The sequence below is a fragment of the Sorex araneus genome, chromosome 2 (genome assembly GCF_027595985.1).
Source record: "Sorex araneus isolate mSorAra2 chromosome 2, mSorAra2.pri, whole genome shotgun sequence".
Taxonomy (NCBI): Eukaryota; Metazoa; Chordata; class Mammalia; order Eulipotyphla; family Soricidae; genus Sorex; species Sorex araneus.
Window position 1 is genome coordinate 371,239,823 of NC_073303.1, and position 72,089 is coordinate 371,311,911.

Below are 72,089 nucleotides of genomic sequence, written 5' to 3' on the forward strand. Positions count from 1 at the left end.
CAAACCCTGGCAAGAACTGGAACAAAAGATAAAGGCAAGCAGCTCTCACGCTCACATCTGCTTTCTCACTCCCTTCAATTTTTTTTCAGTTCACTCCTACCTGGTGGTAGAAGCCAATTTCAAACCAAGCCGGTGAATCTCCAGGGAGTCATAACTTTAATTGGAATAAAGGTCAGGCTATTTATAAGAATGCAAATGTGAAGTTATCTCCTCATTGTGTTTTATAGGCTCGTTTGAAAATGGCGGTGGCAAGAGGACATGGTTTAAATCAAAAGTTTTGTTAGGTAGATTAGAGATAGAAGAAGCTGAAATCTGGAGTCTCGCGATGGTCGGCTCTCTCTTCCCCTGCCTGGTCAGAGAGCCCCATTCGGACCACACTGAATGGGCCCTGGTCCTGGTCAATCTCCCCACTTCCCCAGGAGGTAGAAACTTGATGGGTTTGGTCAAGGGAACTTGTCAAAGGTGATCAGTTTACTGCAGGGTGAAGTTTGTGATTTGACACTTGTAGAGACTAGACAGATTATTTTGCCCACCATGTGGGGTGAGAGCCTTTAGGAGGGTCCCAAAGGAAATAACGGAAGGAGAGGGTCAGCCTTTGGGGGAAAGGATGATCTAGGATCTGCAGGAAGCAGATCAAACAGGTCACTTAGTCTAGCAGTGTAAGGGAACGATCCTACCACGGATTCTGTGGCCCAGAAAGAAGACGCAGGCACACAACAGGAACAAACTAGTTGAGATCTGCTTATACTTGGCCACATCCCAGCTCTTGACCCATAGAAATTGTGTGATAATCAGTGCATGTGAAACTGACAGGTTTGTAGTCATTTCTTCAATAGCAACATAAAATGAAAATGAATGTATTTATGAATTCTATTATAGCATCCAACTGTCAAATAATGTATGCAGAGTAACATGTACACAGTAAGCTCAATGAATTGTTTTTAAAAGACAATGGCTTATTTATTTATTTTTGTTTGTTGTTTTTTGAGGTACACCTGGCAGAATTAAGGAAACCACACAGTGCAGGCATCCAATCTTTTAGTCCAGCATACAGAGCTCACACAATTCCTTTCAGCCATCTCTCTGGCATGAACTCAATGGATTTTAATGGTCAGCATCAAAATTCTTACATGCTTATTTTATTCTTTTGAAAAATTAGGAATTTAAGTCATGAAAATATAGGACTCTAATATTCTCTCTCTTCCTGTTTCTCTCTCCCTTTCCCTCTCTTTCCCTCTCTCTCCCTTTCTCTGTCTCTCTCTCTGTCTCTGTCTCTACCTCACCCATTCTCTCTTTGCTTTTTGGATCATACTCGCCAATGTTCAGAGCTTACTCTTGCCTCCGTGCCCAGGGATCACTTCTATTGGTGTTGGGAGTCCATATGCAGTGCCAAGGTTTTGAACCTGGAAAAGCAAGAGCCTTATCCTCTGTCTCTCTGATGCCATAATGTGAAAATATTTGTTTTTGTATTTAAGGTGCTTAGTCACTATTAAACTTCAATAAATAAATTGAACTTCATAATTTCTAAAGCAAAATTAAAAGAATTGTTTTGTCACTGTCAGCATGTATGATTCCCTTCACTTTAGAAAAGTGCCTTTAACCTAATCAGATCGTTTGGTTTGTTGGTTTGTTTCTTGGCGTCACATGCAGTGGGGGTGCTCCAGGCACACGCCTGGCTCTGCATTCAAGAGTCACTCTTGGAGAGTCTGGGACTATCGGTGATGCTGAGGATGAAACCAGGGCCAGCCACATGCAAGTTGATACCTCTTCAACCCGTTGTGCTATTGCTCCAACCTACTTTATCACGTAATTTAAAAATAACCATCTTAGGAAAAATATAATTGAAGTAAGATAGAATTTCTATATCTGAACTTGAAGTTAGACCCATTTGGCAAAGGCAAGGACAATACCTTCAAGACACAGGTTTAGTTTTAATTCTATCATTGCTTCTAATTTAATATTGAAAGTCCCTTCACTTCATATAGGACCTTAATTTTCTTAGCTTTGAGGCATTCCTCCTGATTAATGTTGATGTTAATGAAGATATTTTCTATAGAATAGCACCCCATGAAACGTTTCTTATTACTTAGCATTTTTATCTTATTGCTCTATTTTGCGACATAACGTTGACCAAAGAAGTAAATTAAGTCTCTAACTGTGTTTTCATTTTCTACAGTATCGGTTATGTAGTTAACTTTTTGTTCTGTGATAGTCATTTTGAAAAGAAGTTATTTTAAGTCTTTTTATTTTTTGGCTCATCTGACAGTTGCTTCTGAAGCTCTCACAGATATTATCCTTTCCATCTCCTCAGTTTCTCTCCCTTCAAGTGAAAAAATATCCATCAAGGTGATCAAAGGAAATGTCAAACATGCTAAGAATGTTGAGTTAGATCATCGGTATATAACAAACTTTTCTGACTGTGCCACTCTCACTGGAAAGTTATCAAAATCCCTGTAAGTGTTCAAAAGAAATTAGCTGTGAGACATGTTGCAATTCGTGTTATGGGAATCATAATAAGTCCTAAGAAGCTTTACGAAAGTGTTTAGTACCTGTAACATATTTGAACATATTTAATAAGCAGGGCCTCCATTTAGGTGAATTGCAGGTGGTCATGGGGGTTACTCATTTTATCTTTAAATGAAAACAACCAAGAAGTAATTTATGATTTTTGTCTCTAAGAAAGAATCTAATCAATATTAATCTATATAAAATACCACTTCTCACAAATACATGAGTAACTCTGGAAGGCAGGGAATGTTTCTGTCTTTTGGTTTTATTTTATTTTATTATTATTGCTTGGATTTTCAAGATTTAGTGTGAGACCTGGCACAGAGTAAGAATTTGAGCTATATGACACAGTTCAGAAGCACAGACATTATCATGAGATAACCATGGTAGTAAGATTTAGAAGAATCTGCTTACATTCTTTATGCCTTAAGTTTATCATATCACAAATGGATATGTGTGGAGATTATATTGAGCTTTTGGTCACTAAGTACAGTAACACTTTAAAGTAGCTGGTCTATCCGTTGTGAAAAGTGGACTATAAAGAAAAAAATTGAGACTTTAATATTGGTTAATCAGGGGGAAAATTATGCTTAGATATTTAAATTTAAATACTTCTTTTGTTGGTTTGATATTATAGAGCCCAAACCCTATTCCTTTTTTGAGTATTTGGAAAAGAAATATTTTGATAGTTAGTGTTCCACTTATTTGCATTTCTCTCATCTAAGACTTGAGGTAGAATGTCTAGAACTATAGGGTGCACTCCTAGCTAAAATTAGTTATCTGTGATTATTCCCCCAACTCAAATTCATCATTGATAAGCCCCTTTAAACATTGGGATGGGCAGAGTGGAATCAGCAAGGTAAGTCCCCTCTTAAAAGGACACTTTAGGAAGTTACCCATATCACTCTTTCACTTCCTGTTTGTCTTCTTAACTACCTGGCTCCAGCTCTCCACTTTCCAGGTGACCTTAGATTGGTCATTTTCAATATATACATAGATACAGTTGAAAGTTTTGACTTTTACTACTATAGATGAAGGGTAAGTGGACACTGATAATGAGTAATATCTAGACTATATCTGCTGGACAAGCTTATTCCACCATTGCTACTGGTAAAAATGAACTTTGTGTAGATTCTGATGGGTGACTTTAAATTTCAAAGGTCGACAAAATGAGGATTCTGCTTGAATAAAGTATATGAATTGCTTTAATAAATTTCCTCCCCAGGAAATTTATAATAAATGATATAAAAGAGTTCACATACACTTTTCAATAATATCTGTTGTTTAGTTTCTTTATGAAACAGTATACCAAAAAAGTATTTATTTTTTAGGTCCTAATGGCTATTTCTTAAAATAGTTCAAATAAAGTAATGTTTACACATTTTTTGGTTTGGGGGCCACAGTCAGCAGTGCTAAGGGGTTACTCCTTACTCTGTGTTCAAGAATCACTCCTGACAGAGCTCAGGGAACCATACGCCATTCCGTGGATGGAACCTAGTTTGACTGAATAGAAGGCAAGTGCCCAACCTGCTGTGCTATCTCTTCAGGCCCTATCCATTAATATTTTAAAAAGTAAGATAAAATAAAAATCATTCTTTCTTCCTCAAATCTAGCTCCCACTCACTTATGTTCCTTCCTAGAAAGAGGAGACATTCACAACGTCTTGAATCTAGCCGCTATGGAATAATATTTTTAATGTGTAGTACTGTTAGAATGAAATGTGTATGCATAGATGGCATTAGAAATTGAGAAAATCGGTAAATTTTGTATTGCTACAAGTTGGAAAGGGAGGTTTAAACACCAAAGTTGTGGACTAGGTCAGAGAGAGACGGCTCCTTGCGCTCTGCACATGTTGTGCATGCAGGAAGCCCAGACTGAATCTCCAACCCCACATGGTCCCACCAATTAAAATTAGATTCCACTGAGAATTTTATTTGTAATTGGGGAAGTTTGATGTATCATAATCAGTTGAGTAACAGCCCTAGGAAACAAATGAAACTAACTTTTCTAAGATGAATGGTCCCATTGTATTTCTCTCTTCCAGAATGTATATAAAAGGTTATGTATTACGTATAAACATTATACATGCATATAATGTGCACATGCTATCCTTCTGGAGAAATAAAATTTCAACCAGGACATGAATCATTTCTGTAAATGAAGGAGATAGTAATGTGACTTCTAGATAGAATATTAATACATACGCACAAGGAATAAAATGCTATAAACCATAATTCAAACTCAAGGAAGGCAACAAAGAGCAAAAACTATCAAAATTATCATATATTAAATTTATATGATATATCACATAAATTAAATCTAGTAAAAACTTTTCTATAATTAAAGATAAATATACATGTAAATAAAATTCCAATAATTTTAAAAGATTGGGAAGATTTTAAAACTAATGAAACAAAGAAAAAAATCAGACAAATCAAACATACTGAAACAAAAACTAACATTCAGTATCAGTTAAATAGGTAAGCATGATACTAAAAATTACTTGAAGGATTAGTAAATCAGAATATCAAAATGAAAACTCACAAAATCTCTGCAGAAAAAAGATACCATGTTAAATGAATGTAAAAGACATTAAGAGGCATCAAAGATTAGATAATAATAACTTGTCTGCTTAGAGATTTGTTAAGATGGAATAGAGAGCATAAGAGCAGTACTTTTGAACAGAGTAAATAGAAGGGTTGGAGAAATAGTACAGCAGTAGGGAACTTGACTTGCATGCAACCTTGGGTTTGATCCCTGGTACCCCATATGATCTCCCAAGCCCAGCAAAGAGTGATTCCTGAGTGCAGTATCAGGACTAAGCTATGATCACCACCACAGGGAGTGGGCCAAAACAGCAAAACAACAAAAGGGCGAAAATCAGTACAGAAGCAAAGCATTTATTATTAGAAGTTACTACTTTTTTTTTTACTAAAAGTAATAAAAGACATAATATAAGAACTTGGAAAGACAATAAAATCCCTCACCCCCAAAATCAACTAGGCACATGGTGCTGAAATACACAGTACCAAAAGATAAAGAAATAGTACCAAACTCTGTTAAAGCAAAGAGAAATGTGACCTGCGACAAACAAAATATTTTCTTGGCAGTTCGCTGTTCCAAGGCAATAATAGCAGTCAGAAAGAATGGCAGGTATCAGTGTAGTCTTGGGAGTAAATACTAATTGCTTTTACTATTTTAAAAATAGAAGTATTATATATTGATAATTTCATATATTATTTTTTTTGTTTTTGTTTTTTTTTTTTTGCTTTTTGGGTCACACCCAGCGATGCTCAGGGGTTACTCCTGGCTTTGCACTCAGGAATTACTCCTGGCAGTGCTTGGGGGACCATATGGGATGCCGGGGATCGAACCCGGGTCGGCCGCGTGCAAGGCAAACGCCCTACCCGCTGTGCTATCGCTCCGGCCCCTCATATATTATTTTTTAAAAAACCAATGTAGTGAATTTACCCTACCAGTGAGCTAAACTGCCAGTGGCATGGCAGGAGGCAGAAAGGGGTAGTGTTTGTGGTTGTTAATTCAATCTGCCATAAGAACTTCTGGTTCCAAATTTCAGTTGCTTCCTTTCTCGACCTTCAGCTTAACACAGCCCCTAAGCATCTCTTCATGGACGGAGCATTCTGTCCCTTGCATGGGGAAGTGTTTGTGCAGGGTCCAGAGAGACAGAGAAGCACCCCTGCATTTCACGGAATCTGAATCCTGTCCCAGGCCATAATGACCATTCCATTCCTGACCCAGAGAAGAAGGATGGACACTGGAAGGGGTGGTACTTCTTCAAATTGCTTCTTTATTGTGCAGCTTTACTTATTTAGGGTTTCATAGGATCTGAATAATCATGTTATCTTAAGCAGAAAGCAATTTGAATCATGAAATGAGGTTTTCTTCTGCCGGAGGGAGGTGAGAATGGGAAGAACATAATTTATATCAACGGCTTTTTAATGGTAATAGAGGTATCACTAGCTCCCAGATACAGATCACGATGCTCATGAAAGAAAATCCAGTAATTATGTGTACATTGTGCTAGTGTCCCATTAGGAAGTAGAAAATCACACTCTTAGAAAAGCTTTCAATTGATACAAATTATGTATTATGGTAGATCTTGTTTCTTATACAGCAATTAATTGCTAATATGGTACAATTAGTCCTAAAGCATGTGATTAATATTCTTCTAACTGCTTAATGTTGTTTGGAATTCATTACCAATGAATAGATATTTAATTAACACAAACATTCCACGGAAACTACATTGCTGAAGTTTCTCATGCTTTGTAAATACACTCAAGGCTCCTCCTGTTTCTCTCGGAGACTTTAACCTTTGTAGTGAAGACAATTGTTCAAGGGATTAAATGCTAGAATTCATTTCATTAGTGATGTTACTTCTATAAATAAAATAGATGCAAGCTATGTTAGTACAAATCATTTCTTTCCAACCTGAGAGAAAACTAACTTCTGTAATACAGCTCTTTCTTCCTAATTCATAGACTGCAACTTCTCGAACAAATTGAATCTCAGAATTTAATATTACAGGAATGTTACAATGTTGTGACCACTTCAAAAGACACAATGAAGTTTGAAAGTTAAAAGATTTAGGGGCTGGAGCAATAGCACAGCGGGTAGGGCATTTGCCTTGCACACGGCTGATCCGAGTTAGATTCCCAGTATCCCATATGGTCCCCCAAGCACCGCCAGGAGTAATTCCTGAGTGCAGAGCCAGGGGTAACTCCTGAGCCTTGCCAGGTGTGACCCAAAAAGCAAAAAAAAAAAAAAAAAAAAAAAGTTAAGGGATTTTATCAGAGATGTATTTAGTGGAGTTCATAATATCGTGAACAAATAGTTGCTGAAATGTTTGAATCAAAGAATCTAGCAGTGTAAGGGCTGGAGGAATAGCACAGTGAGTAGGGTGTTTGCCTTGTACTCGGCTGACCCGGGTTCGATTCCCAGCATCCCATATGGTCCCCTAAGCACCGCCAGGGGTGATTCCTGAGTGCAAAGCCAGGAGTAACCTCTGTGCATTGCCGGGTATGACCCAAAAAGCAAAAAAAAAAAAAAAAAAGAATCTAGCAGTGTAGCACTGTTGTCCCATTGTTCATCAATTTGCTGGAGTGGACACCAGTAATGTCTCCATTGTGAGACTTATTGTTACTGTTTTTCCCATATCGAATAGCTATGGGTAGCTTGCCAGGCTCTGCCATGTGGGCAGGATACTCTTGGTAGCTTGTCAGGCTCTATAAGAGGGATGGAGGAATCAAACCCAGGTTGGCCACATGCAAAACAAACAGGCTACCCGCTGTGCTATTGCTCCAGTCCCAAAGAATCTAAGTGACAGTAATGAGGAGAGAGAAATGAACCTATAGTCGCATATGGCTTTTGAATGGAGTGGATAGACCCATGATCAGAATGCAAGGACTTACACCTTTGCATTAATTTGGGCAGTGGAAGGGGTCCCTCCCAAGGGGTGTTCACACATCCCAAGGGCCTCTTGCTGCAAAGCTGAGGCAACATGGCTGGTGGTTCAATGCAAAGGCCCAAGAATGTGGTACTTCTCTGTCCAGGAGCTGTGGATATTAGCCAGGCCACCCAGCAGTTCTGCAGGGCTTAGGGCCACATGCTCAGGTTGCTTCTAGGCCATGCCCTCTGTAGCTCAGGGGACCGTGTGGTGTGACACATGGAACTGGGGTCAGCCATATCCTAGGGGTACACCATAGCCCCGTACCCTCTCAGCCCCTCCTTCAAGTTTTTTTTTTCCTTTTTGGGTCACATATGGCGATGCACAGGGGTTACTCCTGGCTCATGCACTCAGGAATCACTCCTGGAGGTGCTCAGGGGACCATATGGGATGCTGGGAATCGAAGCCGGGTTGACCGCGTACAAGGCAAATGCCCTACCTGCTGTGCTATCACTCCAGCCCCTCCTTCAAGTTTTTGTTTCTTTCTTTCCTTCTGGTTTATCCCTCATTGAATATCCCATGTTTTATAAATATCTAGAATTAGACTGACAAGTATTAAAAAACCTTCTTAGATGCCTTTTCAGCAGGTCTGATTGTTGGGAGAAAAATTCCAAATAATAATAGCGAGTTTTCTGTCAAAAATTGAATGTAATCAAGGTAAAGAGAGAGTAAAGTGAAAATCATCTGCCACACAGTCAGGGTGGGGAGTGGGAAGGGGGGTATGCTGGGGTTCTTGGTGATGGAACATGTGCACTGGTGAAGGGGTGGGTGTTTGATCATTGTATGACTGAGACATAATCCTGAAAGCTTTGTAACTGTTCTCACGGTGATTCAGTTAAAATAATAATAATTTAAAAAAAACTGTAAAAAAAAGCCTTCTTAGAAGGGTGATATGTTTAAATGATAGTGACTGTTATCAGTTTATCAGCATGGGTTCATACCAGAAAAATTATTTTCTCCATGGATTTTATGAAAATCTAGACATCACATTTGCACAGATTCGTAAATTATTTTCTCTAAGTGATAAATAAGAAATATATATATATATATATATATATATATATTTCCCCCCCGGGTGGAAGTTAAAATTTAATGCACTCTGATTACTTTGTCCCTCAATCTTAGTTATTCTCAAACTTAAAATAAGGGAATGAAGCCTATAGTGACTCTTTCACAGAAGAAGTTCTTTTAAATGTATTCCTCTTCACAAGTACTTTGCCTATTCTTTTTTTAAAATAATGTAGTACTGCTATTTACTAAGCCATGGATTAAGCTGATTGAATTGGTCATGAACTCCACATTAATTTTTTTTAATTGTATCGCTATGAGACAGAGTTACAAAGCATTCGTGTTTGAGATTCAGCCATACAATGATGGAACACCCATCCCTCCACCAGTGCACAAGTTCCTCCACCCACATCCCAGTCCTCACCCTGCCTCAACGGCAGACATCTTCCCAATAGTTGCTCTCTAATTTTGGGCATTATGTTTTGCTCGAAATTTCCTACCACCATTCCAGCCTACTTGCCAGGGGCAGATGCTAGACAATTTATTTTCATTCCTCCTTTTGGATATCATGAGAGTCCACATGGCTGTGATTATAAATATAAGTTTCTAGATTGTAAATGGATGGATTTGAGAGATATCTCTGTATGGCACTAATTCACTTTGGGATTCAATTGGGAGTCTCTGGGCCAGGGTTGTTGGTGCACTAAGATGGCTCCCGGAGGCAAATTGTGGGTGTGATAGACAGTCGGCTGGCCAGGCAGGGACCCGGGGAGGGTCAGCCTGGGTCCTCTGCTGCCATGAGGCCTGAAGATTTAGTCCTGGACCCCCCTGGAATGCGAAGAGAGGGAGCAGCTTGCTTGTGGAAACTCTTGGTCTCTGGAATTCCATGTGGAGCAGGGGAGGCCAATTCTTTTTTCATTTTATTTTTGTTCCTAACTTGACTAAATCACTTGTTAGCATAATGTGGCTATGTACCAGTCCTTCCATGCCTATAACACAATTTTTATGTAGCTACTATTTTTCCTTTTTTGATGAGTAATCTAAATTTATGATTTTATCGCCATGATGGTTATTATGAAGTTGATCTCATTGAGGAGGATAGCTGAGAAATTTTGCACAAGACATAAAAGCCATAAAGCATATATATATTAATAAGTATTTTCACAATCTATAGAAGAGAGAAAACTTCTTTTGAGGTTATTGGGAAATTTGAGGTTTGAAAAATAAGATAAAAATTCATAAACAGATTAATGGCAAGAAGCACACATATTTACCAAATATAATCCACACCCAGCTATGCTCAGGGTTTGCTACTGGCTCTGTGCTCAGTAGATCACTCCTGGCGGTGCTCCGGGGACTGTCTGGAGTGCCGAGAATCAATCCTGGGGTGGCTGATTGCAAGGCAACACCCATACAACCGTGCTGTTCCCCAGCCTGATTTCAGTATTTCCTCTAAATGATTACAGTTATTTCTTTTCCTTTGCTTTGTTGCTGCTGTTGCTGTGATAACCAAGGCGCGCGCACACACACACACACACACACACACACACACACACACACACACACACTGAGCCGGAGTGCTCATGCACACCGAGTGCAGTGCTCCCCAGGGCTCTCACACAGGGAGTGTAGTGCTCCCCAGGGCTCTCTGTGCTCCCCAGGGCTCTCACACACTGAGCTGGAGTGCTCTCCAAGACTCTTACACACACACTGAGTGTGATGCTCCCCAGTGCTCTCACACACTGACTGTAGTGCTCCCCAGGGCTCTCAGAACTGAGTGTAGTGCTCCCCAGGGCTCACACATACTGAGACACATTGCTCCCCAGGGCTCACATATTACAGCCGTGCTCTCATGTTTGCTTGAGTTAACCCAGGAGCTTTGTAAGGAAAGAGATGCTGGAGGAATATCCCTTCTAGTTTTTGTACTGACCCTTCTATTTTTTATACTGAGTTTGAGAACCATGGACAGGCTTGAAGAAAGACGCTAGCATTGTCCTTGATGGAATGCGCTAAACTTGGTGACTCCACAAGGCCTGCTCATCTAGATAATTCTGATGCTCCAGGGCCAAGGAAGGTCAGCCCACCTCAGAGGCCTCCCCCACATTGGCTTTAAGTTCATTTAGGTAAGAAGGGCCAGAAATACTGAGAGGACCCTTTCTGCTTTTGTCCTATTCTCAGGTGTTTTCAGCTTAAAATAGGAGGACCACAGAAATAGGATGGACTTGTGTCTGCCCCAGATGGGACACGAACCCACAATCTGCCCGGGCTGGAGTGATAGACAGTAGGTAGGTCGTTTGACTTGCACACAGCTGATCTGGGTTCGATTCCTCCACCACTCTTGGAGACCCTGGCAAGCTATCGAGAGTATCTTGCCCACATGCCAGAGCCTGGCAAGCTCCCCATGGCGTATTTGATATGCCAAAAGCAGTAACAAGAATTCTCACAGTGGAGGCATTACTGGTGCCCACTCGAGCAAATCTATGAGCAATGGGATGACAGTGATACATACAGTCATAGTGTGTCTGCCCATGGTTTGAGTTTGGCAAAACTTGACAACCCCACCCCCCAACATACTTGGTCTGTCTCTGGAGGCCCTAAAGCATCTATATCTTGGTCTGGTTCTTATAATTGCATGGGGCAAACAGTAGGATAACCTGGGGTACTAGCACAGAACCATTTCTTGGGGTGGGTGAGACCTCCAGGACTGGCCCCGAAGTTTACTGAGCACAGAGTGGGGCGCCTTTAAGCGAACAAACGGTAGAACAGGCCACTTCATATGCCAAGGCGCAATCTTTAGATTCGTAGGTCCTGACTCTTCAATTCACAGCCTCTACATAAGGCAACTTTGACCTACACAGATGGAGTGATTAGAGCAACACAGCTACCTGCCTCTTGGCAAGGCTCCGTACCCAGGGGCAAGAGCAGAAGACAGCAACCTGGGGGGAAGGAGGGAAGGAACAAAGCAGAAGGCACTCCTGCCTTCGGGAGCAGAAATCACCATGTCCACTCTACAGACCCCACTCCCCCTGTCACTGTCCATGACACTTTATCAGATTCCCTCCCCCGGACATACACCCACACTCACTCACAACCTTTCCTCTGCCTTACTTAGTGCTTTGGACTCTATAGCACAATAAATAGCCACATCTTCTAGACTGTACTCGAGTCCAAGACTTTGACATTAATTTAGAAAAAAGGCAAATAGTATGAAGAAAAAGAAACATACTTTGAATAGATCTTTCTTTAGGAATATCCAAAGCCCTGGGCTGCAGCCAGGGGTGGGTGGGGTATTTAGTTTTTGCCTCACATGCCACAGACCATGGCCTGATCTCTGGTACCACATGATCTCCCAAGGGTACAGCCCTGGAGGTCCCTGAGCTTGACGGATGACCTAGGGCATTTCCATTCCCTCAGGCCTGTGCAATGTTTGCTCCATGGGCCCTTACATTGGACAGTTGGTCTACTTGGTCATAATTGGCAGAAGGGGATGCCAGGACTCCTGAGCACTATTTCTGAGAAGCCCCTCCAAATTATCTCCAAATATACAAAAAAAATTGTAGTTTTTTTAAAAACACAATATAGGATAAAGAGAGAGAGTGTGTGTGTGTGTGCTTGTGCAAGAGAGAGGTAGAGAGTGGTTTACATATGTGAATGTTTCTCTGTATATGGGTATCCATATGCTCAATAATATGTGCATCATGTGAACATTAAGGGCTGTTGGAAACAATCAAGTTTCTTAGCAAACTGAATTGTTCTACCAAAAACAGGTGCCCTGGAAGAGATAGTATGGAACTTATTCTTTGAATGTTTCCTGACATGCCGTTAAAGCCAAAATGTAATTCCAACTTTTAATGCTTTTCATAACAGTGATATCTCTAATTGACAATGTTCTGTGTACACATATATAAATATATATAAATAGATATGTATATGTGTGATGTTTGTTTTCATATTAGGAGACTTTAGGAGAATGGTTTTTAGTTTGTCATTTAAATGCATGAAAAACAAATTCATACACTAGTACCTCGAGGTAGATGGCTTGAATCTTCAGATGCAATAAAAACGATACAATTTCTTTATTCCATGTAATTGTAATTGGAAAACAAAGGGGATCCTTTGAAGATAAATGACACTTTTACACCAAAGTTTCCCTTTAGTGCCTGAACTGGAGAAAACGTGTTGAACATCATTAAGTTACATATTTTTCCCTTAGTTTCATGAAGGCACCATTTTTGTCTTTTTTGCATTCTTCTCTCTCTTTCTTGTCTACATGTTAATATAATTTAGAGATGAATAAACCCCTCTAAGATACAAAATATTTTTATTTTTAAGCTTGGTATATGTGTCCTAATTGCAGAAGCAGAGAAGATATTAGCAAAGCTGTGGAAACGATGTTCCCATGAAGAAATCCACTTTGACTAGTTGATAAAAGCATTTGAAACACGTGTCTCTTCATGGGGAGATAGTTACACTGACTGATATTCCTGGGTCTTGTTTGTTTTTTCACTTGGGGTCCACACCCAGCAATGCTCAGTGTTTCTCCTGAGTTTGCATAGGAAATGCTGGGGATAAAACCCAGGTTTGCAGGATGCAAGATAAGTATCTTCCCTGCTGGACTATCTCTTTGCCCGACCCCCACTGATATTATTCAATATACTAAGTTTAGTTTAATGATAAATACAGTAATTCTCTGCAAACTTTGTATCTATCAAAGATACACTAATAGTGATTTTGTTAAAAAGTAGATATTTAAAAAAACACATTTTATGCTTCTCTTGAACAAGTAATATTGTAATTTGTGATGATATACTTATTGTTTCATTATATTTTAAAGATGGAAATATATGTCCTCTTCCTGGAGAACCAACAACACACAAAGTTAAATACTCCTTGCTCATGGAAGTTGGAAACCTGCGTCTTCCCTGTCTCAAGCATTTCAATGACAGAGAGTGAGGCAGCCGTGTTCACCTGCTCCGGATGCTACATGGTTCATGCAATGTGCTGAATTCTACAGCATTTAAAATCCTCCTCTCTTCTTCCATTTCCTTTGACTTCCTCTCTCCCTCCCTGTTCCTTTTTAAATCTTCTCGCTTTCTCTCTGACTTTTTCATACCAACCAAATGTAACCAAGCCTTGCTCTAAATTATTCCTGTGGTGTAATAGTTTGCTGAATGTACTGAATTTCAGTAGAATTAACTAAGTGAAATTTAATGAAGGGAAAAATTTGACTTTCTTTATGGCCAGATTCACTAAAGTTAATTTCCACATTTATATTTAATCTTATTTTTAATTATGCCTTATGAAAAATACAATACCCCCATAGGAAAAAGTGAGCACTATTCTAGGGATGAATTTTCAGCATATTTCATAATTCTATGCTATTATATTATTACATTTCTAAAACAACAGCTCATTAGTTTCAAAAGGGGGAAGATCTCATTATCTTCGAAATGAGGAATTAGCTTTGAAACAGGGGCCAGAGAGATAGAGCAGTAGGTAAGGTGCTTTTCTTGCATGCGGCCACCTGGTTTTGATCTTATATTGGCCACCTCATATCTTATATTGTCTCCCTGAGCACAGAAATGAGCAGTCATTGGACCCAGAGCCAGAAGTAAGCTCTGAGGGTATGGCCCAAAAAGGAAACATGAGGGCAATAGTGATTGAGACATTTAAAGTTGTAGAATGGGTATTGTCTCTGTAAGCCCTTCTTCATGCAGAGATGGAGATGAGCTTCTCACACTGGGGAATGAGATCAAGCAAATGAAAGGTGCTGCTGGGCTCGGTCATCTGTATCCTGGTGTCTTCCTGCTGGAGTGAGTGGAGCCGGAGACCCATAGTTTTCTTCTTTATAGAACCCTGAGATGCACAGCTGTCTACACTAGCATCCAAGATTTGGAAAGAATTGAGTTTCAGTGAAAGATAACTGATTACAATTTTTTTTTTACGTATGTCCACCATGAAATTCTACTCAGCTGTTAAAAAAAAAGTGTTAAATCTTGCTTGTGTTTCAACTTGGATAAAATTGAAGTGTTTTTGCAAAATGTCAGAGGGAAAAAAAAGACAAATGGTGGATTATATCCCAGGATAAGAAGAGACAGGCAGGAAACAACTAGGGGGTGGGGATTATTATTCAAGGGGACTCAGGAACATTGGTGGTGTAGAGATGTGGCATACTTAAGTACCCAAATACAGAGTCAACAACACAGAGAATATAAGATCTAAACTTCAACAACCTAACTTTAAATATGCCAATTAATGTCAGAACACTGGTGAAAGAAAGTTCCCACTGGTGGTAGGATTGGTGCTGGAACACTGTATGTCTAAAACTCAACTAAGGATATCTTTGTAAATTATGGTGGTGCTTTAATAAATAAAAAATTGGAAGGAAGAAAGGAGGGAAAGAAAGAAAGAGAAAGAAAGGAATAAAAGGAAAGAAAGAAAGAAAGAAAGAAAGAAAGAAAGAAAGAAAGAAAGAAAGAAAGAAAGAAAGAAAGAAAGAAAGAAAGAAAGAAAGAAAGGAAGGAAGGAAGGAAGGAAGGAAGGAAGGAAGGAAGGAAGGAAGGAAGGAAGGAGCAAAGAAAGAAAGAACGAAGGAGTAAAGAAAGGAGTAAAGGAAAGAGAAAGAAAGGAAAAGAGAAAGACTGGATCATATTTAATATGACAAATCCTTGCATTTTGATAACTGATGTTAGCAGGGACTAGGGATGGGAAGGGGAGTAGAATTGGGGTGATGAAGGACAGTGTTGGTGGATGTTTTTGATGACTTATCATTTTTGTCGAGGTGGAACTGCAGTAACTTTGTGCATCAAAAGCATTGATATTAGCAATATTGTTTATCATATAATGGCAATAAAATGTCACAATTTAATTTAAAATAAATAAATAACTATAAATATTGTACATTAATTGAGGAGGGATGGGACGGACCCAGGGCAAGCGGTGAGTTATGTGCTACCATGGCATCGAGATGGGCCTGGCCAAGGTGACTAATGCTTAACTCTAAGTTAAGAGCTTGGTCATGGACAAATGCTGTCATGATCCAAAAAGTAATAACTAGATTCAGACCCTACTAGGGTTAGGAATGATTAATCTGGCCTGAGCACTGTTGTCTGAGTCTGTGGCAAGATGTTCCCAGGAGAGCTTCCCTACAAGCTTCAATGTATCTCTTATTGTGTCCTTACAAAAATAACTATCACTGTATCACTGCTATCCTATTGCTTATTGATTTGCTGGAGCAGGTGCCAGTAACCTGTCCATTCGTCTTAGCCTGAGATTTTAGCAGTCTCTCTTTACTCGTCCTTCCCAATGGTGCCTCATTGGAGGCTCTTTCAGGGTCAGGGGAATGAAACCATCATTGTTAACTGTTTTTGGCATATTGAATACGCCATGAGGAGCTTGCCATACAAGCCTCAATGTATCTCTTACTGTGCCCATACAAAAATAACTAACATTGAGATGTTAATTAAGATGCTAGGAGGAGGGGAATGCCTCTAAGGGGTGTTTCCTTTGAACCTGGTGGGCCCTCAGGAAGAACTTTCTTATGCTGATTTTGCTGGGAATAGCTTGGGCCCAGAGAGACAAGAAAAGGGGAGAGATAAGAGTGAAGAAAGAAGAGAGAATCCTGAGAGCTGGGATGGAGGAGTGAGTTGCTAGGAAGGAAGAGTGCTGGAGGAGAGAGAGGAGAGAGGAGAAATGGGAGCTCAGAGAGCTGGAACAGGCGCGTGGGGAGAACGGAATAAATGGCAACTGTTCAGTCAACCAGCTTGGCCCTTGTTTCCTCTTTTGTCTGACCCATGGCCTGGGCCGCTCCGGCTGAGCAAGGAGCCCAGGACCATCCCCTGAACCTGGACATGGCCGACAGGGCGAGCCGCCTGGGCTCTGCCCCAGCCGCCCCCTGGCAGATGTGATTTACAGTTGTTAAAGTAACTCTTTTTGGGGGGTGGGGGGTGGGAGCAGATCCAGCGATGCTCAGGAGTTACTCCAGGATATGTGCTCAGGAATAATTCTTGGCACAGTTTGGGAGATAATGTTGGATTCCAGGGATTAAACCTGGGTTGGCCAGGTGCAAGGCAAGTACCTGCTGTACTATCTCTCCAGTACCCCAGTCTTGAAAATTGTATGGTAGTGTGGATCTTCCCCAAACAGCAAAAGGTAGAGATACCATGTGACTCAGCAATCCCACTTTGGGGTACCAAATCAAAGAATACAGAAAGATTAATACAAAAAGTTCTACCAACCCTAATATCTATTACAACTTACTGCTTTAGAATAGCACAGTGAGTAGAGCATTTGCCTTGCACTCAGCCAACCTGAGTTCAATTCCTCCATTCTTGTAGGAGAGCCCAGCAAGCTACCAAGAGTATCCCGCCCGGACGACAGAGCCTGGAAAACTACCCGTGGCATATTTGATATGCCAAAGACAGTAACAACAAGTCTCACAATGGAGACGTTACTGGTGCCCGCTTGAGCAAATCGATAAATAATAGGATGGCAGTGCTACAGTGCATTGTACATTAACATAAATAAATCCTGTGCTACTACTTATTATATTCTGTAATACAACTTTGCAAACCATTTCCAGAAGACACTTGGAGTTTTCATTTTCATAGTAGAAACAAAGGGAATTCATTTCTAATGAAATAATATGCACGGGACCAGAGCATATATGGATAATGTTAGGTAGTACTCCAGGATTTCAAACATCCAAAGATTCTGCTGTAAGTAATTTACCTGTAGACTGGAAGTTTAGATTTGCTAAGAACTTTCCACAAGACTCTTATGCAAAGTTAATATTGGGCTCACTGCTCCAAACACCATGTAGAACTCCTTTGAAAGTGCTATCAGGAATCTGAATGGAACTTATTAGGGACTCAAACAGGATAACATGATACATCACTGTAGAATTATCTGAAACAATGAACATGCCTTGAAGTTTTTCTAGAGATAATGCAAAATCATTTGTTGATTAAAGTGTGCATATTAAAACTCTATTTAGAAAGCCTGATGTTTATATATAAGATAAATGTATGTCCTACTATTAAATGATCATTTTCCAATGTGTCTTCCTTATGTTGGAAGTGTATCAAATGGTTAAACAAGGCAGATGTCCTAACATTACTACTAATGACATTCTCAGGGCTAACATTCTGAGGAAAGAACGCCCCCCAGACCTTTACAAAGCACAGGTGAGGAAGTGTGGTTGTTGAGAAAAATTACATGAGAACCTTAACTGAAAAATACATTTATTTCTGGAAGTAAATCATCTTTAAAAAACATTGCCTTACTTACGACATTTTTCTTCTTGCATCTGCTTATGCAAAAGTAATCATTGTATTTGCGGTCCCTCATTTTATGTACAGGTAATTTATTTTTTTACATTTTCTTTTTCTGAACAAATGGCATGTTTTAAGGGCTCACTTTCCAAATTGAGTAATGTATTTATTACCTAAGACTTTATATAAAAAACAAAAAATAAAGTTATATGAAAGTTTTATATTATGGATTTTAGAGTTAAGATATCTTTAATTTACCAGTTTGTAGTAACTCGTGTTGCCAAAACATTGATGCATTTGAGATGTTACATTAACTTCAAGGAGATATAGTTTTTCAGTTAATATAGAATACATCACATTTCTTCACAAATTGTATATAACACATTATTTGAAATTTGAAAAATTAATTCCTACATAGGATAATCTTATTTTAGTAATGATAATTTCTTTAGTAATTAACATCATGCAGTTCACTGTCTTTTCAATATGGCTATATTCCTAAGAAAATGAGTAAAACAATCTGGCAAATTATGGTGAACATGTGTGTCCCTTCTCTATTAAGGAAGGGACAGGTTGGGAATAGATTTTAGACTTAGATTTTCGCATAAACGATCTGCAGTGCTCAATAACTCGCTTTTAACTTGTACTTGACCTTCAATAGGCTTTTACTTCCTCTGAAAAAGAAAGCATGCATAGATTATGAAATAAATCCTAGTTATTAGAAGATTGCAGTAAGATCACACACAGTGTCATTGGTCACTTTTCTATATATTGGCATTGAAATTTGGTATCTTTTTGTTTTCAAATTTTGAATTTCTATGTCCGAACTTTTAACAGAATGGCTTACTAAGAGTTCAGTACTTAGAAGGGGAAAAAATGTTTGATCTTATCATCCAAATGATAACAATGTAACAAGTTAACTCATTAAAGGCCCTGGAGATAACTCAATGAGCTGACACAAATATTGCATGTGGGAGACCCTGGTCCAATCCGTGGAACATTGTAGCTCCTGAGCACATCAGGGCTACTGCTTCCGAGCACTGATCTTTGAGTATTCCCCAATTACCTATGGGTTGGGCCTCCCCATTGCTGTTAGCAGCTGATTGGTTAACTTCCTTTCACATTTTTCACCTTTAGATTTGTACAATATTCACAGTGTAGGTGAGGTGGTAGTCTACTTACCACACCAACTAAAGCGAGTTTTATTTAGAAACAAACTCTGATCAAAATACTTAATTTAGAGCTTGAAAAACATTCTGGCAAAAACAAAATAGTTTTAGAAAAGCTGAATAGGTCATATTTCTGTGTGGCTCAGAGATACGGTTTCAAACTCCACGAAGTGTGAAAGCAAGCATAGGCTAGGTAGGGTTTGTAATAACTTTTATCTTCCCTTCCTACACACTGAAGTGGGTTAGTAACTGATTTTTTTACATTTTGGGGGAGAAATAGATCATGGATTTAAAATATCTCACACTTGGCAGATACTTACTTTATTATATGTCTTAATTAAACATTAGGTTCAATGTATATCAACATTAAAATTGTTACTTGAGGGTAAAAGAAATAGCACAGGGGTTAGGGTACTTGCTTTGCATGAGGCTGGCTGATTTTGCCTCCAGCACCACATGTGGTTCCCTATGCACTCTCAAGAGTAACCCCTGAGCTCAGATCTAGTAGTAATCCCTGAGCACTGGTGGCTGAGGGGAGAAGAAATGGAGAAGGAGAAGAGAGAGATGGTAATAAGATGGTCACTGTCACTGTCATCCCGTTGCTCATCGATTTGCTCGAGCGGGCACCAGTAACATCTCTCATTGAGAGACTTATTGTTACTGTTTTTGGCATATCCAATACGCACGGGTAGCTTGCCAGGCTCTGCCACGCGAGCGAGATACTCTGGGTAGCTTGCCAGGTTCTCTGAGAGGGGCGGAGGAATAGAACTCGGGTCAGCTGCGTGAAAGGCGAACGCCCAACCGCTGTGCTTTCACTCCAGTCCCAATAAAATGATATTTTAAATAAAACTATATGTGCAAGAAGACAGCAGTCGGGGCCAATGCCTAACTTGAGACTTGTGCCCTACTTGGATATGATCAGGGCACCACTTGGTTCTCTGAGCATCTTATGTAACCCTGGAGGCCTCGGGCACTACCATGGTGGCCCTCACACTGCAGATCCTCAGTAGGACTTCACTGAGCTACTAGCCTGATTGGCTGGGAATTACGGGGAGTGGTCCCAAGTGTCCCCTAAGTACTGACTACTTGGGAGAACCCCCCAAGTTTTGGTTCTGCATCTATGCATATTTTCATCAAATAATCATTCTTATTTAGGATTATAAATTTGTATTTCTAATGATTTTACTCATCCTTCAATCCTTGTTGTAATTAGAATCTCTATGTTTTGGTTTATATATTATATATTAGGACTGGAGTGAAAGCACAGTGGGTAGGGCGTTTGCCTTGCATGCGGCCAACCCAGGTTCAATTCCTCCACCCCTCTCGGAGAGCCGGGCAAGCTACCCAGAGTATCTCGCCCACATGGAAGAGCCTGGCAAGCTACCTTTGGCATATTCGATATGCCAAAAACAGTAACAATAAGTCTCACAATGGAAATGTCACTGGTGCCTGCTCGAGCAAATCGATGAACAATGGGATGACAGTGACAGTGACAGATTATACATAAGAACTGATTTTTTATTACCATTTTAAACATACCTTTGCCTCTCCCTCATAAAATGGCAGATTTTCCTTAGCTGCTTGGTAAATTGTTTCTATTCATTTATGAAACAAGTATTATTTGAGCACTTAGAAATGAAAAAATTTGTGCTGAGAATTCCTAGAGAAAGAACTCCTATTTGTTTATGGAGCAGATAGTGAATAAGAAAGGACAAATTTATTTTATTAAAGCTGTAGTAAATGTAAGAAAATGGTGTGAGAAGCCATGAAAAGTTCCTAGTTGAAGACATGAGATAACTGGGTAATATATTAGCATTCTCTGAAGCAAATATATCTGAATTGAACTACAAACTATTTGTAGATATTAGCCACAAAGTGTCTAAATGTGTTAAGAGGGGCAGTTGTAGCAACAGAATAAAGTGAATCAATGCTGTAAGGTAGGGAACACCTAAAATATTGAAGAATGTCAAGGTTAACATAGTGGGAATAGTGAAATTTAGAGATGAATGAAAAGGCTTGTGATTTCTCAAGCTGGAGAAACATTGGCTCCTGTAACAATAGACATTTCTTGATCTTTGATCTCATGAATGGTGAGTCATTGCATTGTTTCAGAGGAAAATGAAGAATCTTAAGAAATAAAACATTTTTTTCAGATATAGTTAGGAGTAGAAACATGACAGGAAATAGTCAAACATAACATTGATAGATTTTAATGAACTAGAAAAATAGTATACAATATCCTGGTACCCAAGTTTGTAGAAATTCATTCAATATCTTGAAATTCAGTCCACAAATTATATCTATCCCATCACATTGAAATATTTTTGGGTATTTAGGGTGCAAGTTATCCCATCATATTGAAATGGCTTCATTCCTGTTAGGATACACACACAAACACACGCGTGTTCTAAAAACAGGTTAGTATTTGAATATTTTGGCAGGAAATTTGAGACTTCAAGTGCTTATATGTGATGTGGAAGGAGATGGTGACAAACTCTGAGTGAGTGTGACACTTCTGCACTGATCTAACGCAAGGGCAGATGGGATCAGAGTTGGGACTCTGCCATGCTGTTCTAATAGCGTCAGTGTGGGGAAGTGAATCCATTCCTTCCCCATCTCATTATTGAGAAAAGTTTGATTCACCATCAACACAGAAAATCAAAATTATTGATCTTGAATGAATGTTATCTGAACAATCAAGTTCAATATATTTCTTCACCAGCTTTTTCCAGCACTTCCCCGTATGTTGCTGACCTTTTGCGAATTGCTCTTAGTGGGAGCTCCTTTATCCCCATCCAAGAGATGTACTCATCACTGTCAGCCTATGAACGGCACACTCCTTCTGCAAACAGGATGCTCAAATTCATTCTCACATGCATCCTCATACATTTGCACACACACAGAGCACAAATTCGCACCCATGCTCTCATTCATGTTTTCAAACACATACACCCCATACTTAGACCCCAGTTCACATACAGAGACACACACATACACGTACACACACACACACACACACCACATACACAAGTAGATAGTTACACAAAGTTTGCCCAGCTTAGAGCAATTGCAGGATTGTTGACTCTCAAAGTGTTTCTCCTCAATGAATTTCACAGTAGCACTTTAGCAGGAGACTCATATTGGTTTGAAGAGTTGTTTCCACCTAGGAAGTCTCTCCTATCTCCAGGAATTCTCATGCACTTTCTGACAGTGTTTTGAGACCCAGTATGACCAAATCATCTCCTCTTTTCTGAAATAGTCTTGCTCAGACACAGCAAATAAAATTAGAACACAGGATAGGAAATAAGAGGCAACAATTTTTATATTTTAAATTGGTTATGAATAGGTGAAATTGAATTAAAGGCCATTGTATTTATACCATGGGTTTAGTAGACTATCTCTAAGATGCTTTGAAATTGAGTGATTTAAAACATCTCTTATAAATAAAAAATGTTAGATTTCCAAAGAATAAGTTTATAGGTAAACTTATTTTAGTGAAAAAATAGCTATATTCAAAGAATAATTATGTGATCTCAAAACTTTCATTAAATATTTAGACAGTTTACTCTTCTTTCCTCATTTAATTTTGAATATTGTTTAGGCTTTATTTAAACTACAAACAGGTTGGGACTGGATCAATAGTACAGGAGGTAGGTCACTTGCTTTTTACAACCAACCCAGGTTAGATCCATGACACCTCATATGGACCCCCTGAAGACCACCAAGAGTAATTCCTGAGTTCAAAACCAGAAGAAACTCCTGAGAATTGAAGAGTGAACATAACCCCAAACAAAACAAACGAACAAAAAAAGTGCAAAGAGGCATTTCTTTTAGCTCCTAAGGCTTATAAAGGGATGTGGCAATGTAGACAATACAGTGTAGACAATACAAAACAATGTACTTTCTGAACCTGAGAAAAGATAGATTCCAATTTCCCATGCTTAAAACATCCCCTGTGTTCATATCTCTGCCTGGCCTCCTGAATTTACTATATGAATTTCATGACAGGTGTAAACAGCAAGGCTAACAGGGGTGACAATTCAGCCTGCATTTCATGATAGATTGTACCAGAATGTGTGCCTTTGTTCTGTTTGTTTTCGCTTGATGTTCACCAAGATATGCTCAAGAGTCTATTGTTCTTCCAACTCACCAGTCAGTCCTGACTGTGCAGCATAATTTAAAAGCAAAGCTAGCCTTGGGTGTATACACACACACACACACACACACACACGTATATATATGCATATATACATATATACATATGTATATATGTATATATATAAAACCCTAAGGTGTATATATATATGTGTGTGTGTGTGTATATATATATGTGTATATATATATACATATATATATATATATATATATATGTACACTCTAACCGTGGAACCATCAGAAACTGGGATTTAAATCAGGGACACGGAGACGGATTCGGAGATTCACGGTGCCTTTAATAGAAGAGTTTTGGAACTCACTGTAGGCTAGCCATTTGGACACATTTCAAGTCATATCTGTTAATTTTGGCCCCCAAGAATTCTGATAAGAAAGTCATTTAGTGCTACATTTTTATACCTCAATTACCACATTGAGTTGCACTAATATAGATTTGCTTTGGAGACGTGCTCTATGATTATAATAGCAAGCACTATTGGCTTTGCTTTTGGTTCTGTGTTATCAAACACGAGCTCAACATTTAAAAGTTACGTCAATTTTAAAACAAATTCCAAATATTTGGAAATCCTGGAAATATCATTTAAGTATACAATTGGCAGATACTTGTATTTATTGTATATTGAAACAATTTTGAAATGTACAAATAACGACTCATAAGTTACATCATACAGTAGATTTGCAGGTTTTCATTGTGTCAGTATCCAATTGCTTCTAAGCCATGATATAATCAATTCAGCTTATAAACACTTTTTCAAATAGAGTTTAAAAAATGTTTAAATAACAAAGATAAGGTTGACTTTGAACTCTGGGAACTATTAGACTTAAAACTATTTAAAGTTTTAGTCAGAAAGCAGTAAATTTCATTTTCTTGCTTAAATTCATGTATTTGTGAATTTTTTTGCAGGAGTCACACCCAGTGATTCTCAGGGGTTAATCCTGGCTCTGCACTCAGTAATTACTCCTGGCGGTGCTCAGAGCATCATATGGGATGCCGGGGATCGAACCCGGGTCTGCTGCATGCAAGGCAAACACCCTACCCACTGTACTATCACTCTGGTGCCCATTGTAAAATATTTTAAAGTAGGTTCCAAACATCAGGACATAAAGTACTTGGGAAAAATTAAGATGTTAGTGGGGATATTATTTTTAATTATAGGACTTATTTACATTTTAAAATTTTAAAAAATTAAAGTAAATTTATACTATACATTGTAGTTTTAAATAATTCATGAATTTTACTTAAAGACATTTGTTTTTATTGTAAAAATAAGATGCTTTAGAATACCATTAGATTAAAATAGCTGTTATCCTGATTGATTTCATCTATTTTGATATAGTTTTCTACTCCAAAATTACTATATATCTCTGAAAATTTATAAAAGTGAACACTGTAAGAAAAAATGTGTTTTCAGATTTGTCATTCTCTGCCTGGGTAGCATTGTTTGGAGATGAGTGAGTGATAACTTTTCTTCTAGAAATCTGAATAGCTCCTGAGGTCTAAGAACCATTGTCTCACTTCAGGCACCCTTAATTTCCTCTCTTAATTTCCAGAAAGTGACAAAAATAAAATAACTTGGAAAATTACATTTCTATGAATACTGCCTGTCTTACCATACTTTGCAATGTACTTAATTTTTCTGTTGTAAAGCATGTACTTACTACATTGTATTTTTGTTTTAATATCTTAGAGTGAACTCTTGGTCTTACATGTTTAGAGAGCTTGAGCTCCAAATGGAAACAAAATCAAACAAACTTAGAATTATGTACTAAATAATACTGTTTAAAATATTCACTAATAGATGCAAATGAGTGATCTTCTCCATTTCTAATCAGACTACCCACTAAATAGTACCAACAAAATAACCATGCACAATAGTAAAATGAAAAGAGAGTGGATTACAAAAATACGTACCATTATGAGTTTTGAAAATGATGTAGTGCTTAATCTTTGATTTTACTTCATCTAAGAATTTGGGTAAAAATCATAGTACATGAACTTTTTTAAGGGCTAAGACGGTGATATTCCGATTCTTTTAGAAATAGTTTATTCCCTTTTATTCATCCTAAACAATATACATATACTTGTATATGTGTGAATATGTATGAGAACTTGAGTCTTTTGCCCCCTCGACTGGCTGTCTTCACTGGGGTCCCTCAGAATGGGGTGGGCTGAGTTTCCCTCTCCACCCTGAGCAGAGCAGAACTGAAGACCACCGGAACTCAGCCACAGCCATGCTCAAGGCCACTATCCACACCTCCACATGTTCAGATGAGTCTCACGCATGAAGGAACCCGCAGAGGAACCCAGAGGTGCGGAACCCGGGGCTGAGATCTCCAATCCGGCTCCATTCGGGAGTGGGCCTCTTTATCCCAGATCCTCCATTTTTCAGTAGCTTGGCAGTCACACCCACAAACTGCCCCCAGCCCATGTAATCCCATCAACAGCCAAGATCCAGAGACTATAAAACAACGCTCCTTTCTAGGCCGCTTATTGTCTAGTTCTCCCTCTAGGAGAACCCAGAAAGCTAACGAGAGTGTCCTGACCATACAGCAGAGCCTGACAAGCTCCCCGTGGGTATTCGATATGCCAAAAACAGTAACAATGATAGATCTCATTCCCCTGACCCTGAAAGAGCCTCCAATGCGGCCCTGCTGGGAAGGACGAGTACAGAGAGACTGCTACAATTTCAGGGCTAGAACGAATGGATATTATTGGTGCTGTCTCGAGCAAATCGATGATCGATAGATGACAGTGATGATGACAGTGATGATGTCTAAGAACTTATAAAAGACCGTAATATATTTTTATAAAATGCTGGAGATACCTTTCTCTTTTAAAGTTCTGCAGTGAAAGAGTGTCCCACATCAGTGTAAATATCTTTCTGACTTTCCTGCAACACTTTAACTACTTGAACCTTCACACTGATTTCTCTAGTCTCTCTAAGATCAACCCAGAGGGGGAAAAAGATCATTCTCTGCCCAAGAGTTTCAAATCCTAGATTATTTTACATGCTAAAATGTTCTAAGAAGCATTTATTTTGTTTTAACATTTAAGAAGATAAGTCATGTCTCAAGTTAACCCAATGAAAGGAAATGAAAGAGAGAGAGAGAGAGAGAGAGAGAGAGAGAGAGAGAGAGAGAGAGAGAGAGAGAGAGAGAGAGAAGGTGTTTGCTTTGAAAAGAAGCATCCTGAATTAGATGAGTTTCCCTCAGGTATCATCAATAGCCCCCTGCATCTTGTCAGGAATGATCTCTCTGGAAGCAGAGACAGACATAAGCCCAGTGTGACACCATCCATCCCCAATATAAATTACCCCAAAGAGCTAAATTTGGCCTCAAAAACATGGCATAGACTAAATGAAATGATTAGGTATTGGGGCTGGAGTGATAGCATAGCAGTAGGGCATTTGCCTTGCATGCAGCTGACCCAGGTTCAACTCCCAGCATCCCATATGGTCCCCCGAGCACCATCAAGAGTAATTCCTGAGTGTAAAGCCAGGAGTAGCCCCTGGGCATTACTGGTGTGACCCAAAAAGCAAAATAAATAAATAAATAAATAAATAAAAGAAGAGTTAGGTATCAACACAAAATTGTATTTTCCATAGGAAGGATTAAGAATAAAATTTATGTCTAAAAATACTACATTGATTTTTTTTATTTTAAAGTTTAGTTTGATCTCTCTCTATATATGAATACATTGTTTAGCTTCTGTTCATTATGAAATACTTGTGGGTTTTTTAAAATTATTTATTCTTGAGACATTAAAAAAGGCAAAGTTCGAAAAGTCAAAAAAATTAAAAATATTAAAAATATTTTGCCTATTAGAAAATATTTGGTCATACTTAAGGCATCTACACTTCTGGCTTAAAATTACTATTTATTAATTAGAGAATTATAGGTTTAAGAAAATGTAAAAGCAATATCAAGAAATTAAAGTAAAACCAATTTTAAGCAAATAAAAGTTGTACATTGAGAATTGTCACTATATCATGGTATCACTATCATCCTGTTATTTCATCGATTTAGTCAAATGGGCACCAGTAATGTCTCCATTCGTCCCAGCCTGAGATTTTAGCAGACTCTTCTTACTCGTTTTTCCCAATGATTGGCGGCTCTCTTAGGGTCAAGGTAATTAGATCTGTTATTGTTACTTTATTTGGCATATTGAATACACTGCGGGGAGCTTGCCAGGCTCTTCTGTGCAGACAGGATACCCTCGGTAGCTTACCAGGCTCTCTGAGACAATGAATACAGCAGTGTAAATATATTTCCAAGTTAGTATATTCATATTCTTTGAACAAGTAACCTACAAGTATGAATACTGCATTTTATGCCACTGCTCTTAGGGACCAAACACAGGTCTCAATGCATGCAAGAATGTTGAGCCACATCCCTGGCTTGACAACAGTAGTTTAAAATTTTGGAGGAGTCTTCACACTATTTACCATAATGGTTACATTGCTTGATATTCCCATCATAGTACACACTGATCACTGTATCACTGTCATCCCATTGATCATCGATTCGCTCGAATGAGCATGAGTAACGTCTTCATTTGTACTAGCCCTGAGATTTTAGCAGCCTGTATAAATATATACAGTTGTGTTTGAGGAACCTGGGGACCACCCACAAATTCCTTGGTCTGTGGTTCAATGTGGAAGCCTAAACACGTGGTACTGCTCAAGTCCTATAGCTCTAGAAGCTTCTAGGGCCAGGCCAGTAGGGCTCAGGGAAGCCCAGCTTTATAATGGTTTATGCCCATAGGGTCACATATTACCAGAGATCAAATCTTTTTTACCAGGTAAATATATTTGTTTAGTTATTTTGTTTGTTTGTTTGATTTGTGGCCAGACCTAGAAGTGCTTAGAGCTTAGTGCTGAATCTATGCTCAGTGATCACTCCTAGAGGGCCTCAGGGGTCTAGGTTTGATGTCTGGGGTTGAACAGAGGTCAGCAAGCTCCATGCAAGTGGAGTACTTTAACCTCGGTACTATCTTTCTGTTCCCAATATACTCGCAAGGTCTTTGTTTGTGGTTGTTCATCTACTATGACAACACATCAAATTAAAAGTGAAAAAATTAACTTTGAAAATTTGAGGCTATATTAGTTTTTGCTTGTAAGACTGTAACATACTGGGGTAAATATATGTGTTTTTTAATTAAAAGATGTAAGACAAAACAGGTATGAGTTTCATTCCTGGACCTTCTATTCTTTCATAATTAAAAATTTGCCTGACATTGAATATCACCTACTGGGGAGTATTATGCTAAGATTAGATTGGATTATGTAATTATGACAATTATATAGACACAAAATTTATCTTGACCTTTTATATCTGTGCTTTAGATCACCAAGAGCTTTTCTGATCACTTTTAAATTAAATGTAGAGTCCGCTCCCTCCTTCTCTCTTTGTTTTAAAGAAAAACTATGAAGAAAAGTGAGATATTTTCTTCTAAAAAAATTAAAAAGCATAAATGTCTTTGGAATGAAACTGAGGTCAACTTAGTAACGCGAACTGCTCAAATTTCCTGTAGGTTTTATCTCATTTAATTAAAACTGTTATTTTTAAACCCATGATTGGGCACCAGTTCACTTTCAAGCAAAAGAAATTTTCTCAAAATACCTTTTCTTTTGGGTTGAAAATATATTTAATTTGACTTACAAAATTTTAAAATCCACAAAGAATTATGTTCCCTTTCCAGACAGTATCATTTTAGGATCAAGCAGGAGTGTATTCTTTTCTATGCATTCAAGGAGGAATTTTAAATTTAACTCGTGTGAATTTATTGAATTTGAGGAAATTTGCTCCTCTCACTGTTCACTCAAACACCTATCAGCCGTTGCCTCCGGGAGGCAGCCCCCATCAATCTCCTGACTTTGTTTTCAAAAGCTCACCAAAAAATTAAGAGATCAAATCCCATCTCTACCGGATTTTCTTCTTAGATTCACTGAAGACACAGCCACATTCAGAACTGATATCTCTTTCTTTTGAACTCTCATAACAAAATATTTTATGATCCCCCAATGTTTCTTGTATTAAACATTAAAAAAAAACTCTTGTGGCTTGTAGGCCTTCAACTGGGCAATTTATTTTTTTAATCATTCATCCTCTGGATGGAATCACACAATGCTTCATACATTTTAAGTAGCACTGTCGTCCCATAGTTCATCAATTTGCTCGAGTGGACACCAGTAACTTCTCCATTGTGAGACTTGTTACTGTTTTTGGCGTATCAAATATGCCATGGGTGTCTTGCCATGCTCTGCCGTGTGGGCAGGATGCTCTTGGTAGCTTGCCAGGTTCTCTGAGAGGGATGGAAGTATTGAACCTGGGTCAGCTGCATGTAAGGCAAACGACCTACTGGCTGTGCTATCGCTCCAGTCCACATTGTAAGTAACCAGAGAATTTTAGTTAAAATGATACATGGCATAAAAATACACTAATAGTTTTCAAGAGAGCTCAAAACTTATTTTATGCATATTTATCTAACCAATGTCAGTACAAGAAAATGTAATTTTAGTTCTTTACTTATTTGTTGGACTGGAGCGATAGCACAGTGGCAGGGCGTTTGCCTTGCTTGAAGCCGACCCAGGTGCAATTCCTTCTTCCTTCTCACAATGAAGACATTACTGTTGCCGGCTTGAGCAAATCAATGAAGAACGGGATGACAGTGCTACTTAGTTGTTACGCTATCTCAAGGTTTGAAAACTCATGGAAAAACATAAGGTTCTATTAAAATCTGATTAACTATGGGTAATTCTAAATATTACATAAAAACACATATTTCATTTTATAGCAGACTATCTCAAAACACATTGACATATTAAAATTTGGGAGACATATTAAAATTTGAGAACTAATGACGTGGTACTTATATATCAATGCTTTCAAATTACTAGCGCTTTGCTGTAAAATTTCTTTACCTTTAGTTTGTACTTCGGGGCGCACCCAGATTGCCAGCTGTTCACTGTTTCCCTTTTTTGGCCCCTGGCCTGCCCCACCAGAGCTGCATGTTCTTTTTTAGCCGCAGCGATTGAGATGGGATTACACATGAAAGGATGCTCGTGGGCTCTCCAGATAGCTCTCGCTTGCCGCCCATGTTTGGTGCTCTCAAACAGCTTCCCCACCCAGGACGGCTGTGGCCTTGGACGGATGAAGAAAGAACAAGGGCCAAGCAGGTTGCTGGTAGATGGTTATTTATTCAATCTCTATTATTCAAGAAATTAAAAGGCCAAAAGTTAAGTATGTGGTAAATACACCCACAAACCACCTCCGGCTCAGATATATAAGCTCATTTATTTGCCTTAGGCAGGTACATGTTTGTCAGTGTGCAGAACACCTGCAGAGGCGAGTAGAGGCCACTCCAAAAGCCTCTGTCCCTCTTTGAGAGTCCCTCAAGCTACTGAGAGCATCCCGCCCCCATGGCAGAGCCTGACAAGCTACCCGTGGTGTACTTGATATGCCAAAAACAGTAACAACGATAGTCCTCATTCCCCTGACCCTGAAAGAGCTTCCAATATGCCATCGGGCTACACTAGTACGTGACACGTATGAATGGAGACGTTAAGAAAAATCCCCAAACAAAGTATGATGGAAGTCTGACCCTAAAATTATATACTTTATTGAAATTCAGCAACAGAAAAGTAGCACTGTCATCCTGTTGTTCATCAATTTGCTGGAGCGGGAACCAGTAACGTCTCCATTGTGAGACTTGTTACTGTTTTTGGCATATCGAATATGCCACGGGGAGCTTGCCAGGCTCTGCTGTGCAAGCGGGATACTCTTGATAGATTGCCAAGCTCTCCAAGAGGGATAAAGGAATCAAACCCAGGTCGGTCGTGTGCAAGGCAAATGTCCTAGCTGCTGTGCTTTTCTGTTTTCAGTCCAAACAGAAAAGTAGTGAATCAATATATAGTGTTTGGGATATGGGAGATACTGGAGAGTGTGTTTGAGAGAAGTAATAAATGAGATAACTCATCTGAGGGACTACCATCCTAAAGTGATTATTATATATAGTCCAAAAGTGCAAATTCTATTCATAGGTATAGAGAAATAACCAGAAATTCTATTAATATTTGATAAATATCAGATTTTAAAACAAGCAAAAGATTAACACTGAAGGAAAAATATTAAGGTCAATGTTATTTCCATTGGCAAATGGTATATTTATTGCATCATCGTGTACTACCATATGTTGTGTATCAAAGCATTATAAGGGTAGAGTATGGAACTAAATAAATGGGCAATTTAATGTTATTTAAACGTAGTTAATTATAAATGGTGGTTAGGTTTTAAAACCTCTGCTTAACATACCTATTCTATGTCTATGTTGAAGAACCAGTGTTGTATTTCTCTGTAATTATCCCAATGGATTATATATATCATATATCTTTAAATGACAGGGATAGAATTGAAACCTGTGCATTGAAGAGCCATGTATCAAAATATATAAGCTTAACCCAATTTTATGAAAGTGACAGATGGTTCCTGGGCCAAAACCTTTAGCCAGTGATATTGCTAGTGCAGCTCTGTCACGATTATATCTCATTATAAAATTCCTTGTTATTTTCTTATTGCCCTTCAAAAGAGCTGCACAAATACATATAATCTAAGATTTTGCTAATTAGTAAAATTTAAGTAACAACTATATATAAGTATTGGGATGACATATTTTTCAATTACATATTAACCAAGTTCACACTATGTTAATTTAATAGCAGAGATTTTGTGACTACTTTGTTTAATAGTTGTTAAACCAGAGCTACATCACCATACTCATTCATTTATATAATAAGCATTAATACAATCCAAAGAAGAATATCTGAAAAATGTGTATTTGATTTATTTTATTTTTTTGTAATCTCAAGATTAATTTGGGACTAACTTTATTAAATGTGAACCAGTATTAAAAAATTAAATTACAGAAACAATGAGTTAATAAAAACTGCCATCAGTAAATCCATACACCATTTTCTACAATTGCTTTTTAAGGGTGTATTAGTTGTATTAGTTACCCAATTTACTCTAATTTCAAAGAGGTAGGAACAAATGTGTGAAGAGAGATGAGAAATGTAAATGTTTCAGAATATAATTTGGAGCATCAATAAAGTTTACAATACTGAACATATATATGCATATATTTGTGTGTGTGAATTTCATGTAAAGACACATGCATACATATACCATTTTATTACTAACTATATGTGTATATTTTTATTTATATATTTGTGATCCAAATAGAGGACGTCATCAGATCCTTACCAGGAAGAGCATTGATTCAAGAAATTATTATAATGTTTTGATGAGAGAAATAATACAATGTGCTTGTAAAGAATCATTCTAGTTATACTGTAAATAAATTGAGAAAGGATTGAGGTGAAAGACATAGAAATGAGTTAGTTGGGATTTGTTACTATAATCTAGATAACAGGTATTGATGTAAACTAAATAGTGTAACTGTAGATATGAGAATATCTATCTATATGCAGGATACTTATTTGACACTGCAAATGAATATTGAGAACATGATTTTCCATTTTTAAATTTAGGAACATGGATGAAAGAAAAGAATGAAATAGTGAAGACACCAACATTTTTGGGCTGAAAATGTGGAAATATATCATTTAAAGTAGACATAATGGAAAAATTACAGGAACCAGATTGGGTAGACTGTTTTGAGCTAAGTTAAGGTACAATAAGTTTGAGATAAATTATACAATCCAAAAATATATCACATACATCACAGTTTAGTCAGAACAATTGAGTAAACATAAGGAAAATTATATTTGAAAGACATTGACTAGAGGTAATGTAGGTAACATATAGAGTTACAGACACATAGCATAACAAGAATTAATGTGAATATTATCAACAAATTATCTAAGTACTAGTTGAGTATTTTAAATATGTGATGAAATTATTGAAATGTATCTTAACCCTGACATACTCATACCAAAATTTATATGCTATGAGAGATATTACGGCAAATGTGCTGTCATTATATATAGGAGAACATTGGGTTTGTCCTTTCAGCCTTGCTGCAGGGAACTTAGTTTACCTTAAAGCAGTGTCCTTTCTGTATGGACACAGAAAGACAGTTAATAATATGCTTTGTAACTTTTGTAACTTGGGAGTTGATTGACTCCAATAATATTTACTCCTGGGCATCTACTTTCTTGATTCAGTTGCCCTTAGCTCTTAGCACCCCAAAAGCAGGGTCCCGATGAGGACAGAGTGGACCCAGGGCAAGTTGTGAGCTACCCTGGCATCCAAATGGGCCAGGCCAAAGCACCATAATACTCAACTATAAGTTGAGAACATGGACATAGACAAATGCTGTCATGATCCAAAAGTAATGAAACTGGGACCCTGTTGGGGTTAGGAAGACTAACCTGAGTTAGTCTGTATCACTGTATCTGAGTACTGTATAACTGTATCACTATCACTGTTGTCCCATCGCTCATCAATTGATGATCAACAGGATGATGATGATGATGATGATGATGATGATGATGATGATGATTGTAAAAAACTAAAGAGCGCCGAGGGGCGCGTGCACTCGCGGGCTCTCCGGGCGGCTCTGTCTCACCGCCCGCGTTCGGTGCCCAGGAACCGCTGTGTGTGCCGTCAGTCGAGGGCAGGCGACGGAAGGAAGAAGGAAGAAGGCCAAACTGGTTGCTCGATCCGTTTATTTCATTCTCTCCCTCCGCTTCTCTCCTGCTCTCCTGGATCTTTCCCCGTGGATCTGGCTCATGGATCTGGCTCGTGGATCTGGCCCGTGGATCTGGCTCATGGATCTGGCCCCCCAACCCACTCTCACAGCCTAGTTAAATCTCCACAGCATCAGGGGGTTGGGGCATACACGTAGGTGTGGTCACCATCAATAGGGTAAGGTTCCTTTCCCTTAGGGGATGCTTCTCCTAGGACTTAATTCTCTTTCAGCAGGAGGATCCATCCAAGGGCGGAGTCCCATGAATGTGTTTCTCTTCTCCTCAGCCAGCAAACATATAAGAATTCATAATATTAATTATTTTGTATGGACACAATAAGAGATGCATTAAAGCTTATAGAATTGCTCTCCTGGGGCCATCTCAATCTCAGACTACAGTGCTCAGGCCAGATCAGTCTTTCCTATCCCGGGCAGGGTCCCAGTCTCATAATTACTATTGGATCATGACAGCATTTGTCTATGATCAAGCTCTTAACTTATAGTTAAGAATTAGGCACTCTGGCCAGGCCCATCTCGATGCCAGGGTAGCACATAACTCACCGCTTGCCCTGGATCCTTCCTGTCCCACGTCGGGGACCCTACTTTGGGGTGCTAGGAACTGAGGGCAACTGAGGCTTAAGTGGAGAAAGCAGAGGCCCGGGAGGGAATATTTGAGGCCAATTAATTCCCAAGTTATAAAAACATAATATTGTCTTCTTGTGTCTATACAAAACAGTCATAGCTTTAAAGTAAATTATTCAAAAGGCACAAGAAGAAGAGAAAGGCAATATTAACTTATATAATATAAATTCAGTATCCTAGGAAGGTCTGACCTTGCAAATTAGCAGAGTCGGATTAAGGGAAAGCCGAGGATTAACTCTTTTGGGGAAGAGAGCATGGAGAAGTGATTATAGCTAAACAAAGGGATGGGAGAGATTCGGGAACACCTCGATGGGTGAGACTGGGGTAAGCCTAAACTCTGGGTAAAACCGGGACAAGCTACTTGTGGCAAGGAGGGAAAGGGCAAAGTAATGTCATCCTACAGATGATGATGATGATGATGATGATGATAATGATGACGACTAGCTGAGGAAAGAAGAATGCAACACAACCTGAATGGGATCCTACCCTTATGCAGATCTGTTAGTAATCTAGAGTAATCTCCTAGATGAGACTTGGTCCTTGAGTTAATCTCTTGAATGAGTGGTCTTACACCTCTCTGTTAATGTTCAACCCGCCTTTGTATCACCATCCTATGTGATTGCTATATAAGCTAAGACTGTAAGAACAAAGTAAGAAGAATCAGATTCAGAGTCAGTAAGAAGTAGAGAGAAAATCAGAGTCAGGCTCAGAGTCAAAGGTAAGAGACAGAGTCCGAAGTAAGGGTCAGAGTCAGAAGTAACAGAGAGAGAAGCAGAAGGGTTCTGGAGAGAGATCGAAAGAAAAAAGATAGGAAGAGACTAGAGGAGAGACTATAGAGACAGAGTCAGAGATAGAGACAGAAGAGACTACAGAGACAGTCAGAGATAGAGACAGAAGAGAGCACAGTGGCACACACAGAAGCAGAATACAAAGGAGGATCCATCCTGATCTGGTCCATACACAGTGGCTCAAGAACACCTAAGTAGCGTGGCGAGAGAGAGTGAGAGAGAGAGAGAGACAGAGAGAGAGAGAGAGAGAGAACCACTCTGAGAGCCCGCAAACATACACCAAACACTTTATTCTTACACGCACACGTATGTTTGTATTTTTTACAATTATATCTATAATTTCTAGGTTCAAAGTAAGGATCATTTTTTTCTTTCTCTAATAATTTAGAAATATCTATATTAGCTATTGTGTTTAATTTGACCTGAAGATCATGCAAAGCAGGATGTCCACAGTCATAGTGGACTATGGCCTTGTGCTGCAAAGTCTTCAAGGTGTCCCTGAATCTTCACCCAACCCGACTTTACACAGGTATAGATGAAAACTCAAGACTAACATCTCTCAAGCCTGACTTAGAAGTAGAGTGAACCCTCTGCATGGCAAAGGGAGTTAAAGGAATTATACCTGTTTCTACTTCATTGTATTCTTTACCACATGGTGTTAGGACATTACAAGTTTACTGGAGAGATTGGTTGGACCATGGCATTTCCAAGGAGAATGTAGCCACACCACAAAAAGCAGCCCAATCCTTCTTTATTTTCAAAGCTAGAGGTGTCATTTTCCATCACAAGGAGCAGACCAGAGTAAGTCCTGGATGTTTTAGTACTTTAATAATACCTAAATGAAGTTTTGATACTTCACTCAAAGAGGTACAAAGATGTGCACACATTCACACTTTCTTATGTGCATGGGTGTGCATTAGCATAGGATCCACTAAAAACTGACATTATAAAACAACATCTTATGTAGAAATCATTAAGAATCCTAAAAATATTCACAAATCATAATGGAAGGCAGGAGAATAGAATGAGAAATACAACATTGAGGACTAAAAGAGTTAGACAGAAGAAATAGACAGACATCAAATGGGAGATTTAGGATCTCTACACAATTTACAATGCATCAATAATTATCTAAAATATAATTGGTATCTGTACACAATTAATAGGAAAATATTGTCATATACATTTTAAATATCAAATTGTATGTTGGGTTTATATAATTCTATAGGAATATTGATAAAAGTTTGACAGTTATTATGTAGACATTTTGAATACTAGCAAGAAAATAGAACTTGCCATATTAATTTTAAATAACAAAAGCCGAATTGCAAAGAGCATAAAATGAGTATGAATAAAGTAGAATACTCTACAATGATAAAGGGATCAATACAATAGGGAGACTTAAGAGCATGAATATGTACATAACATAAATATAACCTCAAAATTTATGAAAGAAAAATGAACATATATATTGAATGAAAGAGAGACCAAAAATATAGATGGAAATTTCAACAGCCACTGTATTCTGGCAAGATAATAGAATCACTAGACAAAAATAAATATCAATTTTAAAATGTTAAAATGTTCAAAACCAACATAAATAAACAGGATCTAATTCACGTTAGTATAAAACTCAATCCAACAAGAGCATACACATTACTTCAAGATTTGTGAAAAATGTGGAAAATGTGACCAAAATAGATCACATCTTTAGACATAAAACAAGTCTACTCAAACATAAAATAATCATAATCATGGTCAGAAAGATAGTTCAGAAGATAACGTGTTTGCCTTGCACGCAGGTGACTCCTGTTCGATCCTTGCAATCACATATGGTTCCTTGAACATCACCAGATTTTTAAAAAATCCCTGAGAATACCTAGATATACCCCCCAATCATAATAGTAAAATAACATATATTATAATGTATTCTTCTGATAAGAGTCTTTAGGAAATTAACCCTAAGTGTTTTTGTTTTCATCAGTGAATTGCTCCTTTTCTTCCTCCCAGAGAAGCTTACAGGTCCCTAATCCCCTGAGTTTATCTTTAACCTTTCCTTTGTGTTTTACATCTCATTGGCACAGTTCCCCAAGTCAATCTTGGTTACTTATAAGCCAAAACTTTCTGGTAATACTGGATTTTGTATTTGTAGTGAATTACTTGCTTTTATATTTTGTCGAGAGCCTTTTCATATTTTATTATAGAGCAATGTTCTTTGCTTAAACAAAGAAAGACCTTAATATTATACTTCTAATATTTGGAAATTGATTGACTCTAAAATATATCTAATCCTGGGCATCTATCACAATTACTTGACTCAGGTTTCAGTTGCTGTAGTTCCTATCACCTCAAAATAAAGGTCCTGTCATGGGGCTGAGATGGACCCTGAGCAAGGAGGAGAAGCTACTCCGGCATTGAAATGGAACAGTCTAGAAAGCATAAATGCATGGTCTTGACAGAAGCCATTATGACTTAAGAGACAGGACCTCCATGAGGAAGGATAAGCTGAACTGAACTGAGGACTTAGTCTGGGATTTACGGTAAAAGACTTGCTTGCTCTCAGAGAACTAAAAGCCCAGAAAACTAAGTTTGAGATCTTTATCTCTTACTGTGTTTATTCAAAAAGCCACCAAGAGGTGGCTCTTAGCCAAGGCACACAAGTACGCACTCACATGTCACCAAGTATTGGTAAGAAGTTGACTTAACTATTTGTTTGTTTGACTTAATCATTTGATATATACAACTAGAGGGAAAGAGGAAACTATATGGATATTCCTGGGAGACAGAGCATTTTCTTGAGTTTATCACCTTCAGAGAATTGCTTCTGCTGGAATTTTTTTGCCTCTATAAATCACACGCATGCAGCCCTATACCTCTGACCCCTTCAGATGTTCTACAAGGATGCTAGCAGCACCGCATTCAACGGGCCATTTTCACCATCAGCCTGTGGTCCTCCATCTCTCTGTCTCTCTGCTGGGGAGGCCTGGGGAAGATGAGAGGTGGCTTTTGGCCAATGCGCGCACACACACACACACACACACACACACACACACACACACACACACACACACGTCACTCCCAAGAGTGGAATCAGTACTAAAGAGATGGTGCAAGGGACTGAAGCATGTGCTTTGCATAAGAGGGCTAAATTTGACTCCTGACACTGTATGGTTCCCAAAGGGCAAGGATGACTATCAAAATCCCAGAACACTGTTGGGTGTGGTCTAAAAAACGATAAAAAGTAGAATCAAAAGATAAGTCAAGAGGAGAACCACATGAGATTCAGGAAATACTTGGAAATTAAACAGAACATTTCAAATTATGGCAAAAATATGTATAACAGAGCATAAAATATATGAAATATTTGGGTTTTGCCCTCAATGCTAGTGAAAATGGACATTTTTAGCATTAAATGTCTATATTGCCCAAAGCTAACGGCCTCCAATGAGCAATAAAGATGTCTTTCTCAAAAATGAAGCGATGAAAACACAACAAACCTAACACCAAGAAGGAAAATAAAAGCAGAAATGGGTGAAATTAAAAACAAGAACAAATTTAGTGCCAAAATTAAGTAGTTTCTGTTAAATATAAAAACATGTTGATAAATTCATAAGGAGGAAAGTTTTTTCTTCTTCATAAGCACAATATTATCTTGTCAATATATGAAACACTGAGATATTATAATAAAAGAAAATGATAAAAGTAAATTCAATATCTCATGAACACACACAAAAAATCCTCAACAAAATATTAGCAAATATTATTGAACAGTGTGTAAAAGAATTAGGTATCATGACCAAATACACTTTATTCCCCATATGAAAATCTGGTTAACATTTACAAAGCAACACAATCTGTGAAATCAACAGAATAAAGAAGAAAACTACATGAGCACAGTTATAAGATACACATATACCCTGACAAAATCCAACACACATTCATAACAAACTTTTCAGTAGAGCTCAATTAGAGGAAAATCCTTGCATTTAAAAAATGGCATGGAGATTTCATAACCTATATTTAGAATGATTTCATAGATAAAAATGAGACAATACCCCCAAAGTCTGGTATGAAACAAATATGAATATTCTCAGTAGTTTCAACAGAGGACTGAGTTCCATCCACAATTAAGAAATGGAAACAAGAAATAACCAAACAATATATGGCAAGTGGCATGGGATGTTGTTCATTTTATTCATTTGCAAAAGACATAACTACATGGAAGATTCCAAGGAAGCTCCAAAAGCACAAATGAAAACAGAACTAAATCTCTAGAAAATAAATCATCTCAGAAAATGGAGGGTATATAAGATTCACACAGAAACATCACTCATATTTTTACACTGAGAACTGACATATGTAAACTAAAATTACAGACAAATGTCTTTTAAAAAGCTCCATATAATGGGTGGACTGATAGTACGGTGAGGAGGGAATTTGCCTTGCACACGATTGACCTGGGTTGGTTCCCTGCCATAGCATATGGTTCACAGAGCATTGGCAAGAGTAATTCCTGAGTGCAGAGCAAGGAGTAACCCCTGAGTATCGCTGAGTGTGACCTGGAAAACAACAATAACAAAAGAATAAAGTAAATTTAAAAGTCCCATATAAGATGACATAGTGGAATAAGAGTTTAATGGCAGATGTAGAAACTGATTACTTATATCACTTGTCATCCCGTTTATCTTCGATTTGCTTGAGCGGGCACCAGTAACGACTCCATTTGTCCCTGTTGTGTGCTAATCCAGCCCAATGATATTTGCTTGCTCCAGGAACAGGAAGAACCTCAAATCATTCATTCAGGGATTTGATGAAGAAATCTGACCATCTAATTGGTAGAAACTTATACTCAATATTAAATACTGGAGTGAATCAAGGGCCTAAATAATTGGAAAATATAGAGTTTATGAACTGATAATTCACTCCAATAATTCTCCCAAAATTGATCCATATATTCAATATAGCTCATTAATATCCGAGAAAGAATTTAAATAACTATACAGAATGTGATATAATCCTATACTTTTTTATGTAATAATAAAGAACATATGAAATGTCAAAGATCTAAAGAAATCTTTAGAAATTATTAAATGGTTAGGAATCACTCTACCTGACATACTGTCTTAATGTGTTTCTACGATAATCAAAATAGTGTGGCATCGTCAGGAGGATAAAATACACATATCTAGAAAACAGGTAGAAAAAAATAAAATTCTTATAATAATGTTCATTGACTCTCAGAAAGGTGTAAAGTAATTCAATGACACAATAATATATATACCAGTAAAGACAGTGATAGAACTTGGATCTCAACGCTTGAAAATATTATATAAACCACATATCTAATACAATAATTCACTTCAGTAGATTATACTTAAAGGGAAATTCTAAAGTTATAGTCACATCTATTAACAGATCAATGGAATCATCTATTTATAAATCCATAGAAGTAAAAATTATTTTCATTGCAGGCTTGACACCAAAATCCAAATAATAAAGGAAAATAGGTAAATTAAACTTGAAAATTTAAATTTTTATTTCTTCATTATCCCACAAAGAAAATGAAGAGCCAATATAAAGACTGGAATATTATTCTTACTATTTCTACATTTCCCAAATATAATATAATTCTTTACCTGAAATAACACAAAGGATTCTTTAAATTCAGGTGAAAAAAAAAGATAATCCAGTTAGAAAAATGAATAACAGATAAGAGCATATATTTTACAAAAGTGGATATGTAACAATGTGAATTGTTATCAGATTTATTAGCCATTAGGGAAAGACTAATTAAAATTATAATGAGAAAGTACTAAACACTACCTAAATGAGTAGAATCAAATATAATGAGGACAACCACGTGCAAGTGAGAATAGAGCAAAACTAGTCCATCGGCATATGCTTGTGGTAATGCAAAGGTGATGCACTGGAAAACTGGCCTGGCTTATAAAAATACACTAAAAATACATTTATGGCACGGCTGAAGGACATTCCTCTTTATCGAGAGACATTGATAGAGATAAGATAGATAAAAAAAAGTATCTTTATTGAGAGAAAGCCTGATTAGAATTCATATTTGAAGGGATGGACTTAATATTGCCAGTTTAAATTCCACAACTTAGCTTTCAAGTCTTTTCTGGAACTCTAGATTCAGATTCGAACAACCATGGGAATTTCGCAATCACTAATATGTTAGTTTTTAAGTAACTTAGAGCATATAATTGTAAAATCTATAGTGAACTTACATTGACCCTAGCGTTTCTAATAGGTATTGGGGGCAAGTTAATTTAAATCTTTCTCCAAATTTCTCAACCTAACATTGAGATCATGGTACTGATTTTGTAGTGTTAGTCTGAGAATTTTAGTATGTGTGTGCTAGAGTGACAGTTGCCTGTTGCATTGTTGAAAATATTTGAGCCTCCTTCACTGGGGAAAGTGCATTAGTGAGTGAGGTACTGGCCTCACAAATATCTGATCCACAGTCAATCTCAGACTCCTTCTATGATGAACCCCTTGCAACAGAGCCAGAAGTAAGCCCTGAACACAGCCAGATGTGGCCCCAAAACAAATGCCTATTTATCCTGCAATACTTCAATGAACAATAAGGATATTCAAGCTTCTCAATTCCATTTTTATGAGTAAAACCACAATTAATTAAGCACAAATAGGCAATTAATATTTAGGGAAAAGTTTAACATAACTTAATTAATATAGATGTTCATTTTTACAAATCTAATAGTTCATCTTTTCCACTGGTGGGATGTCCATGTATTAAAATTATTTTAAAACAAGTCAACTAATAAAATTAAAAGTTTATTATAAAATATTTATAAAGTAGAAGCACCTTGTAAAAAATGTTTTTATGCATTTCCAGAAATATTTGCCTATAAAAATGTTATCATGGTTATTGTAAACAAACCTTAAAATTATAAATTCACTGTGAAGCAGAGAATTTAAAAATATATAGAAAAAAATGTTCATTGGGAAGTATTCCAAAATGTTAATACACTTGCTTACTTCTAATGAGTGAAGTTTAAATTTTTTTTATATTTTAGGTTTTGAACTTATTTACAAGAATAGCTTATTTTAAAAATATGTATGTATATACTATACATATGTGTATATATGTATATACACAAACATGCACACACACATATATTTTGTTATTGTTAAATATGTCTGAAATTCATAAGAATTAATTTTCTTCAGTGTTACATTTTTCAACTCTCATCAGGATACAACTAGAAGGAATCATTTATTTAACCCGATAATTAAATTTGAATAAACTATCTGTGAGAGCACCACCAGGTATGAAAGGTGGAAGGAAGGAAGGAAGGAAGGAAGGAAGGAAGGAAGGAAGGAAGGAAGGAAGGAAGGAAGGAAGGAAGGAAGGAAGGAAGGAAGGAAGGAATAATAAAGAGACACAGTACTGGAGTTTGAGACAGCAACAAAAATATCACAGTATGGAGTCACCCATGGGGTGTGTGTGTGACATGGGGGTGGGGAGGGGCTGGAGGAGAGGGGGACCTTTTTCCTCAAGGTCACAAGGATGGGAATTGAAGTTCTATAGGATCTCCTGGGAAATGAGAGCAAAGACCCCACCCCTCTCTCACCCACACCCAGTGAGACTTGAAGGGGTCCTGACATGTTTTTCTTGGCCTTTAAGAGAAAGTTTGGATGTTCTGAGAAATAATAAAAGATTAAGGCACTTGTCTTGCTTCCAGTTGACCCCAGATCCAAACCAGGGAAGTGTTTACACCTGACTTCCTTTTCCTCTCAAAAATTTCCTACGTGTAAGTAACTTTATATGATTATTAAGTTAACATCAAAAGAAGTTTAATAATAACACACACACATATATATACACATATCCCCAGAAACCCAATAAAGATGAATAAGACAATCCTATATCTTAAGTATCGTCCTTAAATAACTTCAGTTATAAACAAAAAACTTGAGAGCTTGAAAGCTGACCTAAGCAAAGGGCACATTGGCTCCAGCAAAGAGTGCTTGCTCAACCTCTATCAGGACAATCCTAAGAAGCTATCAAAAGTCACACAAAGCAGCAAAGCTAGGCATAATCTTTTTGTAGATGCAATTCCTTGCCTTCTCTTAAGAGTTAACAGACTTGCTGTAAGGAGTGAAATGCCCTTACAAACGGAGATTTTCCCCTTATATATGTAAATATATCTCACAAAGGGCCAAATCTGCATGCAGACTTCAGATCCCCTCCTGAAATAAATTCCACACCAAAAGATCTATTTTTAGAGTAGTAAATTTTGTTCCTCTATAATCCTGTCCTTGAAATTTCCCAAGAAGTTTTTCAATTTGGAGTCTGAGTCCTCAATTATTTCATAGTCAGTTTTTTCATTATTGAGAGTAGATCAGTACAGCTAAACACTTGTGTATCATTTCTGGACGTGATCCCAAGGTGGGATGCCAAAGTTTATTCCATATTGTACAAGCAATAAGAAGCATTTCCATGGAAACAGGAAAAAACAAGTTATTTTCAATAATGGTCTTTTTTATAATGAAATGGTCTTTTTTATAATGAAACCAATAATGGTCTTTTTTCAAATTTATAAAGTATTTGAAAATATCCCTTGAAAAATGAAAACATCATTTGAAAATGTAAAAAAAAGTCACATTACATCATAGTTTCAGTTTGAGTGTAAAATATATAGATTAAAATTCAATTGTTTAAATTACAGCAATTAGAACAAAAATTGCTTTAGATAATCATAGATTTGATAATAAAAAATTATAAATTATTTCTTTAAAATGCATTAATATATATGTAAATATATATGTAAATATACTTTGCTTTTTGGGTTACACCCTGCAATGCACAGTTGTATTGTAATGCAGCGAGATGACAGTGATACAGTGATACAGTGATTCTTCACAGTGATATCCCTTAGTAACATTAAATCCCCTTTATCAAGTTCATTATAGGCATGGTGTTCTCCATGTATGATTAGTCTATACATAATCTCTTTACTGGAAAGTGAGCTTGATTGAAGGAAGTTGAAGTCTCACCTTCCACATTATGCGTGTTAGGTCTTACATAGCAAATAAAATGCTACCTGACCTCCATCAAAATACAATAGTTCATCATCTTCTTAACTTTGGGCTGAAGGCAGTATGGCTAAAGCTCTTCTGATTCCCAAGATTGATCTGACTGACTGGTCATGTGTGAAGGTGTCTGTCTCCTTCTCTCTCCATTGGTTCATGAGAACACACAAGGTCTGGAGAAATTTTCTCATAAATAAACTCTAATCTTCCATCATTGAACTTCAAAAGTACTGTCTCAGGCTAGAGTTTCTTAACAGAATTTTATGAGCCACGATTAGTGTAATCACAATCATTGTTATGTTGTTTTATTCTCTTTAAATACTACATATACCTTTAAAATATTTTAAATAATTTTGCAACTTTATACTCATGTGTGTTATACTCATAGGCATGTGTGTTTGAACTTCTATATTTATTATTTTATAAAATGTGAATCAGTTAACATGTTGTTTTTCTAATGTATTAGAAAATCCAAGGTATAGCCACACAGTTGGTTATTGAGTTTTTTCTTTCGGGGTTTTGCGATAACATTCTTAAGTATTTATACTTTCTTAAGTAATTTGCAACATAAGTAAGATTTCTATCATAACTAACATGATCTCCAAGTTATTATGTTCTACTAGACCTAAAATCTCTTCTATATTATATATACCAAATTTTATTTGGTCTTAAGGGATTGGTCTTTCTCAAGTATGTTATCTTTCTACTCCAAAAATAGATGTGTTATAACTTTCTCACCGTCTGATTTTAAACTGCATTTTTTAACAGTATCATTGTGTTTGAATCACTCACCTGGATAAGCAACAAAGGAAAATGCACTGATTGCTTACTTTTCTAGATAGTGGTATTTTCCCTATAAAACTGTTTTAAACTTACAATAATATTCTACCTCAGTTTTAATAATTTGAAATACACTTATTATAGTCTTAGATTATAATAAACCCTAATGATGGGCGAGATAGAATATCATTATCCCATTATATTCATTAATTTTCTGTTTATTTTTCTTTTCTTTCCTATATGCCACATTTATCATTTACGAATTGTTGAATGATGCCACCAATTTTTCCACAGAGGATTTGTGTAGCACTAACAGAACTGCTACTACAAAACAAAGACTTATGTCTACAATTCTACTCAGAATAGCATGTGAAGGACTTAAGTTCTCAGAAAGAACACAGAATGCAACCCTGCTCCCAACGCTCTGGGCACCAACTGTAGAATACATTTAAATGTAATCAAAATAAATCTTCTGCTTATTAGTTAAAACTGTAATCATTAAAAGTTTGGGTTATCCTGAAATACTATTCCTCAGGATCTCATTTCAAAAGTCATGCATGAAGAGAACAATAACAAAATAGGTCCAAAATTTAGTTCAAAGTCATGAAGATGTTTTTATAGCCTGCTACTTACCAATATATGCTGGCCAGAAACATACGTATATGATTTTATAGTTCTCTAATTTATTGTTTATAACATAGGGAAGTTTATTTATTTGTTAGGAATTTTATTTTTATCTTGGTAAAATTATTTTTCTTAGGATCACCCAACAAATTAAATTACTGCAGAAAGAGCAAAAAATAGATTATTCTTTCAAACCCCTTACATATAAGGGGAATTAAAAGCAGATATATGACTGTAGCTTGTGTAAATTTTGTAACAACATCACCTATATCTATAGTATTATATGGATACCTGTCTTTAGTTTTCATTATCTATCTGAGATAAAGATACCCAAATATCATGAGTCAGTTATCCTTGGTTGATTTTTTCTCATGACATAAGTAACTTATGGTCAATTTCAAATTTCTCTTGTAAATTATTTTTAGACACAAGCAGCAATAGGAATGGAAGAAAATATCAGTACAATCCATTCAAGGGGCTAGAACAATAGTACAGCAGGTAGGGTGTTTCCCTTTTAGCCTTGCTGCAGGGAATTTAGTTTACCTTAAAAGAATATCCTTTCTGCATGGACCCAGGAAGAGAGTTAGTATTATAGTTTGTAACTTGGGAGTTGATGGACTCCAATAATATTTACTCCTGGGCATCTACTTTCTTGACTCAGTTGCCCTTAGATCGTAGCACCCCAATAGCAGGTTCCCCATGATGAATGGAATGGACACAGGGCAAGCTGTGAGCTACCCTGGCATCAAAATGGGCCAGGCCAAAGAGCCACAATACTAATCTACAAATTGAGAGTATGGTCATAGACAAATACTATCATGATCCAAAAGTAATGATGAGACTAGGACCCTAGTGTGGTTAGAAAGACTAACCTGTTTTCCAAAAGGGCTGAACCAGTCAGCATTCCCACCAGCAATGAAAGAGAGTCCCTTTTTCCCCACATCCACGCCATGAAGGAGAGTCCCTTTCTCCCCACATCCACGCCAACACTGGTAGCTTTTGTTTTTGGGGATGTGGGCCAGTCTCTGTGGTGTGAGATGATATCTCATTTTTGTTTTGATCTGCATCTCCCTGATGATTAGTGATGTTGAACATTTTCTCATGTGCCTCTCAGCCGTTCGGATTTCTTCTGTGGGAAAGTTTCTGTTCATTTCATCACCCCATTTTTTTTTCAGTTTTTTTTCTTAATTTATTTATTTTTAATTAGTGAATCACCGTGAGGGTACAGTTACAGATTTATACACTTTTGTGCTTATGCTTCCCTCATACAAAGTTCGGGAACCCATCCCTTCACCAGTGCCCATACATCTTTGTGCTCTTGTTTCCCCCATACAAAGTTCGAGAACCCTTCCCTTCACCAGTGCCCATTCTCCACCACCAGTAAACCCAGCATCCCTCCCACCCTCCCCAATCCCATCTCCTCCCACCCCACCCTGCCACTGTGGCAGGGCATCCCCTTCTGTTCTCTCTCTCTAATTAGCTGTTGAGGTTTGCAATAAAGGTGTTGAGTGGCCACTGTGCTCAGTCTCTAGCCCTCATTCAGCCCGCAATTCCTTCCCCCGCATGTCCTTCGACTACATTATAGTTGGTGATCCCTTCTCTGAGTTGCCCTTTCCCCAAAATGTGAGGTCAGTCTCCAAGCCATAGAGACAACCTCCTGGTACTTATTTCTACGATTCTTGGGTGTTAGTCTCCCACTCATCACCCCATTTTTTGATCGAGTTGGCAGTTTTCTTCTTGTGCAGTTCCACCAGTGGGTTGTATATCCTTGATATCAACCTTTTATTGGATGGGTAATGTGTAAGTATCCTTTTCCATTCTGTAGATTGTCTTTGTATCTTGGTCATTGTTTCTTTTGAGGTGCAGAAGCTTCTTAGTTTGAGATAGTCCCATTTATTTATCTCTGTTTTCACTTGTTTGGCCAGTGACATGTCAGCTTTCAAGATACCATTGGCTTCAATGGTACCATTGGCTTACCGTTTGCTTCAAAGATCATGAATCATGAATCACAAAATCTCATTAATTACCGATTTCTTGGGCAGACTCAGTAACATCTCATTTCATCCTTTCCCTGAGATCTTAGAAGTCTATCTTGACTTGGCCCTCCTAAGGATGTTGCACTGGGGGCTCTTCAGGGTCAGGCGAATGAGATCCACTTGTTACTGGATTTTTCATATGAATACACCATGGGAAGCTTGCAAGGCTGTCCCATGGGGGCAGGAAACTCTCAGAAGATTGCCAGAGGTAGGCTAAAGATATCGCTTCTGGGAGCTTGCTTTTAAGTCTCTCTCTGGATGTTGGCCATTGATGGGATTACACACACCTGGGTTCCTCTGCCGGTACTTTCATGCATGAGGCCTGTCCGAACGTGTGGAGAGGGGCCTCGAGCATGGCTGTAGCTAGGTTCCGATGGTCTTCGACCACTGGGAGCTCTGCTTGGGGTGGGGAGGGAAGCTGGAGCCTATCCCCTCTTAGGGGCCCCGGGGAAGACAGCCAGGCATGCGAGCAAGAGACTCTCTGCTTCACAGATACCATTGGCTTACCGTCTTTTTGGAAAACAATATGGACGGTTCTAAAAAAGTTAGAAATTGAGCTTCCATTTGACCCAGCAATACCACTCCTGGGAATATATCCCGCAGAGACAAAAAGATATAGTAGAAATGACATCTGCATTTCTATGTTCAATGCAGCACTGTTTGCAATAGCCACAATTTGGAAAAAAAAAAAAAAACAGAGTGCCCAAAAACAGATAACTGGTTAAAGAAACTCTGGTACATCTACACAATGGAATACTATGCAGCTGTCAGAAAACATGAAGTCATGAAATTTGCATATAAGTGGATCAACATGGAGAGTGTCATGTTGAGTAAAATGAGTCAGAAAGAGACAGACATAGAAAGGTTGCACTCATATGTGGAATATAAAGTAGCTGAGAGGTAGAAGCTTGCAATGATGCAATTTCTGGCAGATATTTCTCTGGACTTAGTCACTAAAATACTAAAATACAGAAATCCAAAACCGTGTGGCTGCTAGTGTGGCCACTTGACCTCATATCTCTTCATTCTCAGCAATGGAAAATAAATTATCAAATGCTTCCTTTTCAGCAGGTCCGACTTTAGGGGAGAGAAACTCCAAATAATAATGGTGAGTTTTTTGTTGTTGAAATATTGAATGTAATCAAACTAAAGTGAAAGTAAAGTGAAATTTATCAGTTATACAGGCAGGGTGGGGAGCTGGGGAGTTGGGGGGTGGGGGGAGGTATACTGTGATTCTTGGTGGTGGAATATGTGCACTGGTGAAGGGATGGTTGTTCGAGCATTGTATAACTGAGACTTAAACCTGAAAGCTTTGTAACTTTCCACATGGTGATTCAATAAAAGAATAAATTTAAAAAAAAAAGACTAAGCTGACCTGAGTACTGTATCACTGTATCACTGTTGTCCCATTGCTCATCCATTTCCTCGAGCAGGCACCAGTAACGTCTCCAAGTGAGACTTGTTGTTACTGTTTTTGGCATATAAAATACGGTGCAGGTAGCTTGCCAGGCTCTGCCATGCAGGCAAGATTCTCTCAGTACCTCTATGAAAGGGATGGAGGAATCGAAGCTGGGTAGGCCGCATGCAAGGCAAATGCCTTACTCACTGTGCTATCGTTCCAGCCCTGAGGCTGTGGTCTAGAAAAATATAGTGAGATGTCCTCAGGAAGAACCAAACTTTAAGTTTGATATATATCTTACTGTGCTTATACAGAATGACATTGCTAAAAATATTAGAAGTAAATTTACTCTATTTAAGTCAATTACTAGCTGAGGGAAGAAGAAAACAACACACCCTGGATGGGGTCCTGCCCTTAAGCGGATCTCGTAGTAATCTGAAGTAATCTCCTTAGATGAGGTTTTGTTAATCTCCTGGAGGAATAGTCTTACCCCTCTTTGTTGATTTGTTGATGTTCAACCCACCTGTGTGTCATCACCCTGTGTGACTGCTGTATAAACTAAGACTGTAAGAGAAGGAGGGGGGAAGAGACAGAAGCAGAGCACGGAGCGAAAGAGAATCAGGGAGTCATTGGAGCCAGAAGCAGGGGAAAGAAAGAGCACAAAACGAGGGAGAATAAGAGTCAGAGTCAGAGTCAGAAGTGAGAGCAAGTGGGGCTCCAGAGACTGAAGCAGAAGGGCTCTGGAGAGAGAGATCAGAAGAGAGAGATCAGAAGAGACCAGAGGAGAGACGACAGAGACAGAGTTAGAGAGACAGACAGAAGAGAGCACAGCAGCACACACAGAAGCAGAGCACAAAGGAAGAACCATCCTGATCCGGTCTATACATAGTGGCTTAAGAGTAAGCAGTGGGAGCATGGGCGCACCCGTGGGGGTGGGAGAGAGAGGGGGGAGAGAGAGAGAGAGAGAGAGAGAGAGAGAGAGAGAGAGAGAGAGAGAGCACCACCCCAAGAGCCCGCGAATAACACACGCACATCACCCCCTTTAGCGTGCGTATGTTTGTATTTTTTAAAGTTCCTGAGCACCGCCAGGAATAATTCCTGAGTGTAGGGCCAGGAGAGACCCCAGAAAATCGCTGGGTGTGACCCAAAAAGAAAAAAAAATCCACCCAATTTAGCAAATACAAAATATTAATGAGAAATAGTACAGAGACATTAATCTTGGCAAAAAAATAGTTATTTTTCTAAGATTCATGCTTGAATTCCAGAAAACATGCAAAAGTTTAGGATTCATTACACATTTAATTCTAAGCTTTCGCATGGCCCATATGTCATTAGTACAATCAGAAAAATAGGGTGATAGTGTTGATAACTTTCAGTGAAAGAGCAATCAATGTCCACAAGCTTGTCAAGGAAGAGACAAAAGTAGATAATTTTTATAACTTATTCTCCTCTTTTGCATTTAGTAGCAAAACTTTGCAAACATTTTAAGTCATCTGATGAATTGGTTCATGCATTTTAATGAGGTATATGCAACGATCTATGAAAGATAAAACCCTACTGAAAAAGGTGGGACCCTAAGCTGAAATGCTATTCCTCAGCAGTCTAGTAATCAAACTTCGCAAAGGTGCTCCTTGGAAAAATTGTTTTATTTCTTCCTTTTATGGACATTTCCAATTAAATATAAAGATTTTTTTCTATACATGGTGGTTTTAAATAGGCATTTCATCATTTGATGTATTTCTGGCTCTGGGTTATTTAGCATTTATTAATAATTTCCATTTTGACCTTTCCTAGGTTTTGCTATTTATTAGGTGTTTTGCACTATTGCAGAGATGACTGAGCAGAATTATTTTTTTTGTCCCTTTTAAAAACGTCATGCTTTAAATTATTTTTACATTGACCTTTAAAGTTGGGATGGAGGTAAGATTTGAAAGTTCTGTTTAAAAACCACCCTGCTGAAGCATCAGATAATCTCAAAAGTTGAAAACAGATTAGCCAGCTGATGACTAAAAGCTAAGGAAGCCAGGGAAAGGAAGAGAGAGATGAGAAGAGAGAATGAGAGAAGCAGAAAGATGCCAGGCCAAACAGAGGGAGATGTTCAGCTCAACTTCCAGGAGTTCTTATTTTATGAGCCACTACTGATTTAGAGAACAGGAGGGAAGGTGTGTATAAAGATAGACGTTCTGATGTAAAGTTATGTCTGATCATATCTGGGTCTTTTTGGATCAGATGCGCTATTATTCCTCTGATCTTTTCCATGTGGATGGAATCGCTACTTTCATTGAGTAAATTTCATTAAATAAACTACCATGGTTCTGGGTTAAAATGTGGGGAATCTTCAGGTTGTATGGAAAGAGAGAGTGATTATGTTTTTTATTTGATACTTGGTCCATAATAGTGTAAAAATATAAAAGTCACAATATAGCTTGAAGAATAAAAACTGCTTGACAGCAGGTCAGAAGGATTATAGTTCATTTACAGTTTATAGCCAATAAAAGCCATAAACAAGACTAATTGGGTTTTACTAAATCCCCTAAAATAGTGGAGTGAGGCTTTGCTTAGAATTTTTCCTGACTGCTAATATTTTATCAAATATTGGCATCAACAAGAAGCTATTTGTTCCCTGCATCTTCTAATGGGCAACAACATCCCCCTTTTCTTCATTAAAGTGCCATTCTGTGAAAGATGAAAACTCATTTTTAATCAAGCAGCATGGTGTACCTGATCAGCTGTAACAAAATAGTTTGATGTTTATAGAGCTATTTAATTTTTTTTAAAAAAAGCATCATTGACTGAGATAAATTACTGTGTAAATAAACCAGGTGTAGCAATAAAGTGGCCTGTTATGTGATGGATAGTGCCAAAGAATTCTACTTTCATCAAAATGCTCTATGTTTCAAAAATCTAACCTACACTGTTTACTCTATCTTTGAAGTCTGGGACCTATTTCTCTGGTTAAGCTTGGAAGAAACCTGCTGTTGAACCATATCAGCCCTGAATCGCGCATGTTGTGTATTTGTAAAGAATCTTCATGATTCCATTCATACGGATTCTTGCTTTCCAAAGTGAATTTTCAAAAATTTCTGGAATATTTTCTATGGCATTGGATTGGTTCATTAAGAAGATTGAGATGCCAAACCCAATGGCTGACCTCTCCTCTGGACAATCAAGAGCCTCTGTTTACCTTCCCCCAGCATCCAGTGCCCTCTAAAAGAGGAGTTGATTAGGGCGTTCTCGAAAGTCAAACGGAATGGCGGCACTCTCCCAGCCCTAGGCAGGGATGCTATATCCTGGTGCCACCAGTCGTGATGCAGGAATGAGTGACACTCGTGGAAGCCACGCAATCAGGAAAGACTGGCACCTCTGACCAGGGCCCTGGAGGGAGGGCTAACAGTTTAGTGTCGGGGTCCCAGAAAAGGATGAAGAGTGCAGCAAGGACTGAGTATAAAACTAGGATTCGGATCACAGACAGAGATGACCTTAGCTCTCCTCTCCAATATATCAGTGCTCCCAAGAAATAGCCCATAGCGTCCAGGGACTGTTCTGGCCCACTCCAAGTCTTGAGTCCAGTCAGGAGGCTAGAAGACTAGATGCCAGGGGCATCTCACACATATGCGCCCTAACTAGACTCTGGGGAATTTGGAGTCTGATACCAAGTTGTGGGTTGGTCCTGACTAAAGTGTTTGGGAAGTTGTGTGAATCAGTCCCTGAGTAATTTAACTTATGTTATATATGTTATGTTATAAATTTATAACATATATATTTGTTATAAATTTATACATATATATTTGTTATATATGTGTTATATAGGTTATAACATTTATATTATATATTAATATATAATATACTCATTTATTATAACATATAACATCTATTATAACATTTGTTATAACATATAATATAACACATGCATGTTATGTTATGTTATGTTATGTTCTATGTTCTAAATTAAATCTTATGTAAAAAAAGTATGATGTGATTTAGTACAGATGGATGAAACCCAATTGAAAGATGTGTATAAAGCTATGTGGAATCCTGCATCTGGTGGATTGCTCACTACACTGTATTAATTAGGGGAGTATAGATATTTGAAGGAGGTAAGGTTGAATTAACTGTCAGAAGGATGGAGTTCAAATAGAACTAGATTTCAGAGGAAGAGATAGAAAGAGGTTTACTCTGCATGCATTGCATGTGGCCCACCCTGTTTAGGGTTCAATCCCCGATTCCGTATGGTCTACCAGGTACTGGAGGTCCCTAAGAACCTTTGAAGTGGCGTTTGGAACTCCCAGCACCACAACCCAGGTGACTGACTGCCTTCTTGGGCTCTTACCGAAGACAGTGGGCCCCTTTAGGCCAAAAATAACAGAAGAGTCCCCAGAACTCCTGAGCACTGCTTGGGAGTTTCCCAATACAAGGAAAAGTGAAAATAAAGGACACAGCTCTAGGCTAAGTCCTTAGTGCATTCACTGTCTGGAGCAACTGTTCTAGTGAGTCCCAAAACAATTGTATCGCCTGAGAGTTAAAGCCCGTGCCCCGCGAGTTTCCTCTCTTAATTCACCTGTCCAACCTTAGTCAACTCAATATTAATACTGGCTCTACAGATTCATCTTTTCTGGATATCTCATCTAAATCATATTCTACCAAAAGTCAGCATGATATCTGCCTTCTTCCACTTAATATTTCAAAGTTTACAGTTTGTCCTGGCAAAATACCTATTCATTACTAAATTTAGTTCATTCTCAAAATGTTTCAGATTGAATATTACACATGTTGTCAGTTCAAAGAGTCCTGGGCCAAACCCCTAAGGTCCCAATTAAATATCTAGGATGCAGCACATACTATTTAACCTCTCTGTCATGTGTTCTCACATATAATTAGCACTGTAGCACTGTCCTCCCATTGTTCATCGATTTGCTCAAGCAGGCATCAGTAACATTTCCATTGTGAGACTTGTCACTGTTTTTGGCATATCAAATATGCCACAGGTAGTTTGCCAGGTTCTGTTGTGCAGGCAGGATACTCTCGGTAGCTTGCTGGGCTCTCTGAGAGGGATAAAGGAATCAAACCCAAGTCGTCTGCTTGCAAGGCAAACACCCTACCCACTGTGCTATCGATCCAGTCCCACGTGTAATTAAGAAATGCATATTTAATAGGGCTGGAGCAATAGCACAGCGGTTGGGCATTCACCTTTCACATGGCCGACCCGAGTTCTATTCCTCCGCTCCTCTCGGAGAGCCCGACAAGCTACCAAGAGTATCGAGCCTGTGTGGCAGAGCCTGGCAAGCTACCCGTGCATATTGGATATGCCAAAAACAGTAACAATAAGTCTCTTAATGAAAGACATTACTGGTGCCTATTTAAACAAATCGATGAGCAACAGGATGACAGTGGTATTTAATAGAATCTTTTTAATGAGAAACGTAGTGTTACAAAAGTCCTAGATCATAATAGAATTTCATGGATGGTTATTCAGCTCACTAAAGGCAGATATAAAACTATTTTATCTCCTCGCAATTGTCATTTCCATAGAATACCTTTGTTAGTATATATTAATATAAATGAGGATGAATAATAAATATCACTGGTACACAAATGATTATTTTACTTAGTATGTTTTAGTTTTTCAATTTGCTCAAGCAGGCACCAGTAATGTCTCCATTGTGAGACTTGTTGTTACTGTTTTGGAGATGACAGTGACAGTGAGAGTATGTTTTAGTAAAAAAAATCTAAGCTGGAGTAATAGCACAGCAGGTGGGGTGTTTGCCTTGCATGAGGCCGACCCAGGTTGGGTTCCTCCATTCTTCTCAGAGAGCCCGGCAAACTATCGAGAGTATCCCGTCCACACAGCAGAGCCTGGAAAGCTATCCGTGGAATATTCAAGATGCCAAAAACAGTAACAAGTCTTACAATGGAGACATTACTGGTGCCCGCTGAAGCAAATTGATGAACAATGGGATGACAGTGCTACAGTGCAGTGCAGTAAAAAAAAAATCTATCATGAAAAATTACCCTTAAACTACATTTATAATTTTATTTGCTACTCTCAATTTTTATAAATAGCAATATTTTTCTTTCAGATCTATTTTATACAACTAATATGTTAGCCTGATAGAATTCTTCCACAAAGACCTTCTAAGAACAAAATTCCTTTTAATCCATTCTGCTTTGTTTTAGAACCATACCTGTTAGTGCTCAGGTTTTACTCCTGGCTCTGTGCTCAAAGATTATTTCTATGCAACTCAGGGAGAACTGAGGCAGATCCCTGGATTAAAACTTGGTGGGCTGCAGGCAAGGCAGATGCCTTACATTTTACTTTCCCTTGAACTCCTAAGAGCAGAAATGTTAATGAAGCTAACTTCTATTTGCTTTATGCAGATTCGTGATATTGTTATTCAGGAATACATACACCTTTAAAGTGTTTTACTCCTCCCCCAACACACACACTTCACAATTTTCCATGCACTTGATTATGATATTCAGGGTAGAAGGGATTTATTATTTATAAATAGACATCCGATATTTGATCTTGCACATAGAATGGCCAGATCTCAGTCTAATCTTATCCATGACCCAACTATTTTCTGGAGTGAAAAGCCTCTAAATATGGACAGGGAGAGCAATAATGAAGAACAAATACCGCAGTTGTCAGTCCAGAACAAAGGGAGCTCATCACTAACTAAGAGAATGGCATTAAAATGACATTTAAAGGACGTTTAAAAAATAACCAGGGACCAATTTCTGGAAGTGTGAAGTAAGAGGTTTCCTACGCAATAAGGCCAGGGATGTCTGTCTCCTTGCTGGCTTCATTGTACTGATTAGCTATCTACTTGGTGAAATTTTATTTGTATTGCTACTTTTGCCCTTAGGCCTATATCTATTCCAGGTCATTCTTTAGTAATTTATGAACTATATTATTAAATATGTGGACATTTACATGTTTATATCTTTAGATGTCAATTTTATTGAAGTAACTTTTACTTGGAATTTCTTTGAGTTCATGAAAAGTAGAATATATTATTTTATACACTTTCATAGAATATAATGTGATCCTCCTCAAAAGGTATGCTCTCCCTTTCCCCCACTCTTTATTTTTATTTTTGGGTCATACCCGGCGATGCTCAGGGGTTACTCCTGGTTCATGCACTCAGGAATTACTCCTAGTGGTGCTTGGGGGGCCATATGGGATGCTGGGAATCGAACCTGTGTCGGCTGCATGCAAGGCAAATGCCCTACCCGCTGGACTATCGTTCCAGCCCCATCCCCACTCTTTCTTTTCTCTTTCTTCTCTCTCTCCCTCTCTTTCCCTTCTTTCTTCCTTTATTTTTCTATTTCTCAGAACGAGCAAAACTAGACTCCGAAACTAGAGCAAAACTGACTTCCAGACTAAACTGACTTCCAAACTAGAAAGATGTAAAACATAATTCCCTCTTAGCTATATTCACTCAATCCTCAATGTTCTTATTTTTTGGTAAAATATTTTTTTCTATGTGATGAATGACCACTTACAATCAAGCTATATTTTAAAACACCATTATTTGGTAAAATTTTAGTAGGTTGATTTCTAAGACTTGGAAAATAGTTATAGATCATGTTTACTGTTGGCATATACTCAAACCTCACAGCTTAAGATTTTCTAAAATAGAAATAATATCATGCAATGTGACTGTATACAGTTAGGAATATAATGTACAAAATATTCTCCATATGTATGCACCAGATGCATATATAAAGATATGCTAATTTTATTCCCTGATAAAATGTTTTATATATTCCACATCATTAAATTATATATAATGATAAAATATATGTACTGTTTTAAAATGAAACTTCAAAGGAAGATTATGCTAAAACAGGCATGCCTGGATACTTATTATGCACTTGTCACCAATCTGAAAAAATTTTAAAGGTTATTTTTCTATTATAATTGCACAGCTAAGAGCTTAAGGTCATCATAATGTGAAAAAGTAGTCTTCCAGCCTGACAGATACAAAAGAAAGAGAAAAGAAAGAACTCATTTAAACCATATAAAAATGTAAAGTGAAAGAAAAGAAATGGTCTCTTTGGTAATATATGGGTGACAAGATCAGTTCTAATGTCCCAATTTAGGAGTGGGGGTCAGGGTTGGGGGGATTTGAAGCAAATCAAGCTTTCATTTTGAATTGTGTCCAAAAGAAGCTCTTTTGCACTGAATAGAACTACCAAGCTAAGATGTGTCAGATAGGAGTCTGAATTGTATGAACAATAAAACCATCACCTAGAGCCCCGTGAAAGTTGGGTTTGCTAGCTTGTCAAGACACATGCAACGGATAATCATTATACGGGAGCAAAGAGAAGTGCTAGGGTCCTACTGATGTTTCCTTAATGAATATTCTGGATTTTAATTTCTGAGGCCTTATGGGACCTTCCCAGAATGACCAGAGGGCAGGAGACATCTCGCTGACATCTATTTACTGTGTGTTTGCTGCACTCTCCCTTCTGATGTTCAGTTCCCTTCTGCTGGTTAACCTTGTCCGGGAGACTGACTGTGGAGAGCCCTCACCGGTAATTGCGACAATTCGGGGAGAAATGCAGTCACTTAAGGCCGCTGGTGCCACCCCCACCATCAACCTTCACAAGTCCCAACAAACACAAACATGGCCGGGCTCCGACAAATTAGGCATGAACAAATGTTGCACATTAAGTGAGTTAAAGGACCTTGCTGGAAATTACAAGGGCTGCTTAGGAACGCAGTGAATCCCATTACAGAAGTAATAGGTCTCCAAGAAAGCAGCTTGTTAGGGATGGATCCGTTTCCAGTTGCAGGATGCACCCACAGCTCCGGAGAGGGACCCCTCCACCCATGGGCGTCCTGGGCAAAGATCACCCTGGCAAGGGGCACCAAAGCCCAGACGCAGAGAGGGTTTGCTTGGAAATTTAATTAGAAATAAAACGATGCTCTGTGTGACCTCAAGCAATTTGACTGTGAAAAAGCAGAACGAAAGGAATCTGATGTTTCACCCTGAGTTTTAAAATGCTCTGTCTCTCTGGCAATACCTGAATAGAATTCATAGTCTGCACATTACAGGAGCATCTGTAGACATTTATGCCCACACCAGGAATTATTTCCACATTACGATAAAAAGGCCTGGGTACTGGGTAGTTCTAAATAACTGTCTTCACAAAATATATTATTTTAATGTGCATTTCCCCTGCCTTTCGCTTCACTGGCAGGCAGGATCCAAGTTGCTATTCTTTAAACAAGAAGGAGACCGGGCCAGGCTTTCATTTCGCTCTTTCACCTGCTTCAGTGATAATGTCATTCATAGGAAATTCTGCCTCCACTCCGCTAGTAGTATTTTTCTAACGGCTTGCTACACGCTGCAAAAGTGCAGTTTTATTCAAGACCATTCTGTCATGGAAAAAAATAAAACAGAGCTGAAGAACACGCGGCACCGAGGCGTGTACAAGCCATTGGAGTGGTTTACTAGAATTTAAAGGTCACAGACAACACCATTATAGAAATAAGACAAATCACCACCAATTTCTGTTTTGCAGGATATCTGTTTTCATTAAAATGAGATCTGTGTGTAAACAATTTGTAAACCCGAGGAATTTTCAAACGCAGCCAGATTAATATCAGAAGTTTATATTTACATACTAGTTTCTATGGTTTATATCAAAATTAACTATGAAAAAAAGGTGGAAAAGAAGTGGTTATGTAATCCATCCCATTCAGAAGAGTTCCTCCTTGGACACAGGCTGTATAAAGAAAAATATGATTTATTTTTAATCACAGATAATCTGGTTAAAATGGTATCCAGGTTTATGATATTGGTATATAGTTACTACACCCCACTGCCAGTAAAGGACTCCTGGCCCTTCCCAACTGACCTAAAAGGGCTTCCAATCCGTCTTTTTACCTGCTCCTGCCAATCCTAATCTGTTTGATAATCCAAAGCCAGATTTTTGTCGTTGTTTAATGCTGTCTATCCCTAAGGTTTTTCTCTCCAGGCTACAGATGCGGTCTATCATCGAATATTTCTCCACCTTCTGTTTGGTTTATTTGGGCTGTTTCCAAATTGTGCCCACTAAACTAAGCACTACCCTTAACTATGCAAGGATGCCTCGTTTGCTTTCACTTTATCTGCGGGCTTTCTTAAGTAATTATAATATCAACTACTTTGGCTTTCCTTTCAACATTTTAGTTAAAAAGTATATATGAGGGCTGGCAAGTCAGTATAGCTTGCCTATCTTAGTACCTCCCGGAGAGATTTTCCAGCTCCGAACCAGGAGTAGGCATGGAGCATGTATGAAGTAATTTTTCATTGTGGTTTTGATGTATTTTCCTATTTGTGGTGGTTGCATCCATATTTATGGTTACTTGCATCCATATTTTTCAAATATCTTGGAAATTGCCATGGCATCCTTGATAAAGTCTTCAGGTTCTGTGCAATTTATAACTTTTGAGTGGCTTTGTTGTTTATTTTTAAATTTTTTTGTTTATGTATTTTTTGTCATTGAGTAATAAATTTCTTATATGTTTTGGAAATTTACTCATGATCAGATATATGGTATGCAAATATTTTTCCAATTGAATCTGTTGTCTTTTCTTTTCGATGATTGTCTGCTGCATAGAAGCTTTTTTTTTTTTTTTCTTTTTGGGTCATACCTGGTGATGCACAGGGGTTACTCTTGGCTTTGCACTCAGGAATTACTCCTGGCAGTGCTCAGGGGACCATATGGGATGCTGGGAGTTGAACCCAGGTCAGGCGCGTGCAAGGCAAATGCCCTACCCGCTGTGCTATCACTCCAGCCCCTAGAAGCATTTTTGGTTTGTTGTAACTAATCACACATAATTATGCTTTTATCTTGTCTGTGATACTGTTACTTTTAGAATAATTACTACCCCCAGGAGTTTCTAGAATCTATATGTTATTCTTTCCAGAGAAAATATTGCGGAATACTAGATTTCACACAGAAGTCCATTATTTTATATTTTAATGAAGTTTAGCTGCTTAGAGTTCTACTACTTAATTTTCTTTTAGCAGTTTATTTTAAAGGATTTTTTTTATAAAAGTCTTTCAGTTGGGCAAATTGTTTTCTGCATAGAATTTGGAGTGGGGAGGTTCATGACGGCCTAATATTGTCCTTGCTAATAACTTGACTTTTTGTGTGCTCATTTTGTGTGACATACATAGGGCGGAACAATGCCAAGAAATGCCTGTGCTCAAAACTAGTCAATAAAAGTGAAGCTCTTAAAAATAGTCAATTTCCTAAGAAAATTAATGAAATTTAATAGTTTTATATCTTTTAAAATATTATCATTTGTGCTATTTAACATGAGACAACTGTTCAATAGGTTTTACCTAAACTTATCTTTTACTCTGAAAATTATTTCTGTTTTCTCTCTCTTTGCATACAAACACTGAGGCTCAATGGAACCAAGTATCTCACTAGAGTCCAATTAATAATTATGATGCCACAACATGATAAAGAAATAATTTATCATCTTTATCCAGACTTCCTCTTTGGACTAATTTCTTCTCAATCTCACCCATGCATTTTCTTCTCTTTCTACAACTAATACAACCTGTTCCCTGAGTGAATGGTTTCTCAAATTTCTTTGCTTTTTACATAGCACCTGATGGAAACATCTTATAGACAGTAATTTTTCTTGTACAGCCTGACCTATATATAAGCTTAGTAATACAGGTAAAATATTTTTTATGATAGATTTTGAATTCTGTCTCAATTAGTCCAAATTGATTCATATTTAGTACTATTAGCTACATCATTCAACCTTGGTGCTTTTTACATTACTTTTAGCAAGTAGGGAGTTTATATTATTGATATATTTCTACTTAGTGTATTTATCTCCTCACTTATTTTCATTAACTGCTTACATTTTTTCATAACAAATTTTATAGATAATATAATGTCATTTGTATCCTTAATTGAATTATACATTAATATAAAGATATGTAACTGTTAAGACAGTGACAAAAAAACAAATTTATAAGCATAAGAGTTATATTTCTTTGTTTGGGGGTTACACCCACTGGCAGTTGGGACGCACATCTGATTCTGGGCTGGGCAGTCACCCCCTATATTACCTGGTTTTATTTTTAATGAACAACATGATAATCTTGTATTTACATTTCTGATAAGTGATAATAACAATCTGTTTGCTACCCAGGGAGAAATTTGCTTGGAGTAAAAATCCTCTAGGATGATTTTAAATATTTCTGCTCTTACACTATAATCAGAATTTGCAAATAGGTACTTAGTTTTAGTATCTCATTTGTATCACTGGTTTAAAACAAATGTATATAATATATCATATTTTAACTATCCTTTTCATAATAACTTCATTCTTAACTAAAGAAAAATATCAACTCCCAAATCCAGTGGATTACTTTAAATATTATGTGCTTTAATTAATTAATAATAATGACTTTGATAAAATATTCTGGATGCTGTCCTCAACAAGCACATGCACAAACACCCAGTATGGGGAGTTATATTGTACCAAAATTAAACAATATCATGCTGCAATCCCATAAATAGATTTCATAACATAGCACTGCACTGTAACACTGTCATCCCACTGCTCATAATTTGCTCGAGTGGGCACCAGTAATGTCTCCATGCTGAGACTTGTTGTTACTGTTTTGGGCATATCAAATATGCTACGGAATTCTTGCCAGGCTCTGCCATGCGGTGGAATACTCTCAGTATCTCGGTATCTGCTGGGCTCTCCAAGAAGGATGGAGGAATCAAACCTGGGTCAGCGGCATGCAAGGCAAACACCCTACCCACTGTGATATTGCTGCATAACATAATTCATATAAAATATCTAGTACAAGCATTTCAAACTAGTTTCCATGTTGGTGGGACATGTGTGTGTGTATGTGTGTGTGTTTGTACTTTTCATTGTGTGAAAACTGTATGTACATTTTCTTCCTGTAGGTCTCAATATAATTCCTTGATTTGATCTATCTTGTTGATATACTTCACAGTTATTAGTGAAGATTCTATATCATCCAGAGATTAAGGACAAAAGGTGCCAAATGAAAGATATGAAAAACCCAAGAAAAATTCCTTACTTAGTTCAAACTACATAAGGTATTCTAGAGGTCAAAATGAGCCAAAAGGGCATTTTCATGGGTTACCTAGGAAAATAAATATTCATAGAGAATTGCATAATATAGAAAAATAGTGGGAAAGTCAGTAGAGAATTCTGAGACTATATAAATTTTTGAAAAATTTAACAACGGGACAGAACTGAAGGCTAATACCAGTGGCAAGACCACTGGAACAGAGTTGAGTATAGATTCGATATATACTGGGCCAGGATCAGAATTCAAAACAGGATGTATATGCATATGTATAGATATATCCATATGAATAAAGATATATGCAAAGAGAGAGAATGAGATAGAGGAGGATAGAGGAGAGAGATAAAGAGAGAGGGAGAGACAGAGAGAGAGAAAGAGAGGAAGAGAGAGAGAGAGAGAGAGAGAGAGAGAGAGAGAGAGAGAGAGAGAGAGAGAGAGAGAGAGAGAGAGAGAGAGAGAGAGAGAGAGAGAGAGCACGGAAATGTTTATGGCCAAGCACTTTCAGACTTCCAGATCTGGTCACTTATATTGTAAGTTAAAACATAAACCTGGTCTCTTAGGTACCAAACTAATTCACAGTATTTTTGTTCTATTCTTTAGGTATGCATTTGTTATTATTATTTTTGCCTCCACCTTCAGCAATGAAAAGTTTTAAAATCCAAAGAATAGTATCCAACTCTGAGTACAACAGAGGCTAAAATAGGTACATTCTCCATGGAAAACACTGACATTTTGTCTTTTGTTTTCAATCTTATCCTGGTGTGGCTCAGGGCTGACTTCTGGTTCTGTGCTCAGGGACCCCTTCAGGCAGGCTTGCTGGGGATGTGGCCTAAGGGTGCCAGGGATCAAAGCTGGGTTAACCACATGCAAACAACCTACCCAGTTCCAGCGCCCCCAAGTTGACCAAAAAATGAAAAAGTTATTTTATTAATAAGATGACTAAAAAAAGTTTAATATATGCCTTTTAAAATACAATAAATGCCTTGGAGTCTTAATGATCTTTTTTTCTTTTCTTTTTTTTTTTTACGTTTTGCTTTTTGGGTCACAACTGGGACACACAGGGGTTACTCCTGGCTCTGCACTCAGGAATTACTTTACTCCTGGTGGTGCTTGGGGGACTATATGATATGCTGGGAATTGAATCTCGTCAGCCACATGCAAGGCAAACATCCTACCTGCTGTGGTATTGCTCCAGCCATGATGATTTTTTTTCTTGTGGAAAATTCAGCCCCTGAATTTTAATAATGAGGTAATTATTTGGTAATAATCTATTAACCTGTGTCTTCTGCCAATAAAGTATTAAGTTAGCAAACTTCCTAGAGCAGCAACACATTTGGCCAGTTTGGCAAGGTTGGCACTGCAGACCAGTGGTCTGTTCAATTGCTCCATCCAAGGCAGGTTCAACACTTGTAAGAGAGGTTGTGAACCCTGAGCCAAGACAACAATTCTGTGTATAGGAGGGCGGAGGGAGGAGGGGAGAAGAAATGGCTGAAAGAAGGTTTGGAATTGACTCAGCTTATTTGGATGTGTGTGTGTGTGTGTGTGTGTGTGTGTGTGCCTATACAGTTATTTAACTTTCCCGGTTGTAGTTTTCTCATAAGACAACATGTAAAGAAGTAAAGCAGGAAAATTGGGCTTCCTGAAATGATTACGTTGGCAGCACCGTGGATTAGGAAAAACACCTCCACACTTCAAAGTAGCCATCTCAATGAAATTTCTGGAAATGTTAAAGAAAAATAATTTGACCACATTCTGAGGACTCAAACAAGGAAATAAATATGAGTGAGGAAAGCTCACAAGGTAATTTCTAACCCTCCTAACTTGTTTCAATTGCATTTATTTTGAGCTCCTTAACAACATGGGATGGGCGTAGGACTGCAAAATATAGTGCAGAAATTACTCTAAAGGACCTCCAGTAAACTATACTTGTGACTAATCATATTGAATGGGACATTTCCAATACACGTTCCAGTTCTTTTCCTAGAACTAACGTGCATGCTGGTTTAAAATATAAACTGAACTAACATTGTTCCTGCAGCGTATGCACTTATGCCAGGCAAAATGGTACACTGGAGAAGAAATCAGGATACTTAGTTACAATTTGACTTTGCCGTTTGGATCATGTTTTCTGATAGAGAATTATGTCCCTGTCCTCTGGTGAAGGACTGTGCATGTCCCCTCCCCTCTGCTTTCGACTCTAAGCAAAGCACCATGGATTTCAAGGCCAGCTTTTAACTGAGTAGCTTAAACTGATTTTTTGACTGCAGTGCCCTGGGCTTCATTAGACTTTGAAAATGGTTAGAGAACCAGGTCTGGCTTTAGAAACCTGGTCATTGGAAAGAAGAGAAAATGGAAAACACACGTACACGAGATTCTTCATGACACACTGACTTCACCTCCTAGATGATGTTTTTCTCACAGTCACAGGGTAGTTCTAGTAAAAGGTGCAGGGTTAGGTGGTGATCTCACGAGTAAGGTCATGTTCAATCTACGGAACATCCATAGCACAACTCCCAGTTCAGCTTAAACACGTGTCTCCAGTCTAGGATACTCTTTCAAACAGAGAAAATGATGCAGCCAACCTAAATAAGTGCCTCTGTTCAAACCCGAGGATAGAACATCTCGATATAGAGTGGTGGGCCAGGGATTAGACCAGTGATTACACTCCATAAACTGTTCTATTAATCAAATCCAAGTCATCCTTCTGAGTATATCTTGCCAGAATCTAATGATGCCATTTGTGGAATATTTTCTTTCTCTCATTTCACCCTGAAATGAAACACACATTTTTCTTATTGACTAACTTCACTGCAAGGCCAAAAGGTAGCACCGGCCTGTCTTTGTATGAGAGAAAATTATCTCTGATCAATAATTGCACTGTGATACTCTAATGTATCGCAAAGTCCACCAGGCTAGAAGCAAAGTAACTCTGTTACCACCAGCCATGTGGCTGCGAGCCAGAGAGGCACTTACTGCAAACATCCCACTCTCTGCCAGGTGGAGAAGGAATTTTAGGCATCTGAATATCAGGAGACTTCACTAACCCTGATAGCGACAGTAGATTTCCCTCAGACATTGTTAGAATAGAAAGTAACTGAAGAAACTGGCATTTTTAATTTTTATCCATTCAAGGCTATCAAAATGTCTGTTTAAAATGACTTTTAGTGTCAAGCCCAAGCAGTACAATGGTGATTCAGAATCCAACAAGAAAGGTACATCAGGGTATAATTTCATCCAAAGTGATCCTCATAAAATGCTGTGCTATGTTTTATTTTTCAAGGTGTATTACACAAAGTAGCATGTATTCTCCATTGAATGGTAAAGCAAAAATTTAAGTTATTAGATACATCAAACAGCACTCACCACAAGTATTCAGCGGAAAACAGGGGGTTAGTTAAAATCCCAAGACAACATTTTAACAAGAAAAATGGAATAAAACCTTAAAAGGGAGCTTTAGCTTTTGAATAAATATGAAAATCTTACTCCCACTTGCCTCCATCCTACCTACTATTAACAAAGTCAATGTTGTTAATGAGAACTTCTTACAAGTTATTTAAATGACAAATACTAAATTATCAAGTTCATTTATAGAAATAATGTACTGAATACCAAAATTTTCTGATGAAAAAAAATCAGCTAAAGATTAGTTTTCTGTTACTTTTGAATAAAAATGACTTTCATAACATTTTCTATATGTGTATGGCATTTTAAAATAATAGTTTAATAATGACAATGGTCTTTATGGTGAAGGAGTGGAAATTTATTCAACTCTGAGTAACAATTGCCCATTCAGTCCAATTGCTCAAGAAGATCCCTGCAATGGAACTGTTTACTTGATGACTTCATGAACAGTGAAAAATATTTAATTTCTTCTTCAATGCCCTATGAATGCCAAGAAACATTCAACTTCCATGTAGGACAAACAAAGCTTTACTATTGACTCAGAATATAGTTCTAAGTATGATATATCTGTATAGGTTCAATCACCTTATGTGTTTATAGCTTACATAATGGCAACTTTAATGTGACTAATTTATCTCTTGTCCATTTAAGTTTAATCAGTTTTGTTAGTAAGTATTTCCATGTGTGAACAGCCCAAATCATATCAATAGAACAGCTGAAAAAGGACAGGTTTTTAGCTGTGTGTGGGTACACAGGTATGTGTACTTTGTTTATTAACAATGCTTCCAAAGGAACACTGCTATGTATGCTATTTAATGATTATCTTATAATGTGAATATGCATAAGATATATGAAATGACATGATATGCATTATATTTTTATAGGCATCTATACATAAGAGAGCAATGCAGTCTCTTGTCCCCACGCCTAGCTGTTTACACCGGGGTCACTTGGAGGGGGTGGGTTGAGTTTCTCTCCCACCCCGAGCAGAGCCCCGACAGCCAAAAACCAATGGAACTCAGCCACAGCCATGCTCAAGGCCCCTCTCCACATGTTCAGACGAGACTCACACATGAAGGAACCGGCAAAGGAACCCAGGTGTGCAGGACCCGGGGCTGAGATCTCCGAGGCTTCTTAGATCAGGACTGGGCTTCTTCCACCCAGATTGCCCATTTCCTAGTAGCTAGGAAAAGTAGTAGTCACACCCAGAAACTTCCCCAGGCGTAGTGTAATCCCATCAACCGCCAACATCCAGAGACTATAAAACCAGGCTCCCGGAATCGACATCTGATAGCCTAGTTCTCCCTCTTGGAGAACCTGGCAAGCTACTTTGAGTTTACTGCCCACATCGGGGAGAACCTGGCAAGCTCCCCGTGGCATATTCGTATGTCAAATTCAGTAACAATAATGGGTCTCATTCCCCTGACCCTGAAGAGCCTCTAATGTGGCACCTTTGGGCAGGATAAGAGCCTGCTAAAATCTCAGGGCTAGGATGAATGGAGACGTTACTGGGCCCGCTTGAAAAAATTGATGATCAATGGGAGGACAGTGATACAGTAATACATAAGAATAGTATATAAAAAAGTCCAACTTCAATAGATAGTGTCTTGTTGATTTTTTTTTCTTTTTGGGTCACAACTGGTGATGCACAGTGGTTGTTCCTGGCTCTGCACTCAGGAACCACTCCTGGCAGTGCTCAGGGAACCTTATGGGATGCTGGGAATCGAACCCAGATGGGCCGCATGCAAGACAAATGCCCTACCCACTGTGCTATCCCTCCAGCCTCCAATTTTGTTGATTTTTAATGTGGTCATATAATTTTATGAACCCATCAAATATGGATCAGTGATCTTATGAATAGCATCCTTGAAAACATTAGTTTTTGATCATATGTTTGATAATTTTGTCATATGTGAGTGAGTATAAATCTTGTTTAATTTGTTTATCAGGACAGTTGAGAATTTAACAGAACAAATTTAATGGTGATTTATTTTTGAATTTCTTTAAAATAATATTTATACCATTATTCACATTTAAACTAATTTATTTGTCCTTTTTGCTTATACATAGAATGATGTTACACAGAGTATATTGATAATTTGCAAATGAAGTGAGTTGTATTTATTTAATTTGATACTGTTTTAATTTTTTATCTTTAATGAAATTTATATCAATAAATATGTCTTACTTTTAAGATCAGTAAACCTGTTAACATGATTTAGTTTTTAAAGTTTATATTATTTAATAATTTGTTGTAAAATATTTTAAAAAATAAATATTAATATTTTGTTGCAAAATATGCTCCAATTTTACTTTATATGGACTTAAGTTTTATAATTAAATTTCTAAAATAATATTAGTTTGCAACTAAATTGATATAAATTTTAATTTTAAGGGTTCTCATACATGATTTCATTTTTACCAGGATGTTTATTTTAAATTTTCTTGTGTTTTTGTATTACTCTATTTTTTGGCTATTTATTCAGGTTGAATTTCCCTTCAAAAGTCATTGTTCCAACAATTCCATGCTGGGCTTTTACTTCAAGGGCCAAAAAACTATTCAGAAAATACATTAGCACTCCTATGCACATTTAAATACATTTCACTGTATACAAAATCTGATTAAAAATGCAATCATTCAGGAAGAGTTAACTGGATAAAGAAACTATGGCATAAAAAATACACTGAGCATAAGAAAAGGCAAAATCAGGCAATTTGGTTACATGGATGGGACTGGCAGTGACCAGGCCAAGAGAAGTTAGAGGGAGACTGTCAGTCAGAGACAGAATGATCTTTCCAATGGGTGGGGTATAAAGAAGCATAGGATGGGGATGGCAAATAGTCAAGAGCAAACGAATCTGTGAAGGGATGTACAGACTGAGCTGTTGGGGAAGCTGGTGGTGAGGTGCGGGGGTGGGGCGTGGGGGGGAGAGAACCCTGGGGCAGTGGCAGAGGGGAATGAACATTGTGGGGGAAGGGGGTGTTGGAATGCTGAATTCATAAAACCACATCACTGACACTATTGTAAATCACTGTGTGTACTGCAATGAATTGCTATTTTTTCACTATTATGGGTATTGTATTCTGCTACATTTTATAGTGATATTTACATTCCATTAGTTTTCTTTAATTAAAATGTGTAATTCTACATACTACTTTTATATTTTTCTTGGACAAGACACTAAACTTCAAATCCCATTTCTACCCTAACCTCTCACAGTAATACACCAAAAACGTATCCCTCTAATTTCTAAATTATAGTGTTTTCCACACTGGTTCCTTTAACCACAAAACCTAGAGGGCTTTGTTTATAGATTCATTCTGTCTTTACATGTTTGATTCATTTGTTGCTTAGGTTTTTACAGCGTCTTTTGTTTACTTCTATTTACCAATATATCTGTCATTCATTTAATGCTTTCATTTCATCCCAGCTCATTAAAGATCCACTTCTAGAATCCTCCTATATACCAACATAGGCAGGTATAGTTACTCTATTTTTATTCACTTTTAGAAAGTTTTTAGTTGTTGCTGTTCTCTCTTTCTCTCTCTCTCTTTCTTTCGCTTCCCTAGTCTCTCTCTCTCTCTCTCTCTCTCTCTCTCTCTCTCTCTCTCTCTTACTTTTTAATTTCTTACGTTTTAATTTCTCAGAGTTTACCCATACCTTTTGAACTGTGGTTGGTAATCTGTTATCTGGAATGGAATTTAAATTAATATATATCAGAACCCATTTTAGAAAAATGGAAACCAATCTATTACTTTGAAAGAATGTCAAGAGTAGAGAAATATTTAATACATAATATGTCACTATACAGAGACAATCCTCTCAGAGGGCCCAGCAAGCTACCGAAAATGTCCCACCCACACAGCAGAGCCTGACAAGCTACCCGTGGCGTATTCAATATGCCAAAAACAGTAACAACAAGTAACAACAAGTCTCACAATGGAGACGTTACCGGTGCCCGTTCCAGCAAATCGATGAACAATGGAACAACAGTGCTACAGTGCTACAGTGCTGTACATAGGCAATTTAAAAATTTAGAAAATAAAAAAGATAGCAAAGGGTTTCAAAAATATCCAGATATTCACTGGAGATGGGAATTGTGAAGAAAAGAGGGGGGTGGGTATCACTGGCACAGAGCATAAACGCTGTAGCTGTGATGTCTTTGGAAGGGCAGAGGCAGCTGGGCTTGTGGAAACTAACATTACTCTTCATGTGTCAGAAGGCCTGTTATGGTGGAGCTAAATTCTCTCAGGAAACAGTGGAAGAAACCATGTCTACTGAGTTGGTTGATATTTTGCTCTCCTGGATTGTCATATATATTAACAGGTCTTTACCTGCCTATAGGTATTAAGGTGACAAGATGGCAATTGTTAAATGCAACTCACATCCATTGAGAAGAAATGGAGTCGAAAGTTAAATGTTTCCCCTGGAAAAAAGCAACATTCTTTTAATTTTCTGCCCACTAAAGTGTTACCGTCTCATGTCATTTTAATATGCAGTTAACCAGGGGATGAAAATGTTATGATTTATCATGACAGGGTAAATAAAGCAATGAGAGCAAATCTAATTTAAGCATGCCTCACTGAGCGTGCCTTTCCACACCCGCCTGATAGCTACCCCAAATGAGCCTCCAGGAAACGAAAGGCAAGACGCACTGAAAGTGGAAGACTGCCTCTAACACATGCTCAAGGCCTTTCCTACGTAGAGCTACTGGGACCTTCTTCTAACTCATGCGCTTCAAGGACCTTCTGGGAACTGGTCAAAGACTCATCAGGATCTTTTTTTCCTCCTCTCCCTTCCTCTTCCCTTTTTCCCCCTCCTCTTTTATTTTCTATTTTTTTTAATTGAATCACCGTGAACTACAACGTTACAAAGATGTTTCTGATTGAGTTCCAGGTGTATATTGTTCGGACACTAATACCTTCACCAGCACCCTTACTCTCCACCTGTGTCCTCAGATTCCATCCCACCCCCTAGCCCACCTTGTGGCAGGCATTTTTCCTCTCCCACATTGTCTTTCTGCTCCCTTCCCTAACCCTCACACCTGCCCCAGGGCCAACTTCCTACTGAAGACCAGCTCTCCTGTTCTTCACTTCTATGGCCATGGGACATTTGATGCATCGTACTGGTCTTAGAATCTTTGAGTTTAACTGATTATGTTAGCACCTCACACCCCAAATTTCCCTTCCCTATTTACCTACCACATAGAACCCAATATGTAGCTTTATTGAAATCCCCAATTTGATTATGTATACATCTAGCAACAAACTATGCTTTGATCCATCTCATTATTTGCTACATTTGTGTGATTGTCAAATGTTTTTAGCTATACATAAGTGGCTTAATTTATGTACATAACCCTAGTAATATACATTCTTAAAATGTATATTATTATGTAAATGTATATTTTTATGGATTCAGAGGTTGGAAAGAGATAGTGCAGTGGGTGGGTACTTGCTCTACATGCAGCCAGTCCAGGTTTGATTTCGGGTACTACATATGGTCCCCTGAGTCCCACCAGGATTAATCCCTGAGCACAGAGTCAGGAGTAAGGCCTGTACGCTGTTTACTCTATGAGGCCCCCAAACTGTGTGTGTCCCCAAAACTCCCCAATGCGTGTAGATTACTTACTATGAATATTTTACTATCATGAGTTTTTAAATTTTAAGTTTAATATGTAAGATGGGTTTCAAGAAAACTTTTAAGGACTTGTATCACTTGTCATCCTGCTGCTCATCGATTTGCTTGAGCAGGTGCCTTTAAAGAAGGCCCTCAAGAAGTACCTTAAGATAAAACAAAATAAATTAAATTAAAAAATAAAACATAAAAAAAGAAATATCTTAAGAAAAAAATGGAAATACATGGTTGAAATCACTAATGATTATGCAATCACTCACACATTAATGCTCATAAGATTTTCAAAAAGTGAGCAACTTAGAA